Source organism: Enhydra lutris, unplaced genomic scaffold, assembly GCF_002288905.1.
Source record: "Enhydra lutris kenyoni isolate GAN:26980312 unplaced genomic scaffold, ASM228890v2 scaffoldscaffold11, whole genome shotgun sequence".
Taxonomy (NCBI): Eukaryota; Metazoa; Chordata; class Mammalia; order Carnivora; family Mustelidae; genus Enhydra; species Enhydra lutris.
Genome location: NW_019154095.1, coordinates 15,913,400 through 15,985,488, shown reverse-complemented (window position 1 = coordinate 15,985,488; position 72,089 = coordinate 15,913,400). Strand labels below are relative to the sequence as shown.

At 38.8% G+C, this 72,089-nt stretch overlaps 1 protein-coding gene across 6 annotated transcripts; it reads left to right on the top strand.

Annotated features, from left to right (window-relative positions):
• Positions 1-27,331: 27,331 nt before the first annotated feature.
• On the top strand, positions 27,332-58,066 carry LOC111144438 (PDZ and LIM domain 3). Of its 6 annotated transcripts, none has more exons than XM_022498743.1 (8): positions 27,332-27,545; positions 36,842-36,993; positions 38,643-38,727; positions 47,100-47,167; positions 52,311-52,574; positions 54,220-54,344; positions 55,952-56,063; positions 57,339-58,066. In XM_022498743.1, exons 1-8 carry the CDS (start codon positions 27,453-27,455, stop codon positions 57,526-57,528), a joined length of 1,089 nt encoding a protein of 362 aa, XP_022354451.1. In that variant the 5' UTR covers positions 27,332-27,452; the 3' UTR covers positions 57,529-58,066. The 6 variants fall into 6 exon arrangements, with proteins under 6 accessions (XP_022354451.1, XP_022354452.1, XP_022354455.1 ...); XM_022498744.1 differs by having other exon boundaries at positions 54,220-54,345; positions 55,947-56,063; XM_022498747.1 differs by lacking the exon at positions 52,311-52,574 and having other exon boundaries at positions 54,220-54,345; positions 55,947-56,063.
• Positions 58,067-72,089: the final 14,023 nt, after the last annotated feature.

Below are 72,089 nucleotides of genomic sequence, written 5' to 3'. Positions count from 1 at the left end.
TATTCATCAACAGATATGGATAAACAACCTGTGGGATATCCCTAGGATAGAGTACTGCTGAGCGTGAAAAATTAAGTTAGGGGAGGAGTTTGAGTAGACAACTGTCTGGTCACTCCGTCATAGTGTACATGCTGAAAGACAAATGGCGTTACATGGTAATGGAAAGAGATGTGTCACCAAGAACTATAGGTTTGGGACCCAGGAGTTTTGTATGGGATGTTCTTGACTGAACATGAGCATGAGGGTCCCCCAGGAATAGAAACTCTATTCAGTGCTCTTGGTGACCCACGAGGAGGCAGAGATGCTGGTGACCGGGAGACCTGAAGGTGCAAAGCCAGGTTTATAGGGTCAGAAGTGCTCACATCTGGCTCCGAGGCTCCTTCTTCCCAGAAATCCTATGGGCCTACCTGACGTGCAAATATGCCACCTAAGTACCACTGTCCTTCTAGGAGGAAAACAGAAGCAGATGTGCTCTCGTCACCTGCATCCGGACTGCCTGCAGGCTGAAAGGAACCACAAAAGAGCAAACTGTGCAGATTGGTCCTATGGTGCTGAGATTCAGCATCTGAGGGAAAGAGACCCAAACCCACTGCAACATCAACAACACTGGAAAGCCTGGAGCCTATCCCGCTCCACGTTCTCCCAAATGCCAGAGGCCTGCTGGCATTTCCATCTGGTTGACTCCTTCCTGCAGCACATTAATGGCCAACAGGGAAGAAGTGTCCCGAACCAGGAGACCCGAACCAGGGAACAGAGCCACAGTCACTTCCATGCCTAGCATCGCTACTGACTTCCCAAGGAATCTTATCTAAGTGCAAAGTCACATATATCAATTGATTTTTTTAATAGGGCATACTTGGAGTTTATGACTTTATTCTTGACTTAATCACACGTACAGTCTGTGCTTAGCTAGCCAACTAGGGGAGAAAAGGAATGCATGTACTTTCCAGTTTGAAAAGGAATGTGTACTTCGTGCACTTTAGTCTTATTCATCATGTCTGCTCAGTTTTAAGCTTTTTGAACCATAATATGGGTTTAAATAAAGTAAAAAGGAAATTGGATTCCATCAGTCAATACACTAAAACACAACCAAAATTGGATGTCATAAGGTTATAGCGTTTCATCACTTGTAAGTAGTATTGTCTGTGGGGGCCTCTTCTGAGAAACTATGTATATAATGCTTCATTTCCTACAAAGAAGTTCATCATCTGGCTTCCCCACAAATTGAAAAATTACATAGTGAGTGAGGAAAAAGAGAAAACTATTGTAATCTTATTAACTAATGTTAAGGAGAAATTTATTATAGAAAAATATTCTTCCATCTAATACTAGTCAGAAAATGAATTGATTTTGAAACTTTCTATTTTTCTTAAAGAAAAAAGTCTGACTTTAGGGTAACTATAGTTTTCAGGCCATGTAATCATGCTTTTACTCAAATCAAAATTCAGAGCTAATATACTTATCAGGAATAACTAAAAGAAAATGTCTGAAACATAGTTTTTTTTTTTCCTTTTCACTAGAAATTTTTCACTTCTCAGATCAGAAAAGATAGTTTTTCTCATCTTTCCCTCTTAATGTGTATTAAATAGAGTTTTTTGATTCATTCGAGGAATTACAGCATTTAGCAATGAGGGAGCTAGGAACTGGGCAAAGAGCCCGGGAAGCTAGAATAGAGCTCAAGAACTGGAAGATTCAGGTGCCTGGGTGTGTTGGACAGAATCCTAAGATGGTTCCCAAGATTAACACCACTGGTGTACACATCTTGTATAACCCCTCCCCTTGAATGTGGAGAGACTGTGAGTCTGGTAGGATAGTCGCTCCTTGATAACATTGTTCTAGAAGACACCACAGTAGAAAAGTGGAATGAGATCCCCTCTGTTGGCTTTGAGCAGAGGACCAAGTTAAGTCATGCCTGGACTTCCGACCTACAGAAATTGTGAAATAATAGATTTGTTTGTCTTAAGCCACAAAGTTTGTGGTCATTGTAATTCAGCAATAAGAAAGTAATATACTGGGTTACCTTCTTGCCCCTCAGGGATAAAAAGGTGGCAATTCCCACCATTCTGGTAATAAATAGCCCACACCTTTTCTTCTCAGCCTTTTGGCTCCTCTTACTCATGGCTCCCTTTTGGTTTCTTCAGGAGTCTCCCACTTCATGTCTATGTGTTGTTTCTATTTACGTTCTCACCAGTAAGTAAATGCCTCTCTCTGTCTCATAGAAACTGGGCAGAAAAATAGATATCCTTATAAGAAACTTAACTTAGTGAAGTACCGTCAAAATGTCATCTTCCCAACAATGCTTTGAGGGGAGTGTCATTATTATTCTTAGTTTTGTAATAAATCAAGGAGTTAGGTGACATGAGTGGGGAAGCCAGCCTCAAACCCAAGACATCCTGCACTGTCTTTTGCTTTTTTTCTCCTCCTCTGCACTGCTGCCAGCTTGAAATAACAGGAGGTTCTCCTGAATGCCACACAGGTAGTGAAGCCTCTACCCTGGCCTGGGAAGCACTGACCATACACATTCGATTCTTTCCTCTTGAGACAAACCAAGGACAAACCATTCTGAAGCCATCACCAACTTATCTAATTATGCTGCTCTTGTTTCCCCCAAGTAAAACCTGAATTGGGAAGGCCTTAGTGCAAACATGCTGGCTTTATGACCTTGGGCAGATTAGTTACGTCTATGAGCTTCAGTTTTCAGCTACGAAATGGAGCTATAGCAGCAAGCTGTAGCTTACTCCTAGGGCTGCCAGATAGAAGCTCACAAAATGGTACTTGTGTGGTGAGGGCAGTAGTTATTCACCAAGGGGCAACTCCCATGTCTTATAACTCTACAGCTTGACATCTGAGTAGGGCTCAGATGAATATGTTACTTAATTACCTCACAGACTAATTTGAATGGATGTCCATACTAGTGGAGGAGTTTCCACCAAAAAAAAAAAAAAAAAAAAAAAAAGAACTGGCTCTTCCTTCTTATGGGAACTAATTTCTGAAGTATTTAAAAGTATTCAAAGTCTCTGCAGAAGCATACTAGAAATGGATTTATTCAAGACATATGGCAATCCTGCTGTTTGGATCTCTCTGAATGGGCCAGATCATCACCAGCAGAGAATTGCCAGAAGGTTCCATATCATATGTTAACTACATAGAATCAATGAGTAGAAAAAAGGTTAAGGCAAGAGCATGGACTTCAGGATTCCATATACTCAGGGGTCCCCTGAGTTAGTATTTACCTTATTGTGTCCTGGCCTCCTCATAAGTAAAATGAGGATATTAATGATGTTTTTGTGGTGTTATGGAGAGTACTAAATGAGTTCATATACATCCACAGTGCTTATAACCGTGTCTGGAATGTGATATGCACTCAGTAAATTTTAAAGTCTGTATATTTAACCACAGTTATTGAGTTCCTACTATGTGCCCAGCACGATGCTAAGCATTGTGAATATGATGATGAGAATGGAGGAAGGAAAAGATGAATGTTTATTGAGTCTTTATGAACAAATCACTCTGACAGATGTTTTACATTATCTTGGTTTTTTTTTAACTAGTAACCTTATTAGATAGATATTATTTGCCCTATTTTATAAATGAAGAACATGGGTAAAGAGAGATTAACCATGTTCACAGAGCTAGTAAGTAGTAAAGCAGGGATTTAAAGCCAAGACTAGGGGGCGCCTGGGGAGCTCAATGGGTTAAGCCTCTGCCTTCCGCTCAGGTCATGATCTCAGGGTTCTGGGATAAAGCCCTGCATTGGGCTCTCTGCTCAGCAGAGATCCTGCTTCCACCCCCCCGCCTCTGCCTACTCATGATATTTCTCTCTCTGTCAAATAAATAAACAAATTTTTAAAAAATAAATAAATAAAGCCAAGACTAGGCTCAATCCTGCTTTTGCTATAAATAAGACACAATCCCTGTCCTTAAGGAATGAACAATTTATAGAGGAAATCTGCACGTAAATGAGGAAATATGAGAAGATAAGGGCCAAAGTTGAGTTACATACAAAGTGGAGGTATTTACCTACAGGAGTAATTCCTCAGGGTACAGAAGGATGTGAAGGATGAATAAGATTTCTCCAAGAGAATAAGGGCACTCAGGGGTGGAAGAGGACAGGAGGGAGATAGTCATAGATTCAGAAGCACAAAAAAAGTGCGTGAGGTATTACTGGACCAGCAAAGAGAGTGACCAAGAATACTGTCCCATAAAAGGGAACTTGGGTGGGAGTCCAGCCATCTTCTCACACAGTGTGGTGCTCCTCGCAGGGACTCCGACGTCGGCCAGCAGCTCTTGTGGTAAGCACCAAGCTGCTCTGCATCACGGCCTTTCTTCCAGCAGCCCAAACCTCGGTCTACTACACACCCAAGCTTCGTTCCATCTTTAAAGGGCTTCTGCTTCCCTCCTTGTTCCTTGGTGCCCATTGCAGTTTTTGTTACTGCACGGACACTCTTCTCATTGTGTCTGGATTGTTCCACAAGAGCGACCTACAGCCCGCTCTGTCAGTTTCATCGGCTTTGGATTTTTTTCCATCATTTCCACCTGCTTAAGAACATACACTTTCCCAAATTTTTTTTTAGCCTTGCCTCCATTCCAGGCAAAATTAATCCTTCTGCTCTGTTACCAGGCTACTTTCTACAGACCTCTTTAAAACCATTATGTTGTACGGCTGTTCGTGTGTCTTTTCCCTAATGGGAATTCCTTCAGGCACCAGTCTTGTTCATCCCCAATGTCTAGTCCAGTGCCAAACACATAAACATTTGATAAATAAATGAATAAGCAAATTAGGGAATGACAACCCAAAGGCCCTTGCCAGATGTTTAAGAGCCTCCATCAGATGGAGCGTCCAACCTAGCCAACGTTTCCTTCCAACAACCTTAACAAGAACATGTAAGGCCAATCTTATCTTTACTCAGTCTTTCCCCTACTTCCCCCTACTACTACAACCATTATCCAAGCTTCTCATTGGCTCTTTCTTTACCTGCTTTTTTCTACCTACATAGTTTTTCTAATGTTTATTACCAACCTATAAAGCTAAATCCTCTTTTCCAACTAAGATGAAACATTTCCTTCGTTTTCTGCAGGATATTCAAGTATCCTGCCCTGACTATTTCTCACCCCTGCAATTTTCTTTTTTTTCAGAATTGTCTTTAACTTTTGGAACTGCTAACCCTCATTCTACATGTGTGTTCCCCACAGGTTATTTTATACAAGCACATCTTGTCTTCTCAAGGTCAGAGAATGTCACTTCTTACTTAATTTTTATCTGCCATTATGCAATGTTAGACACACCAAAGTTTATTAAACACATAAGCGAGAAGCTGGTAGATTCATAATGGCTACTTAAGGACTAATCCAATACAATATTATCCAGAATGTTTCTAGTAGTGATACTAAATTACTATTTCTATGACACATGGACAGGGAATTTTATGAGGGACCAGGCTAATATATCCTCTGGTACAAGAACTGAGACATAACTGACCTTTACCACATGTAAGGATTTTCAGGGGATATGATGGGACATAGCTAGATCCAAGGCTGTGCAATTGTTCCATGACTGGATTTTGCTGGCTTGAGAGGTCCAAGTTTGATCCTCTAGCACATAGGCTCTGAGTCTATAGGTTTCATCTGCACTCCCGGGTCCAGGTCACAAGGTACACGTTCTGCAGCCTTCATTCCGATCCCTGCAGCTTTGACAGATAGCCACACCACTTCTATCTAAACTTTCTCATCTGAAGTGAGTAGATCCATCTTTGCCAGAAGAGGCTTTCACCCTAAACCAAATAGGGCAGCTGTTTGCCAAACTCGGAGATGACGTTTGATCGTAATGACCAACATGGAGCTGAGCCACTGAGGAGTAAATAACAGGATGGAAAATAGTGATGCTCAATTTCCAGAGTTACCAGCCACCGTGGATTTGTAAGGGATCCATCCTTGGCCCCGGCCGGTAGGGCTTCAGTAAAACTCATCCTCGCTTACATTCTTTTTACATTTGTGGGAGGAATATAAACGGAATGGTTACTTTTACAAAAGCTTCTCTTCATGCAAAATTAAGCTGGAAATCTTGAAATTAAGGGAACTTAAAAAAAAATCTTAATATGACTAGAAGAAAGATGGAAAGAAAACAGAAAAAAAAAGGAGTGCTTTATAATTTTCCTTTCTTGGTTATTCATTGGTTTCCTCTAAACAACTAACATTTCAATACATCAAAATTTAAGCAGAATAGCTGGCCCAGAGTAATGAAATCTCGTTCCCAGGTCGTTCTAAACTGGGATAAAAAGCAGGTCACAATTAAAGGCTGCAATCTACAAAACTGGTTCTGCCCTGACAATTCTATAGGCCCTCCAACTTCCCTTGAATTCCCCAATTCTCCTCTACCTCCCCAGGAGTATCTCTCAGGCGCTCCACCGTGCTTCCTTGCACGGTCCAGCTCCAACAACTGTTTATTCTGAAAGTGGCAGTGTATGCCAATGAAACATGATGCAGTCACAATCACCAGCGCTCAGAGAAGCTGCCATCGCTTCTGCCTATGCCCACTGAAATCACTGATCCCAAGAGAAGAGTTCCCAAGGGAGTGGGCAGTGAGACTACACTGATGTGCTCCCTCTCAGAGGCAATGTTACTGCGGCTAATGTCTACCATCTCCGGCAGCCAGCCACGCCTGGTGTTGAGGAAGCTACTGAGTAAGGAAGTGGCCCTCTTAAAATACCAGTTGCTGGCCCCAGGGTAACCAAAGTCTGCTTTAATCGCATAGATAGCTTCATGAAATCACTCCTCGCTTTAGGGCTTAGAAATACATTGATATGGCCAATCTGGAATGATAACGACTGGATATACTCCTCCACTGTTAAAGCATCCATTGGACTCTTCCCTTAGGATCAATTACTTCAAAAGCGGTTACTTCTCATTTAAATATCCAGTTAGTACCTGGTGGGCTCACTAGTCCTTCACTCATGCCCAGATAATGTTGAATTCCAAGGCATGCCATCTGCAGATACCTGCTTTCTTTTATTGAGAGTATTTACTTCAAACACAATGAGAACTGGTCTTATCTTTATTCAAGCCAAGTGGTAAAGAAACCTAGAAATTCAATACCTGAATGCAAAAAGCATAGGTTATCTACTCTATTTGAACGACTTGATTGCTTTGTTTTTCTTCGTTTTCTTTGTTTGTGTCCCTAGAAGTAACCCCATGATCTTCTTTAAATAAATTAAAACCTCTGTCCTAATCCTGAGAGACAGCCCATTAAAACCATAATAGAAGGGACGCCTGGGTGGCTCAGTGGGTAAAAGCCTCTGCCTTCGCCTCAGGTCATGATCCCAGGGTCCTGGGATCGAGCTCCGCATGGGGCTCTCCACTCAGCAGGGAGCCTGCCTCTCTCTCTCTCTCTCTCTCTCTCTGCCTGCCTCTGCCTACTTGTGATCTCTGTCTGTCAAATAAATAAATAAAATCTTTAAAAAAAAAATAATAGAAGATGGTAAGAAACCTAACATCAATAAAAGAAGTTCCCCTGTTCCTGATAATTTGTTTAAAACTGCAGTAATCAATTGAATTTCCTAACTGGGTATAACAACATAAATATCTTCAGACTCTCTAGACACTTCTGTCAAAAACACAGCTTCTCTAATTTGAGGGCCTCAGCGAAAGACTCATAAGAAGACCTACCCCTGAGGATTCTAAAGGTAGACACGTCTCTGGCTTCTACATCACAGCTGGACGACCAGGCAATATTAAAGCTCCTAGACAGACTAATTCTGTGTCTTCTATTTTAAACTGTTCTGTAAAATGAAATTGGACATGCTTGCAATTCTAGGAATGCCTGCTAGGCCTCCCACCAACCTCTTGAGTCAATCACCATCTCATCCACCTTTAAAAAATATTTAGCTGAAAAGATATCTTGCTTCCAAGGAAGCCCTGTGTTATTCAAAGGACATTGTAAGTTGGGCAGGGGGCTAAATTTAACCCATGAGAAGAAGAGATAACAGAGCATTTTCCTAGGACAAAAGAGCATATCTCCACTAGATAGAGTCACACATGGCACATGAATGGCACGCAGTCTTTATTTCATTTCTCCATGACACCCATAGATACAAATTTTTCTTTCCAATCTTAGCTTCTTTTAAATATCATGCTGCCAGATAAATGTACAATTTATTATTTATGTTTTACTTGCCAACTAGCATAATGTTCAAACTATTTTGCTTATATTTTTAGGCAGCATACTATCTTGAGAAATATGTCACTAACATTTTTCAAGATATCTGAGACATCTCAAAATAGGTTTTAAATCCTTTCACAGTCTAATTTTTAGGAAGTTTGTAACCTGTAGCAGGTCAATTTTCTACCTGAAGAATGGAAATTCTAATAATGCAAATCAAAGAATTCAACTGCTATCTTAAGAAGCAGGCTTCAACTCATTTTATGCTCTCAGACCACAGCACTGAGACTAGCCAAACACCAAAAGGATGCAGGTCCCTAGTTATAGGGAAACTAGATGAGAACATATGCACACAACAGCAAAACCCATAACCATTGGTAGAAAACTCCCCAAGGTCCATAGCCTCTTGACGGGCATTCATTTTTGCATCTGAAGAAATGTATAATTTATATCTACCTTTTCCAATTTGCTGAGGAGAGAGATGACCCCCAAGAACATTGCTACCTTTCACTATCCTACGAACTGAAAACACACACCAGCTTCCTGTCCCCAGATGATTTTCAGGCAATCAGTGCCAAGAAGCTATCACTCCATGACTGCAGGAATTTAGAAAACCTTCAGAGAAGAGTACAAATTCCAATTGAGTCTCACAGTCATGAGTTTATCAAAACATGAAAGAACTCTAGTTGCCTCACTAGATATATTCTGTAGGCTGAATACTTATATGTGAATTCTGGATCCAATCTCTTCCATGATTTAAGTTTACTTTTTTTTTTATTGTGGCAAGAACACTTAGAATGAGATCCACTCTCTTAACAAATTTTTAAGCCAACATCATTGTTAAATCACATGTTGAATAGCAGATCCCTAGAACTTATCCATCTTGTAAAACTAAAGTTTTATATCCATTGAAGAACAGTACCTCATTTCCTCCTCCCCACAGCCCCTGGCAATAACCATTCTACTCTGTTTCTATGAGTTTTATTATTGTCAATACCTCATATAAATGGAATTATGTAGCATTTGTCCTTCTATTACTAGTTTAGTTCACTTAGCATCATGTCCCCCAGGTTCATCCAAGTTGTCACATATGGCAGGATTTCCTTCTTTTTAAAGGCTAAATAACGTTTTGTTGCATGTATATACCACATTTTCTTTATCCATTCAGCTGCCAATGGACATTCAGATTGTTTCCGTAACTAGGCTATTACAAATAACCCTGCAGTGAACATGGAAGTGCATGTAGCTCCTTGAGATCCTGATTTTATTGATTTTAGACATATATTCAGAAGGCAGATTGTTGGATCATATAGTAGTTCTATTTTTAATTTTTGGAGGAACTACCATACTACTTTCCATAAAGGCTGCACCATCTTACCTTCTCACCAATAGTGCACAATGGTTCCAGTTTCTCCACATTTTCTCCAACATTCATATATATATATATATATGTATATATACGAATATATATATATATACATATATGTGAATGTATATATACATTCACATATAGGAATATATAGTTATATAGTCAAATAGTTATATAGTCAAATAGTTGACATTATATATATACATATATACATATATGAATGTATATATATATATTATATACATATAATGTATATGAGTTATATATATCATATATATCATATATATAATTCATATATGTGAATATGAATTATATATATAATGTCAACTATTTGATAGTAAGTCAACCTTTGATGGCAAGGAAGATCTGGAGGCTCTCTTACACTCTCTGACTCTCTTATAAAGAAAGGTGAAGAAGGAACATTAAATTTCTGCTGAAGCTGAAGAAAATAAAAATTTCTGTTTATTAGCTCCAACTATGGGTCAAACATCTTATCAGACATGGGAAATGAAAAGCAATTAAGATGGGCCTCACCTTTAAGAAGCGTAATGTCTTTAGAAGCTATGAATGCAGTAGTATGATATACTATGTGTATTTGGAATACACTCGCATTGTCTCTCCCAGAAAGGACACTCCATAAGTGACTGCAGTAACGTTATGAACTGAAGAGTGGTCCACCCCCCACTGCCCTGCCCCATGCTTATATGCTGAAGTGTGAACCCCTAATGTGACTGTATTTGAGGTAAGGAAGTAATTAAGGTTAAATGAGGTTATAAAGGTGGGACCCTGATCTGATAGGATTGTTGTCCTTATAAGTGAATACATCAGAAAGCCCGTTCACTCTCCAAGGCAACTGAGGAAAGGCCACCTGAGCACATGGAAGAAGGGCAACTGTCTCCAACCCAAGGGGATAGCACCAGACATCAACCCTGTTGGAACCTTGATTTTAGGTTTCCCAGTCTCCAGGATTGTGAGAAAAAAAATTTCTGTTCTTTAAGACACCCGGTCTGTGGTATTGTGTTATCTAAAATCATTCTGTTACAGTAGCCCAAACTAATACACATGGCATAACACATACCATTTTAACCATTTTCAAATATACAATTCAGTGGCGTTGAGTGCATTCAACATGTTGTACAACCACCACCACTGTCTAGGTTCAGGATCTTTTCATGACCCCCAAAGGAAATCCCATTAAATAGTCTCTCCCCATCTTCCACACCCTAAGCCCCTATCAACAACTAATCCGTTTTATGTCTCTGTGGATTTGCCTATTCTGGACTTTCATGTAAATGAAATCATACAATATGTGACCTTTTGTGTCTGGCTTTCTTTACTCAGCATATTTTCAAGGCTCATCGATATTATAGCATTTATCAGTACTGTCTTCCTTTTTAAAACTGAATAATATTCCATTGTATGGATATATCATATTTTGTTTATTCATCCATTAGTTGGTGGACATCTGGGTTGTTTCTATCTTTTGGCTATTTAAATATAAATAGCTATAAATATTATATTTATTAATATAATACATAATATATAATATAATAAATAGTATATTAAATTATTTGTATATTATTAATATATTATATTAAATTATATAACTATATAATATATAATATATAATATAATAATATAATATTATATATTATATTAAATATAAATGACTATAAATATTCATGTACAAGTTTTTGTTTGAACACCAGTTTTCAATTATCTGGGGTATACTTAGGAGTGAAATTGCTGCATCATATGGTAAGTCTGTGAAGTAACTTACTGAGGAACTGTCAAGCTATTTTCCACAGTGGCTGCACCATTTTTATGTTCCCACCAGCAGCATATGAGGTTTCCAATTTTTCTACATCCAGCCAACACTGTTATTTTAGAATAATCTTTTTAAAATATGAACCTGATCAGATCACTCCTCTGTTTAAAATAAAAACTAGGGGTGCCTGGGTGGCTCAAATGGTTAAGTGTCTGCCTTCAGCTCAGGTCATGATCTCCAGGTCCTGGGATTAGGGATTAAGCCCCACATCAGGCTCCCAGCTCAGTGGGGAGTCTGCTTCTCCCTCTCTCTCTGCCCCTCCCCCTGCTTGTGCTTTCTCTCCTCTCTCAAATGAATAAATAAAAATCTTTAAAAAAAATTTTTTAAATAAATAAAATAAAATAAAAACTTACAACTCTCTCCCTCAATGTCTGAACTATAGCCACATTGGGCTTCTTACTATCCCTTGAAAATGCCCAGGGCATTCCTGACTCAGATCCTTTACACATGCTGTCCCGAGACCTGATGACTGTTCCTGCCCAGCAGAGATCTTTTTTCAAATAGCCATCCTCAGGAGAGCCTTCCCAGAGAACCCCATCTAAAGAAGTCCCACACCTTCATATACACCTTCTAGTATTTGCTATCTCATAACTTTGGTTCATTGACTTCATAGCCTCCAAAACCATCTGCAATTCATTGTCTGCTTTACACTATCTTTTCCAAGGAGAATGTGAGTTTCATTAGAGCAGGACCTTTGTCATGTTCATGTTCATCACTGCTATGTCACGGTGTCATGGTGTCTGATACAGAATAAATACTTCACAAATATTTGTTGAATAAATTACTTAGTACATGAATGAAGAGATGAATTCTAGGCCAAAGAAGCAACACTGTCAAAGACTCATCCACACTAAGCAGTTCAGTGAGTTCCGTTGGGCACAAGAAGTGTTACTTGGCTGGAAAAAATGGTGTCTGGTCAGGAATATGGAAGTCGAGGCCAGAGTTTAAACTCTGGTTAAGGCAGAGTAGCTAGGCCCTGTGGCTAAGCTAAGGAGTTGACATTTATTCTGGAAGCTACTGGAGAGTCCTTGAAGAATTTTAAACAGCTAAATAAGGGATATGATTACTCTTAGATTTTAGAAAAGATCACTTCAGCAGCAGTCTGCAGAGTGAATTGGAGGTCATGAAACCAAGGACAAGGAAAGAAGTGAGGAGAGTTTGCTAGTCATCCCAGGAAGAATGTGAGATGCCTGAACTAAAGGAAGAGACCTAGGGACAGGGGTTTTGATACCAGAGCTAGCAACGTGCTGAAGCAATCCATGAGACTGGTGAGCAGTCCTGTATCAGGGGGGTAGCTGAGGGCAGGAATGGAAGACAACGCTCAGATCTGAGCCTCAAGTAACTATCCTGGGACAGTGCTCCTCTTCATCATAGCAGAGGAGAGAGGAAGGGAGAGGAGCAAAAGATTTGAATTTTGGACAAGTTGAGTTTGAGTTTCTCTGAGAGAAAGAGTTGAACAGACACATCGATATCGGGATCTCACGTCCAGAAAAATGAAAATGGTAGTGATCAGATATAAATTTGATTGGGGGAGGTAGGCCTTAATTTTTAAGCAGAAAAAACTGTTTTTTTTTTTAAGATTTTATTTATTTATTTGACAGACAGAGATCACAAGTAGGCAGAGAGGCAGGCAGAGAGAGGGGGAAGCAGGCTCCCTGCTGAGCAGAGACCCTGATGCGGGGCTGGATCCTGGGATCATGACCCGAGCCGAAGGCAGAGGCTTTACCCCACTGAGCCACCCAGGCGCCCCCAAAGCTATGGGTTTTAATAAAAACACTTAATAAGATTCCAAAACATTGCATGAGCTTAGGAACCACTGATATTTATGAGGCAGTTATAAAGGGGCCTTTTGAAAGAACTAAGAAGGAGCATCCAGTGATATATGTCAGAGAAAATCCAGAATATTGTGGTATGACAGGATCCAAAGAGATGAATGATTTTAACAAAAACCTAGGCCCAGAAACTTCATTGAGTTTGATTTTAATTTGTACCATGAACATCCAAGTGTATGTCTTAAACTTAGTGATTTCATTATTCTAGGGGAACAACAAGTATATTTTCCTCACAGATAGCTTTGCTGTAGAGTGAAGACTTTCCCTCCATTATCACCATTATCACTTGGGCCAGGACTCAGAACCTACAATGTCCATTTCCTTCCTGGTGTTGCCAGAAAACTGGGGAAAATAGGACAGAAGTACTGATTTTCCTCCACTCTACAATGTGTCTCCCACCTAAAGGAGGCTAAGCTCATTACTTTAGATTGGGATGATATTTTCCACATAATTTAAATATGCTCTATCTAAATTACTCATTAGTTATTTATCCCTATTTCTCATCTTAAGTTCAAGAATTAAAAAAAAAAACAAAACCCAGACACCATTAAGATGACTATATATAGGACCCAGTTCTCCCCTGACTTAATTGACATGTCAAGTACAGAACACACACGTTTTATTTGTTAGGAGACCAGCCATGACTCCCAGTGGTGGAACAGGTGGAAATGCTCAAGGAGATGGCCAAGGCATCTGTGATAGATTACATTCTAGCATTAATGCTTCACTTCAAACCTCCTGAGTGACTAAACCCAGGCCAGGCATTCAGCCATCTCAATCTAGAGCTCCCTGTACAGTCCCCAGGGTTTCCACTGACTCCATTCTCATCCGAAATGTTTTTAAAGTGATGATAAACTGACTCCATATAGAAAAGCCCCAAAACACATGTGCTCTGTTACTCAAGAATGGGCTCAGATGTGTTTTTATTGTAACTATGCATCCCGGCCCTTCTGATTGCTCTCCAGCGTCATTAAACATGTGAAGGTACATCTACAGAGAAACTGAGGGCAGTTAACCCTATCAAGTAAAATACCATTCAACTGAAAATGAAGAGTCTGATTCCTGAGACACATTTAAGCAGGAATTTCTAGGATCCTGAAAGCAGCATTAACAGGCTGCAGTGAGTGAGACTGACTTGGGCTTTCTGGGGAGTCCATTTCCACCATGTTTTGTGACACTACCTAAGTCCCCACAGAAAACGAAACTTCAGTGTGAACAGAGCTTCTGGCCTTTCAGTGACCTCAGACAGTCTACAGAGGTTGTCAGAAGTGCTCGGGGGGTCAATAAACCTCAGCAAATGTGCCTTAAAAGGCAACACAGAATAGCAGAAGAATCAGGGAGTGGCAGAAAGAGGGCAATCTAGGTTTGAATCCAGTTTTGCTGCTTACTGGATGTAAGATCTCAGGCAAATTCCTTATCGTATCACCGAGTCGACAGCCTAGGATAATAATATCTATTTTGCAGGCTTGCTTTAAGAATTAGGAATAATTAGCATGTTAAATGTTCAGCACAGCACCTGACACATCAGGATAGATCTTCTGATCAAGTTTATTTTCCCAGAATCCAGAAACAGGTAATTAGTGCACGAAGAAAGAAGACTCTTACTCAGTCTGCCTGTGGCAGGAAGCCACATGCCCTCATTCAGTTTGAAGTCCACCCAGAAGGCAATCCAGTAAGGATGAAAATGCCCATGTTAAGCTGCTTCGATGGGAAAACATGTTAAGATCTCCCCTCTCTAACCAACACACTCTGTCTCCGTGTAAACGTACTAGCACTAAAATGGCGGCCACCAGCAGTAACAGGGGCGGGTGCCCAGGAGAGGCCTTTATCTGATGCTCAGCCCACATTGCCTCGGTTCATGTTTCCAGCATACTAATGATTCCCTTGATTGTTATTAGTTAATTCAGTGCAAACAGTGGGAAAACTCGGTGACATTTCAAAGGGGAATACCAAATGAACTTGAGCTGAACCATCATCTCGTCCCGAGGAGTGTGATGACGTGGGAAGGAAACAATATAACCTCCTGCCAACACTGAAGGCAGACACAAAGCATGGAATTCATGTGGCTAATTCCCCAGAAGAGATTTCACAAGGGCCCAAATCCTCCAAAGCATGAAAATCACACGGATTCCTACCAAAGAGGAAGACAGACACAATGCATGGAAGGGCTTGGGAGCCCTGGCTGACTGCCCAGGCCCTTGGATACGTCCCTTTGCACAGCCAAACCAGCAAGTACAGGCAAATACAGCAACAGCAAGGTGAAGCTGGGGGAGAGGAAACTGGAAACAATGGACATAATGGCAATCGTCAAGGAAGGTACTTCTGGGAGGACTACTTGGAGGAAAGAATTTATAAGGAAGAGCATGCTTCCCCAACCAGTAGATCTCAAGACCAAAACCTGTTTCTACCCACCAATAATTACTGATCACCTCCTCAGGGCCCAGCACTGGATGGCAGTTGTGGTAGATTCTAAATAGCCCGTGTCCTAGAAGAGCCCATCGTCGGGTTGGCCGTGCAAAAATAGCTCCATGAGAACGTCATCCTTGTGAGATGACGTGCCTCTCAAAGTTCCGATCATGCCCTGCTGCTTTGTGTAATCCCAGCGCCCGCCACACTGCCAGGTGTTCAGTTAAATTGGAGAATAGCTCAGTTTAAAATTGTGATATATTGACTAGAAAGAAGAATTAAATAAAAACAAACTTTGATGTAGAGGCAGGTGGTCAAGCATGTCTTTCCAGAAAATATGAAATGGGAGTAGGGCGTGATAGAGAGAAGAGAACATTCCAGAAAGGAAGAACAGCACATATATAGTATTTAATTACTTTTTCTAAATGTGTGGTCCATAGACCACCCACAATGGATTTGACCCCAGAAACTGAATTCACGTATCTCGTTAGTGGAATCCAGAATTTGCATTTCTAATAAGCACTGAGGCTCTTTAAATGATCATCAAAATGCAGAACCACTGATAAGGTGATCTCAGATGTAAACAAAGACATACTCTTCCATTAAAGACAGGCAGAAAGGAAGAGAGGTAGGAAAGGAAGAGAAGAGAGAAGAAAGGAAGAAACAGAAAGGAAAAACATCGAAATGAAGGAACTTGAGATGGGAAGGGGAGTCAGAGTCCACTTAGCCAGGCTCTGCAGTGACCGCTGTATGATGAAGAAACCAAATTTGAATACAATCACACACACATATATCACAGGACAAAAGGCCCTCCAAGCCCTTCATCAGCAGAATTGGCCTCTAAGCTAGGGATAAAAAGTGCTGTTGTAGGTTCCCAACCAAGAGAGTGACAGTATTTCTTTTTTAATTGTTTATTTTTACTTATGCAATTTAAATTCATAACATTTTTTATTTGTTACATTTTAACCCAGCTTCTCTTTTTATTGGTCCCATGTATAAAGATGTTTCTCTCATTGTGGTTTTATTTTTTTTATTATGTTATGTCAGCCACCATACAGTACAGCATTTCAATCTGGCAGTAGTCTGTGAGGTAGAGAGAATGGGGGAGATTTTTGGCAAGGAGGCAAACTCAGAACACTTAAACCACCATCAAGACATGAAGGTACTGAGGGCCTGAAACACTCAGGCAGCATCTAAACTGAAGACAGCTAGATCATCTATTGGGCTGTTCACACACCTCAGTTTCTGGGAACGCCATCTCCTCTCAGAAGAAAAGGAGTCTGTCCTCTTCAAGACTTAGACCTCCACCTCTTGTGTCAATCCGCCAGCGGAGCTTCATCTGCATCCCTCTCCCTCCGTTCTTCCAAATCTTCCCTCTGACTTCAGCAAACATCAGTAAGCTCCCCATTTAAAAAAATAATGAAGTTCTTTCTCTCAGCCTGCATTCCCTCCATGGACACCCTTGCTCTCCCCTTTCCTTTCATTTACCAATTCCTTGAAAAGATAGTCTATGTTCATATCCTCCTCCTATTTTCTTCAAGCCATGCATCTGCCTCCGTCTCACCATTTCTGGCCCTCCCCTGAGACCCAGAAAGTCACACTTACCAGATCTAACAGTACTGACCATAGCTCCGCTTTCCACCACCCTGAGATATTTGCCATCTCTCCTTGAACTTTTTCATGTGTCTTCCATGTCATCTTTAAGTGGTTTCTTTAAATGTTTTATAAGAGGAAAACCCTCTTCTTCTACTCCTGCCCTTGAACTGTTGCTGTTTCTGCTGTGCCTCTAAGTTTAATCATCAATCATCTTAGTGTTGCTTCACACCCCTAATTTCCTTGGGTGATACCATCGCATATCAGTTCATATACCTGTGTAACAAATTATCTGGAAGTTTAGAGGCTTAAAACAACCATTGTAATATGGTTATCACAGAATCTGTGATCAACAATTTTGAAAGTATACAAGTGAGGATGACTCCTCTGTACTGCACAATGTCCATAACCTGAGCTGGGAGGACTTGGAGGCTGGGGTGACATAAAGGCTAGGGACTGGAATCTTTTTTAAAAATCTTCTTCTACGGGTGTCTGGGTGGCTCAGTGGGTTAAGCCTCTGCCTTCGGCTCGGGTCATGATCTCAGGGTCCTGGGATCGAGCCCCCACATTGGGCTCTCTGCTCAGCGGGAAGCCTGCTTCCCGCTCTCTCTCTCTGCCTGCCTCTCTGCCTACTTGTGATCTCTCTCTCTCTGTCAAATAAATAAATAAAATCTTTAAAAAAATTCTTCTTCTAATTTGAGTATAGTTGACACACAATGTTACATTAGTTTCAGATGTACAACATAGTGTTTCAACTTCTTTATACATTCTGGTAGGCTCTCTACAAGTACAGCTACCATCTGTCCTAATTCATCATTTACAAAATCATTGGCTATATTCCTTATGCCATACCTTTTATTCCTCTGGCTTATTCATTCCATAACTGGAAGCCTGTATTTACTGCTTCCCTTCAGCTATTTTGTTCTTCCTCCCTCCCTTCCTCCTTCCCTCCAGCCCTCCTGGCAGTCGTTACTTTATTTTCTATGTGTGTAGGTCTGATTCTACTTTTTGTTTGTTAACCTATTCATTTGGTTCTTTTAGATTCCACATAGGGAAATCATACAGTGTTCGTCTTACACAATCTGACTTATTTCACTTAGAATGATATCTTTTAGGTCTATCCATGTTGGAAATGGCATGGTCTCATCCTTTTTTATGGCCTCATCCTTTTTTATGGCCTTTTCTATGGCTGCATAATACTCCATTGTGTGCATATGCCTGTGTGGGTCTGTGTGGGTGTGTGTGTGTGTGTGTGTACACACACACACACACACACACACACACACACACAGAGTTTTTTTTCTTATCCATTTGTCTATCAGTGGACGCTTAGGTGACTTCTATATCTTGGCTCTTGTAAATAATGCAATAAACATAGGGATGCATATAGCTCTTCAAATCAGTGTTTTTGTTTTCTTTGGGTAAATACCTAGTAGTGAAATGACTGGACTATATAGTATAGCTATTTTTAGTTTTTTGAGGAGCCTCCGTAGTGTTTTCCACAGTGGCTGTACCAGTTTGTTCCCACCAACAGGACACAAGGGTTCCTTTTTCTCCACACCCTCACCAGCACTTTATTTCTTGTCTTTTTTTATTTTAACCATTCTGACAGGTATAATGTGATACCTTGTTTTGGTTTTGATTTGAAAATCCCTGGTGATTAATGATATTGAGTATCCTTTCATATGTCTGTTGGCCATCTGCATGTCTCCTTTGGAAAAATGTCCATTCAAGTCTTCTGCTCATTTTTTTAATCAAATTATTTGTGAGGGTTTTTTCATATGTGTGTGTGTGTGTGTGTGTGTGTGTGTGTGTGTGTTGAGTTGCATGTGGTAACCCCTTATCAGATATATCACGTACAAATATCTTCTATTCTTTAGGTTGCCTTTTTGTTTTGTTGATGGTTTCCTTTGCTGTGCAGAAGCTTTTTGGCTTGATGTAGTCCCATCGTTTATTTTGACTTTTTCTTCCTTTGCCTTAAGAGACATATCTAGAAAAATGTTGCTATGGCCAATGTCAGAGAAATGACTGCCTGTGTTCTCTTCTAGGATTTTTTTTTTAAAGATTTTGTTTATTTATTTGAAAGACAGAGATCACAAGTAGGCAGAGAGGCAGGCAGAGAGAGAGGAAGGGAAGCTGGCTCCCTGCTGAGCAGAGAGCCAGATGTGGGGCTGGATCCCAGGACCTTGGAATCATGACCTGAGCTGAAGGCAGAGGCTTTAACCCACTGAGCCACCCAGGCGCCCCTCTTCTAGGACTTTTATGGTTTCAGATCTCACCATATTTAGGTCTTTATTTCATTTCTAGTTTGTTTTTGTATATGGTGTTAGAAAGTGATCTAATTTTATTCTTCTGCTAGTAGCTTTCTTTCATTGTATATTCTTGCCTCCTCTGTCTTGGATCAACTGACCATTTAAGTGTGGGTTTATTTCTGGGCTCTCTACTCTGTTCCATTGACCTATGTGTCCACTTTTGTTTCAGTACTATACTGTTTTGATTACTACAGCTTTGTATTATATCTAGAAATCTTGAATTGCAATTATCTCCAGTTTTGTTTTTCTTTCTCAAGATTGGTATGACTATTCAGATTTTTCTGTGGTTCCATACAAATTTTAGTATTATTTGTTATAGTTCTGTGAAAAATGCTGTTGGTGATTTGATAGGGATTTTGTTGAATCCATAGTTGTTTTGGGTACTATGGTCATTTCAACAATATGGATTCTTCCAACCCATAGCATGGAATATCTTTCCACTTGTTTGTGTCATCTTCAATTTCTTCCATCATTGTTTTATGGTTTTCAGAGTACAGGTCTTTTCACCTATAATTTTTGTATACTTTAAGTGGAATTGTTTTCTTAATTTCTTTTTCTGCTAATTTGTTATTAGTGTATAGAAATACTACCAATTTCTCCGTATTAATTTTGTATCCTACAGATTTACTGAATTCACCTATTAGCTCCAACAGGTTTTTGATGAAGTCTTTTAAGTTTTTTATGTATAGTATCACGGTCATCTGCAAATAGTGACAATTTAACTTCTTCTTTACCATTATAGATGTCTCTTATTTCTTTTGTTTGTCTGAATCCTGTGGCTGGGACTTCCAGTAGTATGTTGAATAGTGATGAGAATGGACATCCTTGTCTTGTTCCTGACCTTAGGAGAAAAGTTCAGGTTTTCCCCATTAAGGATGATGTTAGCTGTGGGTGTTTCATGATGGACTTTATTATGTTGAGGTATGTTCACTGTAAGACCACTTTGTTGAGTTTTGTTTTGTTTTGTTTTGTTTTTTATCATGAATGGATGTTGGATTTTGTCAAATGCTTTTTCTGAATCTATTGAGATGATTAAGGATTTGTTTTTATGTGGTGTATCACATTGATTGATTTGTGAATATTGAACTTGCATCCCCAGAATAAATCCCACTTGATGGTAGTGATGATCCTTTTAATTTATTGTTGAATGCAGTTTGCTAATATTTTGTTGAGGATTTTTGCATCGTTGTTCATCAAGAATACTGGCCTATAGCTTTCTTTTTTTGTGGTGTCTTTGTCTGGTTTTGTATGAGGGTAGTATTGGCCTTGTGGAATGTATTTGGAAGCTTCCTTCCTCTTCTATTTTTTGGAATAGTTTGAGGAGAATAGGTATTAGCTTTGTGAGTACATCTCATCCTGGATTTTTACTTTTTTGTAGTTTTTGTTTGCTGATTCAATTTCATTACTAGTAATTGGTCTGTTCAGATATTCTATTTCTTCCTGGTTCAATTTTGAAGATTGTGTGTTTCTAGGAATCCATTTTGGAAGAAGGAATCTTTTCTTGTATATCTGGTGTCTAGTCTGGGGCTACCAGTAATAGTAACAACATCTAGGCCTTTCTCACAGCATGGCACCTCAGAGCCTTCACATGGCAGCTGAAGACTTCTGTCCAAATGTTAAAATCAATAAGGCAGCAATTACATCTCCTTTCCTGACCCAGCATCGGAGGGCACAATGTTTCTTCCACCATATTTTACTGGAAATACAAGTCAGACATTTACACAAGTTCAAGAGGATGGGATACAAACTCCACCTCTCAAAACGAAGAATGTAAAAAAAAAAAAGTCTGGTACTCATGGCAACAGATTCTGTTATTGGTCCAAAATATTCATCCTCAAGCCCAGATCTCTAGACTTTTATACCCAACTGCTCTCTATTTATATATTAAATTGCTTACTGTACTATTATTACTACTAATAATAGCAAATAAAGAAGTAAAGCTGTCATTATTTGCAGATGACATGATATTACATATAGAAAACCCTAAACACTCCATCAAAAAACTGTTAGAACTAATAAGTAAATTTGGTGAAATTACAGGTTACAAAATCAATAAACAAAAATCTGTATTTCTTTATGTTAATAAGGAACTATCAGAAAGAGAAAGTAAAAAAATGATCCCATTTAAAATTACATAAAAAATAACTGGGAATAAATTTAACCAAGGAAGTAAGAGAACTGTGTATTGAAAACCTTAAGACAACAATGACAGAAATGGGAGAAGACACAAATAAATGAAAAGATATTCCAAGCTCATGGACTAGAAGAATCAATACCATTTAAATGCCCATACTACCCAAAACAATCTACAGATTCAATGAAATGCCCATCACAATTCTGATGGTATTTTTCACAACAATAGAACAATCTTTAAATTTGTATGGAACCACAGAAGACCCTGAATAGCCAAATCAGTCTTGAGAAAGGAGAACAAAGCAGGAGGCATCACACTCCTTGATTTCAAACTGTATTACAAAGCTATAGTAATCAAAACAGTATGGTGTTGGCATAAAAACAGACACAGATTACTGGAGCAGAATAGAGAGTCCAGAAATAAACCCACATATATATGGCCAATTAATTTATGACATAGGAGCCAAGAATATACAATGAGGAAAGGACACTCTCTTCAATAAATGGTGCTGAGAACACCAGACAGTGACACATAAAAGAACAAACTGGACTATTACCTTATACCATATACAAAAAATAACTCAAAATGGATTAAAGACTTGAACATAAGACCTGAAACCATAAAACTCCTAGAAGAAAATATAAGCAGTAAGCTCCTTGACATGGATCATGGCAATGATTTTTAATCTGACATCAAAAGCCAAAGCAACAAAAGGAAAAAAAAAAAAACAAGTGGGACTACATCAAACCAAAAAGCTTCTGCATGATGAAGGAAACCATCCACCAAATGAAAAGGCAACCTTCTGAATGGGAGAAAATAACACCAAATGATATATCTGATAAGATGCTAATATCCAAAATATATAAGGAATTCATACAACTCAATAGCAAAAACAGACAAAACCCAAGCCAAACAAGGAATCCAATTAAAAGTGGGCAGAAAATCTGACAAGACATTTTTTCAAAGAAGACATGTAGATGGTCAACAGCTCCATGAAAAAGATGCTCAATATCAATAATCATCAGGGAAATGCAGATCAGAGCCACTGTGAAATATCACCTCACACCATTCAGAATGGGTAGTACCAAAACAGCAAGAAATAAGTGTTGGTGAGAATGCGGAGAAAGGAAAGCTTTGTGTACTGTTGGTGGAATGTAAATCGATACAACTACTCAGTATGGAAGTACCTCAGAAAGTTGAAAATAAAACTACCTTATGATCCAGAAATTCCAATTCTGGTATTTATCTGAAGAAAACAGAAACATTGATTTGAAAAGGTATCTGTCTCCCTCCACGTTCAGTGCAGCATTATTTACAATCACCAACTACGCAAACAACCTAAGTGTCCATCAGTGGATGAGTGAAAAAAGATATTGCCGTGTGTGTGTGCACATATATACGTATGTGGAATATTATTGAGCTATCAAAATAATAAAATCTTACCATTTGTGACAATATGGACCGACCTTAACAGCATTAAGCTAAGTGAGGTAAGTCAGACAGAGAAAGACAAATACCATATGATCTTTCTTATATCTAGAGTCAAAACAAAACAAAGAAACACAAAACAAAAAGAAACAAAAACCAAGCTCAAGTGATTTCCAGAGGCAGAGAGTAGAGAGGTAAGGGAGAACAGATGAACTGGGTTGTTTTTTTGGTTTTCGGGGTTTTTTTTTAAGTTTAAAAATAATTAAATAAAACAAAAACAAGTGTTAGAGATGACATGTGCCTAAACTTCCCAACAATCGGACAAAATCAGGACAAAGAGATAAGAGGATAAATACACAAATCTCTTCACCCCGGGCTCCAAATAGTGAGGTTGGGGATTTAGCTGAGCAGGACATGCTGTGGATGTCCTACTGCACATGGCTATATCTGTGACATAATGTGCATCATACTTCTATGATATTATATTCGGTTCTCATTATTCACATGAGTTATGGTCTATAAAGCTGCCACAAACACCAAATTAGCAAATACTGAACCACTGCTCCTAGGGGAAATACAGGGTTAAGTTCCTATGAGCTTCTGGTCACATTTTCATCAACTGGTCAACACATACACTAGGGAAGACCTAATTACAGTAAATTCTAAATATTTTGTACTTGTTAATTCATGTGAACCTCATAATAACTCCAGGGGGCAAATGCTATGGTAATCATCATTTTAATAAGATGTTAAATAATCTGCCCAATATCATGTAGCAAGTATATCATTCAGGCAGTCTGGCTCCAAATTTTAGATGTTTAACCAGTATACTAGATAGCAGGTATTACACAGTTATTTCAAATTCAGCATTACCAAAACTGTGCTTTAATCTGCCACACCTCATTAAAATAAAACTATCTTGCTGTACTTACGTATTTCCTCCTTGTTAATAATTCCAACATCCACATAATACCCAAATGAAGAAGTCTGGAAGCCACCCAAATGTCCTAACCCCACTAATTCCCCAGGTGAGATCTGTCCTCAGATTGTGTCAATTAACCTTCTTAATAATTCCCATATCTGCCCATTCGTCTCCAGCCCCACTGCCCTAATCGACATCTTCCTCTGTAAGTTTCAACTGGACTCCCTGCTTCCTATCTTTTGCAACTGTGATTCATCTTCCCAATGTCCAAAATGATGTTTGTAAAACGCAAATCTGATTATTATACATGTTGCTTAAAACTCTTCAAAGACCCCTAATAGGATAAAATCAAAGTGTCAGGGTAACGGATGACATCCTCTGATATGGTTGGTCTCTGACTACTATGACCCTTGTCTCCTTCCCTACCCAGAATGCTAAGATCTATCCATACCAATTTTCGTTTCTTAATTTTCCATCTGTTTCTTTCCTCCCTGCCACTGCCCATCCTATACAACTTTTTCTACCTTGAATATCCTCCTTCCTTTTCTTCTTCCAATTCCCAGTCATCTGGAGAATTCTTATTAACCCTACAAAACCCAGCTCTAACATCAATTCTTCTGGAAACACTGCTTGACACCTTCCCCAAGAAGTGTTGATTACTTCACTCTTCATCAGTGTATAGAACACTGTCCCAACATTACCCCATAATGTGGTCATGTGGCTATAGCATTGCAAATCATGTTTGCAAATCATTGCAAATCTCTATGTCCCTTGTTTTGTCACTGGCTCCTAGAGGACAGAAAGTGGGCCTTATTCATCATTGCATTCCCAGTGCCTGACATGTCAGAGATGTCCAGTGAATGCTTGTTGAATGAACGAGAAAATGAATGAATAAACCACAATACATAGTGATATTTGACATATAGAAAATAAAGAAGAGGCAAAATTTATAGTATCTATCCTACAAACCTGAAACAGTAGTAGAAAAAATGAACAGAAATGAGAAAATTGAAAGGCATGGGTACCAGGAAGTTAGCTTGAAGTGAGTAAAGAAAATGATGGGTTTGGGTTTGAACAGGTTGGGTTATATATGTATCAGTAGGTAGTTAGGAAAAACAAGATCAGAAAATTGATGGGAGTTCAAGGTTAAAACTGTAGGTTTGAAAATTAAATTAAGAGACATGATTTGTTTTTTACCAAGAGAAAAGTTTTCCAATTATATGAGTGGAATGAACAATTTTTACTGACCCTCCTCTAAAAAGAAAATGTTCAAGAACTTTCTAAACATGGTTCAAAACAATAATCAAAAAAGTCATATTTAACAGAATCATAAATTGGCTATCGTAATCCCTTCTTTTTTTAGTTGGTCCTTATGTTTTTATCTCTACTATCATAATTCTTTTTTTTTTTAAGATTTTATTTATTTATTTGACAGAGAGAGAGAGGGAAGCAGGCTCCTTGCTGAGCAGAGAGCCCGATACGGGACTCGATCCCAGGACCCTGAGATCATGACCTGAGCCGAAGGCAGCAGCTTAACCCACTGAGCCACCCAGGTGCCCGACTATCATAATTCTTTAAAAGGGGAGACATAAAAAGAAAAAATGGATGGGTCATCCAAAAAGTACTGCTTCTTAGAATACTACCCAAACCAGAGGCAGAAACCTCTGAGAGTGATTAGGGTTGGGCCACTGCTTCTTCCTTACAATTCTCCTTCATGGCTATTCCCACCCCTACTCTAACAATCACTTCTGAACACTTTCTTGCTGACCTCAGGGAACAGTAGGATATAGGAAAACTGCCCATTTCATGTCCCTGATTTCCACACAGACACAACCAGTGACCAACAGAGGAAACGTGATTTGCAATGATATAGCCAGCCCAAACAGACAAAGTCAACAAGAATGTATGATGCTTATTTCCCTGTTAACCCAACATAGGTGGGGCACTGGAAAATGTTTTTGAGACCAGAAAACAAGTATCCCCTGGAACTTTTTATATAATTTACAAGTCCAAGACCCCCATTGTTGTGTTTTTAAAGCATTTGTACTTCTCTACCCTCCTCCCTCTCCCCTTCCTGGTGAATCAGAACATCCTGGGGTACAATGCCAGAAACACTTGATTCCACCCTGAGGCATGGGACTATGAAAAGACCCTCCCCAGATTTTCCTGACCTTTATACCTACACCAGGCAGAGAGCCGTGTCCGCTAACGTGGGTTTGTGATCTCACACAAATTACTCAACTTCTAAGAAACTATTTCCTTACCTTGGGGGAGAAAGAGGAATGATAATAGCCTTCTAGTGGACTTGTCACAAGGATGAGGTCAGGTGACACCAGCACAACAATTACAATAGCGCCTGGACCCCAGAGATGCTCAGTGAATGCCTGTCTCTCCGTTTCCTCCAGGCACTTTCATCTGGTCTGGGGGTCCTCTTGGACCACCGTACTCTACTCAGCACCCTCCCTCTGGTTGGAGCGCCCACACAGGAGCCTCTCACCTCCTAGGTTTCTGTTACACTCACCTCCCATGTGTCAAAAACTAACTTTAGAAACTGAATTTGAGGGAGGTGACAATTGCTCCAATCAAAATTAAATAACATTTTGAATATAGTGATGAACCATCTTCTCGTGTGTACTTTTAGATCGTTCATTGGATTGAGTATGTTTGCATGACATTTTCACTTTTACATGGCTTTGTTTTTAAAAAAAATAAATTTTGAATATATTTGTATATCTATTAATGTATATTATATCTACCCATAAATATATGCGACTGTGGGTACTTAATTGCAGAAACGCTTAGCAATTAATCCTTCTGTACCAGGCACTGTGCCAAAGAAGCTCATGGAATTCTCGAGGTCATCCTACCAGAGAAGTACAATTAGTACTCCCGTTTTACAGATGAAGAAACTGAGACTTAAGGACATCAGGTAACTTCACCAGGGTCACACAGCTAATAAGTAGATATCAGCGCACTCAAAATTGCTAAATAACTCACTGCATTTATGAAGCTTTTATTTTAATTGGAAGCATAGGAGCTGTGGTTTCACTGCTTTTAACTTTGAATGGAGCGCGCTGCTGAGCTCCCAGCACAAGATAAACAGGAGGACAGGTGTCACTTTAAGAGACTCCTGGAGGCTGTAACCCGAAGCCTCCTCCAGCGCCCCCGGAAAGGTCTGGGAGGCTGCACCCAGCCGGTGCTGGTCTGTAAACTCCCGTGGGTCTGGCGCGTCTCTTTCTTCCAAAGTTGGACCTCTCCTTGGTGGGAGGGGGTGGGGAGGAGGGTAGGCCAGTGACGTCACTCAGGAGCCGGGATAAAGCTCCCCGGCCGCAATCTGGGCGAGGGCACTCTCTGGGCAGCGCAGTGGCTGTGTCGCTGGGAGACCCTTGCGGTGGGCAGGGCCGCCCCTCGCTGTGCCCCAGTCCGTCCCCAGGAGCCAAGGTGCTCCGGCTGGAGGCCGCGCCGAGAGCACTATGCCCCAGAACGTGGTCCTCCCGGGCCCTGCGCCCTGGGGCTTCAGACTCTCAGGGGGCATAGACTTCAACCAGCCTTTGGTCATCACCAGGGTAGGTGTTTTCCGTTCTTTCGCTGCAGGTGGGGGGCTGGCGTGCGGCGGATCTCCCTGGATTGCAGGGTGGCTGGCTAGTGAGCCCCGGGTGCGCTGGTGGCGGGGGGTGGTCCTCCCCTTCGGGCCCACAGTTCGAGGGGCGGCAGCAACTTGGCAAACTGAAGCTGGGGGGATGCAGAGCAACTTAGAGGATTTACAGAGTCCGCTGCAATGGTCTCTGGCTGCATCCTCTCCGTCCCCAGCAACTTTCCAGGAGAGGTGAACCGACAGCCTGATTCCCCTGGGCTTAGAGGAGGCTGGACTGCGAGGGCTGGGGCAGGGCCGGGGATGGGGGTGCTTCTGCCCTCCAACCCCCCACCCCCGCCCGTTTCCTTTCAGGAACAAAAGAAATGAGGTCCCAGAAAGAAAGGAGAAATGACTGACAGTGGCGGTTGCTCCTCGGAGCTAGACGCACACCTGAGCGCGTTTCTCCTATGGATGAGAGCTTCAGCACAGTGCTGATCCCAGGGCACAATCTGGGTCCGCCAAGTTGGAAGCGCTCGTATCAGCCCAGACAGGGAAAATATTACTAATGTGTTTTCCTAGGTTTCCAGGCATTTTGAAAAAATATTTTCCAAAGCTGGGAGTTTGGCTTAGGAATCATCACCTATAACTCAAACTACAAAGAAAACGCGCCAGATAGTTTAGTTTACCTGATGGAAAGTCACCAGTCAGCCTAAAAACCCTGAAAAATAGTACTTTACTATCAGAGTCAACTTTCCCTTACTTAATATTCCCTAGAGTATTGTCTAATTAGAAAAAAAAAGAGAAGAAGAAAAAGGAAATTTGGGGATTTCTGTCCTGTCAGTAAATTTCTAGTTGGTCTAGTTGATTTTTTTTTTCTAAATCAAGTGTTTGTCTTAATAGAAAGTTAATGTTATTTCAGTTATCAATAAAACATAATCTAAAAGCATAAACTTCCAGAATATTATACTTTTCTTATGTTTTCTTTTTTCCTTACTGCTTATATTGTATTTTATAAATATATGCTTTATAATCTGATTTACTCATATAGATTTTTGAACAAGGTAATACCTTTTAAATTCTGTTCAACTCATATATCTAGGAGATTTGGGCACCAATGTCTTTTTGAAATATCTCAAAACATGTACCGTACATACACATACCATGGAACATTTCAAGCTTTGTTTTACATTTTTCAAAAACATATAAACACATCTGACATGTGTTTTTGTATGAGACATGAAAAGCTAACATACCCCCAGAATGTTCCTAAGTAAATTAAGCAGAAAATGGTTCAGTGATCTGGGCCAAGCAACAAATGCCTTTTATGGATTTACCAACCAAAACAGTTTCCATTATCTCTACTAAGAAATATTTTTAAAGTTTTTGAAGTATAGTTTTCATTTGTTTAAATTAAAGGAAAATGAGCTTTTGAATCCTAACAAAGGATAAATCATATTTATAGTAAATTCTAAAAAAAATTTGTTATCAAAACATTTTAAGTGATTTATAAAAGAATTTTATATTGCTATTAATATGTAACATCTCAATATGATTAATCCTAGGTTTGAAATGTTGAGTTGTTGACATTATAAATAATGTTTATTTTAAAGCAGTACTTATATATTGCAGTTGGACCACAGGAGCTATTTTGGCAAATATATTTGATATGACAATTATTATTTGGGAAGCCAATTCATATTTGAATTTCTAATTCATTACTAATTTATATCCCTCATTTTGACATGGTTCGGTAATAATGCCTGACCATAACTGCTGATTTCATTTGACTATGCCTTTTCTCTTCAATTAATTTAACTCAAGAATAGCAGGTGAAATTCAGCTATTTTGTATTCCAAGAGTCCCCCAAACCATGCACATAACAGAGTCATGTTGAATGAATGAAAGCATATTCTCTCGAATTTTTTTGCCTTAGTGAACACCTAATTGAGAACGTCTCCACTGAAATTATAAGAACAGTTAAAATCACTTACAAAACGTTTAACTAAAAGACCTTACACAAAGCTAATTATCAATGTTGTAATTAAATAGTAAAATTCCATTTTATAGTTATTGTATATATTAAAAGGCAGTGAATAAGATTGTCTGTGTATTATTGTACTCCTTTGCTTGCCATGAATATCTCTTAGAACCTTTATATGGACTAACTCCCTTAAACCTCACAGTAATTCTGTAAGACTAGCAGTAGTAATACCTCTTTTTGTGGATGAGAGAATGAGGCTTCAAGAATTTCACTAGCCTGCTGATGGTCACAAGTGGTGGGACAGAATTTGACCCTAGTTCTATCTGCCTCCAAAGCCTGCATTCTGAACCCCCATGTGTAAGACAAAAAGCAAACAAACAAAATCTGTTTATTGTACAGATCCTTCCAAATACATGTGTTGCGCCATCCACTTCCTCATCATCTGGTCCTACTGATTCCATATCTTTAGGATCTACCACTTTTTGTTCCTACGACTGTCCCTATTCAAGCGTCCATGACTTCATGCCTAGCTCTGTCTCCCCTCTCCAGTTCACTCTGTATATTTCTTACCAGCCATCTTTGGGAAATGCTAGGTGCCATCTATCCTCCCCGTTCTTAAAATTCCTTCAACAGCAACACCAACTAAAGGGAATAAAATGTGTGGGCCCTGAGCACAGTGTTGGCCTTCATTCTCTTCCCAACTCACGTTTCCAACTTTATTTCCTCCCTCTCTCTCCCTTTCTTCTTCTCACTGACAGTCATGTCACTATCCCAGCCGATTTACAATTTCTCCATCTGTCTACACCCACTACCGTTTTTCTAGAGATTTCTCCTCCCCACCCTACCCCACTGTCCTCTGCCTAGGAAACCCAATCAAATATCACTCCCCAGCCTTCTTCTCATAATAAGCATTTTACCATTTGTTACCATAACTTTTGTCCTACAAGCTCTCCTTACATCATGCCTTGTACCACAGATGTTTGAGTACATCTGTATCCCACAAATTGCATGCTCCCTGAAGGCAGAAACTTTTAAATTTAGGGGATGGTCAGTGCTGTGCATCATCTATGTGACAGAAATATAGACACAATATGAATGGTTGATTAAATTGCTCACTTTTTATATAACTATTATTACCATAATAGGTTCAGATTATATCCTCAAAGATATTCCACAATAAAAAAAGAGAATTGCTTTATTGTTCATTGATCTGTTTTAGTTAAGCTCTTAAGTATGCAAAGAATTGAGAAACGAATGCCTGAACTTAATACCACAAAAATTCCTATAAATGAGATACATTCTTCAAGCCAAATCAATTTTTGTCTTCCTGCAAGCTATCACTTTCTCTCCCTGCCTCACACTTTGCAAATGCAAGTGCTTCTAGACAGTGGGCCTCTACTCCACCAGAGCTGGGTGAGGGGTTTACAAATGTAACTCTCTCCAGCGACTGAAATTACAGTTCACAAAATTAGGACAAAGTGTCCCCGTCATAGAAATAATTTACAATCTAATTAATCAACCAGGTGAATCCGTATCATAAGAGACACCAGAAGTAAGGTAAACCAAATACCAGGCAAGCTCAAAAAAAAAAAAAAAAATTCAGCAATGGGTTGTGATATACACATTTGGTAGAAAAACAGTTTTCTAGGCAATAGGTATGTGACACATTGTGCAATAGAGATTTGAATTGTGGATGTGGAAGGGTTGTTCCTGCAAACACCATATATAACTGGTCTCCGCATTTCACAGAATAAATCTGAGGTTCACATCACTAAGTGAGCAGCTTTTCTTTTTCTGCCACGAAGATTCTAAGAAGTCTCTTTCTTTTTTAAGTGTTTGGACCACCCAGAAGGTAGATCTACCATCACAGCCAAGTTACATATGGTTTGTTTTCACAAATGGTCCAATTTGGAATCAAGTGCAAGTTTCTTTTGTGTATATGATGTAAGATTATTACATACATCTGATGCTGGTATGTCCTTTCTCACTCAGTGCCTCTTCTCCCCCACTTCTTCTTTCCTCGTTTCTTTTCAGGGCACACTTAGGGCCAAGATCATTGTAAGTGGAAACACTCTATGGGCTTGGGTACCAATGTAGAAAATGTTACTGTATTCTCAAGTTTTGCAGGCTTGAACATAGAAAAGTACATGACTTTAATATAAATTATATTTGAAATTCGAGCTTTTTTTAGAAAGAAGTGTTTACATTGAATGCAATCCTTCACCAGGATTCAAGTGTAGTAAGAAAGTTGATGGGAAAACCTATTTAATTTTATTATCCCAAAGACATGTTTGCATGGATATGCTGGTTCATATGTTCATAACTGTCCTGCATCCCACAAATATCTATTAAGTGCAGAACGTATTGTATGTGGAAGGCACTGTGGAGGATACAATTATAACTTAACAGGTTTCTACTCCCTGAGATGCTCAAATATGAGAAGAGAGGGACATACTTGTACATAAAACCAGTACACAACGTGTCCAGGACTCCATGAGAAAAGTGCAGCCAAAGAGATAGGAAGAGTCAGGACAGAGATTCCCTGCCTTAGTGGCAAGGGACACTGTCCCATGGGGACAGTGGAAGATCTTGAGCTGCAGAGTTAGCCCTATGAGGAATTGCAGATTTTTACTGCATCTAGACCCTAAGCAAGTTTCTTATACTCTGAGAACATCCATTTTCTCATCTTAAAAGAGAGTCTTGAGAATTCCGTGAGATAGTAGTTCTCAGGAATACAGTGCCAATAATAATAACAATACTGCCACGGTTCTTGACGCCGGCTGCACGTTAGAGTCACCCGAAAAACATATGAAACTACCCATGCCCAGGTGCTACTTGCAGAGGTTCTGAAGTAACCCATATGAGGTATGGCCCTAGAAATGCAGATTACAGACAGGCTCTAGAGGGCTTTAGATGCCAGGTGGGGCACTGGAGTTTATTTGTAGACAACAGAGGACAACTCAACATTGGGCTTTCTCCCTATTTCAATCCATGCCCTATAGCATAGCCCTTCAGTGTATACTTGTCTTGTCCATAACTATTTCACTTTTATTCTTAACATAAAAGTCTCACCAGGGTGTCTGGATGGCTCCCAGCCAACTCTTGATTTCAGCTCAGGTCATGATCTCAGGGTCGTGAGATGGAGCCCCACATAGGGCTCCACCATCAGCAGGGGGTCTGCTTGAGATTCTGGTCTCTTCCTCTCCCTCTTGCCCTCCCCTGGCTCTCTCTTTCAAAACAATCAATCAATCAATTAATCTTAAAAAAGAAGTCTCACCAGGGCCATATCTTGTGCTTCCCTCATGTCTCCCATGGTAAGTAGAATATTATAGATGCTTTATCTGTGATTTAGTTTTTTTTCCAAATGGACCCAAATGATAGGTTGATGTGAATAACACAAATTCCCTAGTTCCTCTCCTAGAGCTTATGATTTGTGATTCCAGGCTTCTGGAGTAGAGTGGGAGTCTTTATGTCCAGCAAGGACACCCACGTGATTTTTCCAATTAGACAAATTTGAAAACATGTGCTAAGTGATATGGCAGTACTATTTTCAATGATTTCTCTAATGCTTTTGATATGTGAGACTCCAATGAACCTAATAATAAATAATCCATTGAAAAACTCTTTGCCTCACTGTAGCTCTCTCTTCTGATTTAGGGGAAAATGTTAATAACAAACTATGAACAATAACATAAAGTAATTACATAATATATTAACAATATAATGTAATGCTGGGAAATAACATATCTTTATGTCTAAACAGATAGTTTAACTTACTAAAACCAGACCAATTTAGTGGTCATTTTCTTATCATTAGCCTAGCTGAACTTAAGAACTAGAAGGGGACCATATGTTCTCCTTCTCCCTCATCCCTCTCTCTCCAGCCTTTTTTTTTTTTTTTCCCCTTTTCCACTACCTCCTTAGAGATCTAAGGACATCAATCACAAGGTGGAACACAAATTAAAAAGGGGTTTTTGCATCCCCATCAACCACCTTTTTTTTTTTTTTTTAAGATTTTATTTATTTGAGACAGAGAGCACAAGGAGAAGCAAACTCCCTGCCGAGCAGGGAGCCCGACTTGGGGCTCAATCCCAGGACCCTAGAACCACACCTGAGCCGAAAGCAGACACTTAACCAACTTAGACACTCAGGCTCCCCCAACCACCTTTCTTATTTGACTTCTGAAACCATTGCTGACACAGCCAAACTGCTGTTCCCATGTTAATACGGAGCCAGAGGTTACTTGGAAATTTACCCTCCTTTGAAAAAATAGTTTTCTTTGTCCAGGTTGTCTTAAAGTTGTTGCAATGGTCAAAGTTATTAGGAAGAGCTTTGCAAATATGGTATTTGGAGTAAATATAAGATAGTGTTAATACTTATATATTCATACGCTTAATGAAACTTAGTAATGTTCAGAATCGAAGTTCAACATACACCAGATGTCTCAGTTTAAAACTTATATAGACAGACACACACACAACCCTACCTTCCGTTTATCCCAACCAGAGCTAAAAACTGATGTTAGGCTTTTCTAAATCAAGATTGAGCATTATATAACAAATCTATTTAAGTATGTTAGAAAACCTAGGTGAGGCTTTAAAAGAAAACACATTGAGCCATTCTTTCCCACTTTTTAACTCAAAGAATAGACTTCTGGTCTCTGATGTTCAAAAATAGATAGTACTGATTTTGACAAACTATAGCTAGAGAAAATTAAAAGTTTAAGATTATTTTTACCCCTGCAAGTCACACTGGGGATGGAAACTTTTATTCTCCTAAGAGTTCTGGGCTTAGGAGAATTTCCAAATGGAAAACAGCTATGAAATGTCTCCCAAAGGCTGGGAAATAATAATCTCCATTGTCTTCATCAAGCTTCTACCAACTGTTCTTATTGGAAAATAATCACGATCACTACAGCGAAATGATCACAGAAATGAAGTGAGTACAATAAACATTTTAGTAATGAGACTGAAGGTCTCAGACACATGAGAATTTATTGCCTTTGCAATTTTATTCATTTAGGTGAATCTTGGCTATCCCTTAGAGCCACGAAGTTAAATAGAATCAATAACTAGATTAATTAAGTAAATAGAGAAAAAAAATGAACGAATGAATGATCCTCAAGTAAAATATTAGGAACAATTTAGTTTATTCCTGGAGCAGTTTGAGGTTTAAGTCAAGTCCTGTACATTCTTCTGCTCTGAACAGTAGGAACTTGCAAATGCAACAATGATGGGTTGACATTAATAGCTATAATCTTTGGGTATATAGGTAATCCTTTGGGTAATGGTTATATAGGGACTAGCTCTTTATGTTTCATGAGATCTACTTTAAATAACCCTTTCATTCATTTTCAATTATCCATTAATTCCAAATACTGGAATATATACAATGGCACATTAGAAATATACATAATATTATACATATCCTCAAGAACTTCCGGTCAAGTTGTGAAAACAAACAATACAAGTAAATAAACAAACATTAAAGTACAACTTGTCTTCATGAAGGAAGTGAAAAACGTAATGGTGGAGAATGATGGGGGGGTATCTGGAGAAGCTACTTCAGATGTTTGGGGAAGTCTCTTTGAGAATGTGACATTTAAGCCTAGACCTAAAGGATTAGGAGGAGGAACTGAGTGATGAGTGGGGGAAACATTTCAGGCAAAAATAATAGTGCAAGTAAAACCTTGAAGAGAGTACATGCTGGGTCTATTTGAGGAACTGAAAGGAATCTGGAATAACTACGGCACAGTGGGTGGAGGGGAGCAGGAATGGTGTAAGATGATGTTAGAGAAGTAGGTGGGTAAGACCAGGTAAGGACTATTAGGCAGTTCTAAGTAATTAGGATTTACCAAAAAAAAAAAAAAAGGAGTAGGAAGAGCAATAGCAATCAAAAACTGAATACTCAGTGTAGTAATTAACGATTTCAAATTTGGTATCTTTTAAACATTTAATAACCATATGTTTCCCAGATCCTTAAGTATTCTTTTCATCTCCCCACACACCCCCCCACAAGAAAGAAAGAAAAAGAAAGAAAGAAAGAAAATGAAGTTCATGTGGGTTTCTTGCAGACAACGTAAAAATGGATCTTGTTTTTTTACCTAGTTTGGCAATCTTTGTTAAAACACAGAGTGTTTTGAGAGACTATGGACTCTGAAAAACAATCTGAAGGGTTTGAAGAGATGGGGAGGTGGGAGGTTGGGGGAACCAGGTGGTGGGTATTAGAGAGGGCACGGATTGCATGGAGCACTGGGTGTGGTATAAAAACAATGAATACTGTTATGCTGAAAATAAATTTTAAAAAATGTTTAAAAATTTAAAAATAAATAAATAAATAAATAAATATATGTATTTGACCCTGGGAAAAAAAAATAAAGCCACTGCTGTCTAAAAAAAAAAAAAAAAAAACACACACACAGAGTATGATGTGGTTATACCATTTACATTTAATGTAACTTCTGATAAGGTTTAATGAAAATCTAGCATCTTGTTAGTTGCTTTTTATTTGTTCAATTTGTTTTTCATTCATGGAGAAGACACTGTGTCTGAATACAAACTTCTCTGGTGTCTGCAGTCCTCAGGAGTTCTAGACACTCAGTGTTAACTGAGAGTTCATCATTTTAGCTGAATTCTTTATGACCAAAATGGTGCCCCCATCTTCCTCTGTGCTCTGACACAAGTGATACAATTTGCTTACATCTTGACTTTCCTTGGAGGCACCTGTCTTTCCTTAGATTCCAGGTTTAGTTGGTTGCCCTGCAGCTTCAGCTCTCTGAATAGTTCAAGAAAAGTTATAATTTTGTATCTTATATGGTATCTTCTACCTACTACAAGAGTGATTCTCTTTCTAGTTTTCTACATCCTAGATGCCCCTTCATGTGAATTTTAAAGATCATTACTTATAAGGATGCTACCGTAGCTTCAATTCAAATATAAAAGGTCCCTAAATGGGGTGAAGTTGTACTCCCAAATAGGGAGTTAATGGATTTAAAAAACCCTAAAGAATAAATTATTTTATTTAAAACAAAGAAAATAAGATCAAACAGGTATTAAGGAAGATGCTTTAGAAGAGAGTAAGAGATGTCATGATAGATGAAGTGTGGTTAGTAAGAAACAAAATTATTTAGCATGGTGGAAAAATAGAGCTAACACAGTTGATCATTGAAGAGTTATTTCAAGTTAGATTTAAAATTCCCTGCCCACTGAAACTTTTAAAATGTTACCAAGCTGAAATATAAATGTCAGGCACAAAACTCAAGATATTGCAGAATGTTGGTTTTTAAATGATGCCATGATTTCTTTCAGATTACTCCAGGAAGCAAGGCGGCAGCTGCCAACCTGTGTCCTGGAGATGTCATCTTAGCTATTGATGGCTTTGGTACAGAGTCCATGACTCATGCTGATGCACAGGACAGGATTAAAGCAGCAGCACACCAGCTGTGTCTCAAAATTGACAGGTGCTTTTTAATTAATGGTGTTAAAATGTGATCTGTTTTGCAGAAGATCCTGAACCAGAACTAAAAATGATTTCATCCTCCCTGTAAGAAAGAGTTTCACAGGAACTAGAATTTTGAATTTTGACCAGCTTTTTTTTTTTTTTTTTTTTTTTTTTTTTTTTTTTTTTAGTATATCAGCCACTTTGGTCTGTTCTTCATTGATGTCAGTTAGTCCAGTCACTGTTAAAAAACTATTTCTGAAAAGAATTTTCTGGAATGTCAGAATAAGGGAAGAGGCTAAAAGAATTCTTTTTCTTGTTAATTGACTATGAAAATAGAACCACGAAAAGTACTGGCCACAGAAACCCTGCACAGAACAGTTACTTGTACTGCTGTTCTGAATGTGGTAGAGAATGGAATAGAATTTAAAGATTCTCCTAAAAGAATCTCTTGACTTGCAAAAATGTGAGCATATTGAAAACTGGTTGCTAATACTGTTTATGCCATTGGCTGTTTTGTACAGAATTTAACCCAGAAGAATCTGACAAGGTGTAAAGAGTGCACATGAAGTGAGAATATTAGAAATCAGACATTTATAGTGGAAAAAAAAAAAACTAAGAAATTGAACCTGATCTTTGGCCATCATAGGCCTGATCTGAAGTTGAATTGTGAAAATAATGTTTTGTTATAGTGGTTGTTAGTGGGTGTTTATCCTGTTGCTATTTTATTCCCAACTTTCCCTGCTGTGGTTCAGAAGGCCCAATCAGCCAATCTGCCATATCAGGGGTGAAATTGACTCTTTCCCTATTTATTTATAACTAGTGTTCCTGCCAAGCACACAGTCTCTTAGGAGCACATGGTCCCAAAGAGATACATGAGAAGGACATGAGATTGGATAAAGCTCATTTCCTTGATGCCAGCAGCAAATGCCCCTGGCATACCATTCACTGTCTCCTGTGGTGGCCTGGGTAGGATGGGAGGGAAGTAGAGGAAACCTAGGGAGTTTGCCCTGTGGTCATCTGCCTCCAGAATCTTCCTCTCCTGTACTGTTCCTTGCAGGTATGGCAGACCTACTCTCTGTAGAAGCTGTACAATGTCTTTGCCTTAGTCAGTTCAGGCTCCTACAACAAATATACCATAGATGGGTGACTTAAAAAAAATTTATTTTTCACAGTTCTGGAGACTGGAAGTCTGAGATCAGGATGCAGCATAATCAGGTTCCTGATTACTTCCTCACATGACATTTCTTGGTGTGTGGACACAGAGACCGAGATCTCCTGTCTCTTCCTCTTTATATAAGGACATTAATCCTATTATGACAGCTCTACCCTCATGACGTAATCTAATCCTAATTACCTCCCAGAGACCTCACCTCCAAATACCATCACATTGCGGGGTAGGGTTGCAACATAGGAACTTGGTGGGGGTTGGGGAGGGACACAAACTTCAGTCTATGGTAGTCCTCCACGCAATTTTTATCCATTCAGTTTCCTCCAAAGTATCCAAAAAACTAATTAGATGGGAGAATACAGAATAATGAGCAAAGAGTATTCCTTTTGTTTAAATCATCAAGGCTCAATAGTATTTTCATACACAATAATGGGAGATTAAATGCTAAAACCGGACATAATGTTAGAATTTGGAGTTTACAAAATGTCTTTTATTCACAGAGCAGAAACTCGCTTATGGTCTCCACAGGTGTCTGAAGATGGGAAGGCTCATCCTTTCAAAATCAACTTAGAATCGGAACCACAGGTATGAATTGTAGAGTAAATGATATTCATGTTTTATTTCCTTTTAAATGATGTGGATGCCTTCCAAGAGGAAGAAATGACAAATATAAAAAATTGGAATTAGCCACATGATGGAACGATTGTCTGTCTTTACCCTGTGTGAGATTAATTTATATTATCCATGTCTTTTTATATCAAGAGAAAAGAGAAGTATCTCTAGGCAAGTGCCTTGTTAAAAGACAAATGTGTTCTCAGGACAAATTTGGCTCTATCTACGTGCAGTCCACTTAGTTTTTCATTCTTTATGATGGACTTCTGCCAAATGACCATGACCTAATCCAAGAAGTTTAACATATTAAAACAAAGCAAAACGAAATTAGTGTCTACCATTTGAAACAGGTGTCTCCAATCTAATAATTACTGTAAACTTCAATTCTTTGAGGTCTTTGTCCAGATCTTATTTTACATCCTTTTTTAATTCTCAGTTCTGGTGTTCTATAATTAAGTTTATGCTACAAAAAGGGTTTTGCATTTATGTAATCATAGTGATATTCTGCCCATGCAGTAAAATTACAAAAGATAGAGGATTTTCCCTTGAGGCAATTCTAATGAGCTAAATTAATCTAATAATCTGATGCTTATCTGATGATGTCTACTTTCAAAAGCTCCAAAAAAAAAAAAAAAAATCCCTGTAATGAAAGCAACCCCCAGTTGTGCTGTGTGGGAAAATGTAATTAAGACAAGGATTTTAGAACTTCTCCTTCGCCAGATGTTTCCCAAGTTTAGAGAGACAGATATATAAATTAGGCATCCCTTTTTAAACAAGTATTCATACTAAGTGTATTATATATTAAATATTCCTAAACTATAATTTTCCCATGTATCTGTGGAAAATGCATGAAAACGTATTTGCAACTTACGCTTCAGCAGCATTTCCCTTTCCAGGATCACCAACTCCTGAATTTGTGCTTCGTTTTCTACTTTCTCCATGAATTTACCTCCACTTTCTCCTTGATAAAATACACTTAGAGTACCACGTACCTGTATCTCATAGGGCTTCTCAAAGATTTAAATAAAATACCGTAGAAAAAGACCTTGGCACATTGAATTGCTCCTAGAGATATTCAATGTAGTGGGAGCTCTTGTTAATACTCGTATGGTACCTGCCCCCTCCTACCAGGCTGTGACGCGCAGGCCTCTGGCCTTTCCTGACAGTGAGATGGGAGACTGCCCATGTGATAGGACTTTCTGGAGACCAGGAATGCTTTCCACATTACTATGAGAAGGGTCATTAAAAATTGCTTTGGATTAAAACTTTATTTTCAGTTCAAATACAATCCCCCCAGGAGAAGAAACATCCTGAATAGCTTAACCTTTAGACAGCATGAGTTTATTAGATCCTTGTCCTAGACTTTTGACTAAAGGAAAGGAAGAGCCTAAGCCTGAAAATCACTAAGAGCAGAGGAGGAGAAAACAGGCCCTCAAGGGAGTGAGCAGGATATGGACTATCTGTGCAGGCGGGAACTGCTGTGTCTGTTCTCTTTACTCGGGAGTCTCCCAGCATGGCACACAGCAAGCGCTCAATTAAACAGCTGATGAATGAAAAGAACAGAGGCTCTACTGATAAACTGCATTTTCTAACACTGCCCAGGACCACACCTGGGAACCAGTTCTCAGAATGGTGCTCAGCTGCCACCAGCCCCCACTGCTGTATGGCAAGAGTGGTCGTGCAGGTTGAATGGGAGTTAGGTCAGGTGAGAGCCCAGCTCTTCAGGAAGAGTGAGCGAAAGATGAAATAGACAAGACTGGTAATAACTGTGGTGAAAGGGGTCTGAATGCTGATGGTGGCTTACCCTCTGGCATCTGAGGTGGATTGGTGAATAATAATAATACCTCCAATCAACATTATCTTTTTTTTTAAAGATTTTATTTATTTTATTTGACAGACAGAGATCACAAGTAGGCAGAAAGGCAGGCAGAGAGAGAGAAGAGGAAGCAGGCTCCCTGCTGAGCAGAGAGCCCGATGCGATGAGGGGCTCCATCCCAGGACCCTGGGATCATGACCTGAGCCGAAGGCAGAGGCTTTAACCCACTGAGCCACCTAGGCACCCCAACATTATCTTTGATAGAAGAAAAAATTGGAAGAAGAAAAAGCAAAGCTCTCCAGGCAGAGCTGTCACTTGGAGATTGTCCTTTGCAGTAATGCCCAAGCCCACAGCTTCCTCCCACCTTCACTGAGTCATCAGATAGAGGCAACACGTGAGAGAAAGAGATCATGTGGTGTTTTAAAAAACAATGGAACGAAGTGAAAGCTTAAGGCTTGTATATATGCATTCATTGACCACCCAATCTCTTATTATCACCAGGACGAAATGGATAAAATTCTGAATTTCCTTTCCGTATATAGTACACCTCCAAAATTGTACTGCACCCTTTTGCAAATTATTCATTCATTCATTTGTTCATTCAAAATTTCTCCTAATTTTTAAAATCCAGTTTCACCAATGTGAGATGCTAAGGCATGGGGTCAATGAGACAGATCTGACCAAAGTACCAGATCCCCAAGTATCCCTGGCCATATCGCAGTGTCTGGCATGTGGGTGACTCACCAAGTATTTATTACTCACAGCTGAGCTTAGACCAAGATGGGAGCCTGTGTTTTGCTAATATCTCTCCAGAACTGGAGTTTAAGGGCAGTTGTCTCAGTTTCGTTCTAGTAGAACAAAACTTTTATAAGTCTCTAAGTACTAACTTATGACCATGATTGTCCCAAGAACTGGATTTTTAAAAATAGACCCAATTTTAAGTACTCTGGCCTCTCATCAATCATTTATTAGTCCACATGCCCTACATTAAGGGGTAGGGCACTATGGACATGTATGATAGTACAAATGGGGAAAAGATAAAGGATGAGATAGGTTTGGAAAAAAAAAAAAAAAGGTGAAGATTGGGTTAAAGGCTCCAGAAGCCAGTCGGATGGAGCCTTTGAACATTCCTTTAGTTTGAGTCATGACTAATTCTTACTGGCACCTCCTCCAAGAGGCCAGTATTTGAAGGTCTCAGAGATAAGAACCATTTCAATTCTTCCCCTAATGGGCCAAAGGATTCCCGTCCTTAGGATCCTCAGGCCAGATTTCTGCATGATGAGTTCAGCTAACTTGGCACTTCAGATCGGACGTTCCCTACAAGCATAGTTAAACCCTTGCTATCCGAAATGCCAAAGCATAAACTTAACAAAATGCCATGTTTAAAAAAAAAAAAATACAAGCAGTGAATTTAACTTGGAGCATGAGAGCGGAAAAAAGCTAAACTGAGGTTATATTTGTCTTATTTTATCTTTTGCATTAACACAAGCCATGTAAAAAGAGGTGTTGCAAAGGAGGTCTTCCCCCACCCCCACTCCCACCCCAAAAATGGACACTCTGCAGATAAAGCAACTTTCTGGACAGCAAAGATGTGTCCATCTGAGAAACACATGCCATTACCACATCAAGCTTTCAGATCCTACTGTAGATAAAGAGAAAGGGCCATTGAGCAATACAGTATTTGAGTTCTTGTTTCTCAACCCGAGTGAAACTATAACTGCAAGCTTTGTGACTTTTGCTATTAGAATATAATACTCTTTCATTTTAAAAATAATATATATCCTTTGGAGGAAAAAAAAATACATTATATCCTACCATCCAACCCCAGCCACAAATAACAACATGTTAGTGTACTTCTTTCCAGTCTTTTCCCTATGTGTAGATTTAGGCTTTGGAGACTTTTTCTTACATAGTTATAGTAATAATTGGCATGAAATTTTAATACCTAGGTTTTTTTTTCATTTGTCCATGTTTTTATTAAATAGTTAAATTTTGTCTTTATCATTTTAGACTTGGATTTTCAGCTTAAATAGAAGCTTAGAAGGTATTCCTAGCCTTTGAATAAATGTTATTTATTTATAAGGAGTTATATATGTATATATAAAAAGTTATTCCCAGCGATTGAATATAAATGCCTTCTATACAATCCCGAACATGGCCTATGAGCAGACATATGCATTTTCCTATATAAAGTATTCTTGCTCTAGACCAAAGGTACGTTTTTAGAGCTCGGGGTCCTTCTCCAAGTCTGGCATTCTCAAATAAAACATTACCCTCCTCTTTGTTTAATGTTAATTGAACAACTCAAAATTATAATGTAGCTATCCCATACAGGAAAGATGCTTTTCAGAAACAAAAATCATTCTTTCCTAAAAGAGAAGATAACTGTATCTATTTCCATAAAAAGACTGCATCCTTGCCATAGAAGATTTGATGATAAAGATAGAAACAACACCCAAAATCAAGTGAGATACGGGTTAAAGTTGTTTATATTTTCAATTAGCAATAATCGCGCCTCGGATAAACCTCATTGGCTACGATACTGCCACTGCGCAAAGCTAAAGTTGTTTATATTTTCAAAAAGATACCTTTATCCTATAATTTGTTGATAACTGGAAGGTGGACTACACAAAACAAGGTTTGGTAAACCCCATTCCCCCAAACTCTTCTCCTATTATATATGGGAAATACTTGAAACAGATTGCTGGGGGTGGGGGGGGGGGGGGAATTATAAGGGTGACTTTATTTTTCATTTGAGTAGGGGTGGTGATTGTTCATAAATTCCAAACATGATAAGATACCATCACTCAGTGTGGCTTGGTCAAGTATATGATCGCTTGATACAGTTTACCTTATTACCCCGCCACTGTTTTTTTTTTTTAATAAATAAATAAATATATGCACATTATCAAACATGTTGTTTCTGTTGGAGCTGGTAATTGCCTCAGTTCTTGAACTGAATCTCTATCTCTGGACAACGTCTTCCAGTAAGAAGTTGAAAGGTGGTCGTGTCTTTGAGTGCTGTCATTGGTGAGGTCATTCTAAGGGCTTGGGAGATGGTTGCCAAGACCTGCATTCTCCCTGATCTCACCAAATCTCTACCCAGTTACCTAGCTTTGACTCTGGCAGCTCGAGCATTTTATGAATTCAAAATGTTATTCCTTAATATAAGGAATATAATTCAAGGAATGACATTTTAAAATACCATTGAAAATGCACTAATTAAGGGTAGTGAGTACTTCTTGAATTCCTAAGAGATGAGAGTCACTTGGATGCTGTTGTCTGGGAAAAATAAACACAAGAGCTGGACTACATTGACTGACATATAATTTTTTTTACTGGTATTTTCTGATACTACTGATTTTCCTGAAAAAGTAAAAAGGAATTAAAATGGAATAGCAAACTTCTCATTGCTTTTGTCTCTTGATTCTGTTTGACCATCAACAATGATGTAAGATTTGGATAGAATGTTGCCTCTCTGTGCCATACTTAAATGTTTACCTTTGATGTATACACTTCATTGTGCTTTTTTTGGAATGACTCTAGCAGCCCATAAACTAATGCTTTGCAAAGCCTAAATACAAATGTTTGAAGGCTCTCTTAGAAACACTGCCTTTTATGATCCTTTTATGATTATATGCAGAAAATAGAAGGGCTTTTTTAAAAAATTTTGACAAATTACACATTTGCAACTTTTGCAATATATAACCAAAACTGAAAATAGCAAAGAAAAAGCTTGGAGCTCATTAACTCATATGCTGCTTTTTGGAAGCATTACTAGAGATTATTAGTGCATAAATATTTCCAGAGAAGTTGCCTCATTTACAGGACAGTCATCATCCATGTTTATTTTTCATTTTAAGACAAAGAAGTAATAAGGGCAGAGATATTTTCCCCACAAAACCATTATACATTAACTAATTTTTATATATTTAATTCTATTTACAGAGATCATTAAGGCATACTTAAAAGAAAAAAATTTTAATTCCATAAAGCTTGAGTCCTTCAGTTCTGCCCGACCGACTCATTTAATTAGCCTGAGAAATTTAAAATACACCGAAACTAAATGAGGCAATTAGCCTCCTGTCTTCTTTTATATCGAAAGGAGTAACAAAGGCTTGAATCATGGCCACTGTCATTACTTAACAATTATTTCCAGTTCACTTTTTTTCATGCTATAATAATGGCTAATCAGAATGGTTAATCATAAAAAGCCAATCAAAATTCATTATTAAATCAGCCAAAACAATCAGATGGTACTACCGTATCAATGTTTGACTACACAATTTTTCACAGGTTGTGGGATTCAGCGTTATTCTAAAGCCACATTTGGTTATTTTGGTCGTTCTGCTACCTAATAGCAGCAGCCATACTGCCACCCAACCAACTCATAGGCAGTGAGCCACTCTTCTGGAGGTAAAAATAATGAATCAGTAAGACATTAGTCAATCCAACCACACTATAGGATCACGGGCTATTGTATTCAACTCAGACCTTTCAAATTCAAGAGCTGCTATACTGTGCTGTCCAAGGTTGATGAGAGAAAAGCTGCTGCTCTCTGTCACCTCACAGATTTTCAAGTACCATGAGATTTGGGGCAGCTGGAGTCAAAGACTCCACTAGTATTCGAAGCTGCACCTCACTTGTCTGTTATAATTTTTAAGTGAACTCTGCCAATAGACCTGGATGGGGGAACAGGGACTATCTGAGATGACTCCCTGCTCAGAACCAGAACTAAGCATTTCGGAGCATGGGTCCCTCCAGGAAGCTGTTGGTGTTCTCGCACACAAGAATCTCCCTGAAAACTCTGGTTCCAACCCCTAAGAAAGGAAGACAGTGTCTTTTTCAAATAGAAAAGGACTATCTCACCATCTATTCATTTGTAATGACAAGGAGAGAAAAAAAAATGATAAGAGCAAGAATATCACAAGACCTTTTTATTTCTTAATAAAAACAGCATCTTTTCAGTAACATTTCAAAGACACATAAATGTTTGTACTAGTTGAAATCTGTGTGAAAAACTGGTGGCACATTCACAAAAGTAAATGAAGTCAATGTGAGTGTGTGGGTGAAAATATTGGAAAGATTATTCTTACTGATCCTGCCAAATGAAAAGATTTGGAAGAAGAGTCAGCTTGTGTGTATTTTAGCCTTCGCTTTTGGTTTTCTTCTGCTACTTAGAAGAAAAACATATTTAATGACTTTACAAAATTGTAAGTCTATATAAAAATTGGAAAACCTCCTTTCATAGGAAAAATAGTCTTCCAATTCTTCTTATTTGTTCTAAATTTAAGGTTAGACCTTAAAGCAAATTAAGAATTTTGTTTTTTACTAATGATGTACTATATGTTGGCTAATTGAATTTAAATTTAAAAAAAGAACAGAAAGAATTTTGTTCTTTGTGGTAGGTATTAAGAAAAAAACAAAACTTTTACTTGGATTAGTTAAAGTGATTCAGTATAGTGATTCACAAAGGCTCCCTCTCATTCTGATTGTTTTGCTACTCCATTTCCTAAAATGGAGAAAGCTTTATCAAGATATTAATAGAAGAGAAAGCAAATGTAAGCTCTACTTGAGGAAATGTGAAGCATAATAATTATTCTAAATCCCGAATCTCATTTCTGACATGGAATTTCTGTCTTCAGATGTGTCGTATGAGAGTTTCTTAAAAGCTACAGATGTAAAAAGTCAGTAGGACCAGAGGAAAGGTATAAGGTTCAAATTCTTTTATAATATTTAAATAAGATCGATTCCTTTGCACCATGTGGTGGCTGAGTACAGCACATGTGAAGTTCACGGAAAATGCAGACGGGTTTATACTCACCTCCTCCTTGAACATTGCCATGAATCTTGCTGTAGGGTAAAGAAGCCTTGATTAACAATGGCGATGCTGTGGGTTTGCTCATTAACGGCTTTCTTGTGCATTCTGTGGCTCTGTGTATTTTGTCTGCCATTGTACAGGAGTTCAAACCTATTGGTACCACGCACAACAGAAGGGCCCAGCCTTTTGTTGCAGCAGCAAACATTGATGACAAAAGACAGGTAGTGAGCGCTTCCTATAACTCACCAATTGGGCTCTATTCTACTAGCAATATACAAGACGCACTTCACGGACAGCTGCGAGGTCTCATTCCTAGCTCGCCTCAACAGTAAGTATCTGACTCCGTTTCTGGCCGCCATGCTCTTAACAGTGATAGTATGGTTTCTTCTCCTTTCCAAAGTCCAGCTCTTGCTGTTTTATTTTTACTTTCCTGAAGGGACAATCAGATTTTTAGTTTAAAGACAAGCATCCAGAACATGGTTCCAATGTTCTGGAGTCCAATCCGCCAGTTCCTGAACATTTCTAGTGAACAGATGCTTAAAATGAAGAAATCGCTCTGGTTCCATTGTCACGCTTCTCAGTCATGTCAATATGTGGTGGTAAATAATCCTCTGTACAGTGATCATTCATTTACTTTTATCTAAAAAGAAAAAAGGAAAAAAAAAACTGTCTTCCACTGAGGAACTTTTTAACCCTTTGTTTTTACAGGATGTGAACTACTTTGAACACAAGCACAATATTCGGCCCAAACCTTTCATTATCCCAGGCCGAAGCAGGTCATAAGCTCTGAGATTTTGGTGTCTGTAGTGCATGCTTCTTTAGTAAATCCTTACTAATCACTAAGAAGAGTAACACATAGGTGTTTGGAGTGACTCTGCTCATCGTGAAGCTTATTTCAAAAGCAAGAAAAACAAACTCACTTCGCAGAGTATAGGAGGCCACTAACCTCCATTTCTCAAAGTAAATACTGACAGGATTATAGGGCTGTGAAAAGTTAGGCAATCACCACGTATATTTATAACTAATACCCTGCTGTTCTGAGGATCCCTTCCAGAACACAGTGACCTTTGAGGCAGGCAGATGTACCCCATTCCCAGGTCAGGAAGGCCCAGCCAACAGAAGCAAACCGGGAAACCAGCCCCTGGTCAGGAGTGAGGGAAGCAGGTGGGCCCAGTGGGAGCCCCGGTGCAGCCGTTCTGTGCTTGACATTCTCTGAGCAGCCCACCTCAACACTGCTTTCCCACTGCTCCACCAACCCGCTGGTAATCCCACTCTTTCTAGCTCTTTTTTTTTTTTTTTTTTAAAGATTTTATTTATTTGACAGACAGAGATCACAAGTAGGCAGAGAGACAGGCAGAGAGAGAGAAAGGAGGAAGCAGGCTCCCTGCTGAGCAGAGAGCCCAATGTGGGGCTCGATCCCAGGACACTAGGATCATGTCCTGAGCCGAAGACAGAGGCTTTAACCCACTGAGCCACCCAGGTGCCCCTTCTAGCTCTCACATAACAGTAACTCTGCCTTCTTGCGGATACTTGCAAAGGAAGAGAAGTCACTTGAAAAGGAGCTTTTCCACATGGAGGAAAGTAATTAGAAGGAAAGAGTTGGGAGAGAGGGAGATGTGTTGGTTACCCTCATGGATAACCGTGTACACACTACAATAAGAATGAGGAAGCGTTTCATGGCTGTTAATCAGAGAAAAAGATCATGGTCAGATGATCCTTTTCAAATAAATTTCTTCTCTAGAAATTGTACTCCAACCCAAGGGGGAGAAATTAATGCCCTGTGTTGGCACATTGGGAAAGAGTGACTTTGGGAAACCTCAAACCTATTCCTCTGACCTCAGCTCCATTAGTCAGCCCTGAAGAAGGAAATTGGTGGTTAGGATTATTGACTAATGATCTATATCTAGTGTCCCAAACTGTGGCCCATCCAATTTATAGACAGTGCTTTACATAATCCTCCTGTTGTTTAAAAAAAAAAAAAAAGAACTTAAGTAAAGGCCTTAAGATGTTCCATCTACTCTCCATCCTGTCAAAATGCCCACCATTCCTGATACTGGGCCCAATTTCATACATGTGTAGCCCTGCTAGCCCCTGGGGGTATCCAAGTTTATGATACCTGCTTTGGATGGTCAGTCATCAATTGATATATGATCTCCTTATGCAGACCTTCCCATAAACTGGCGTTGGGGCCAGAGGATTATCTCAAAATAAGCTGGACAATTCTGTGATATCAGACTCAGACAGGAGAAATAGAGTGGAAGATGAGGAGACGAGGTTAAAAAGTCAGTGACTACCAAGAATATCTCCCTCCACTAGAACGGAGCAACTTCTATCTTCCCAGCACCTAGAAACAAGGCTGGGACAGACTAAATGCTCCATCGATGTTCATTAGATGAAGGAACAAAATCCTAAGAGTACCTGATAATATTTTCTGATGGCAAGAAGAAACAAGAGTTAACATCCCTCTCTCATCCGTGCAACTCTGCACAAGCTTTCTTTACTTCTCTTTTTTGTTCCTTAGTTTCCATTCTATTTTCCTCTGAATTTTCTCCCTATTTCTCCACATTCAACAGCTTCCCAGCCCCACCCCTGATATCATAACACTAGATTAAGAGTAAAAATGCTATGTTTCCACTGAATAAATATATATACAACTTTCTAAAGGAGCATCGTAAAATTAATACAATTGCATTCTTTTGAGGCTGGTTTAACTCTAAGCTCACTAATCTGAACTATAGGACTTGAGGAGGCATTAGAGTAACACAGATCTTGCCTCTAAAGACCAGTAAGACATTTAATGTCATAAAAATTCAGGGAAAGTCAGAGAGATTTAAGTAGCTAATGGCCTTCTTTTATATTTGCATTTTAATTCAAAAATGGTAATCCTAACAAGCCCCTCATACTTTTGTCATTGTAAGGTGACTCTTAATATAGCTGAAATTTGGGAAAGGAGAGAGGAGGAATGGGGATGAAACGGTTTGCTTTAAAGACAGGCACCAGGGGCACCTGGTTGGCTCAGTGGATTAAGCCTCTGCCTTCAGCTCAGGTCGGGATCTCAGGGTCCTGGGATAGAGCCCCGAGTTGGGCTTTCCACTCAGCGGGGAGCCTGCTTCCCCCTCTCTCTCTGCCTGCCTCTCTGCCTACTTGTGATCTGTCCCTCTCTGTCAAATAAATAAAAATAAAATCTTAAAAAAATAATAAAATAAAGACAGGCACCAGCACTTAATCTTAAAGAAATGTAAAAATGCCTCTACTACTTTTCCTTTCTTCCTGGGTCCTCTCACTATTTACTCTAGCTCCTGAATTTCTTGTTCTTTACCAAACGATTCTTTGTCAAGGTGGCTACACACCAAGCTACACCTACACCACCAATGAGCAACTTTTTAATCCAAAGTAAGTGGGAGATGCTAAATTGTTCATACGTTAATCTCCCTAGGGCCTTACTGCTAGTTATGGTTCTTTTCATTATCTCATAATTGAATCATATTTAAAAGGCAGTATCTTCATAGGCAAATATGTAAATTTAAAATTTTTATTTTATAGATCCAAATGATAGACTCTTGTGAGTGGTTTTTGGACAGGTCACTTTAAGAAGCTCATCCCAGAAAGTCTGTATACAGGCCAGGGAAGTTAGTTCTCAGTCTGATGATCTATGGAGGCAAGAAGTGATTGAGTGTATCATCAACCTGACAAGTGGTGCTGCCAAGTCACTAAGTCAAAATCAAAAAAATCTCATTAGTCCCTATCTTTTCAGGTCACAGGAATAGGTCATGGTGACCCATGGTACTACCAAAGTGATTGGAGTCCATGAAAACTATTTAAATCATCAGTTCAAGAGATCTTGTGAAACTGTCCCAGAAATTTATAAGAGATCATTCTTGTTTGCTTAGGGTTTACTTCCTTTCTCCTCAATAACTACAGGTCCCTAAATAGAATGATAAAGAAACCAAGCAATAGAACACACCATCCTTGCTGAAATAAAACTGTGTATACAAACATGTTATATGCAAGATTACTTATTAATTACAACTACAAAATAAGGTCTATCTGTAAGTTCTGGCTGCTCATAGTTTAGCTATCTACCCCATGGCACACGTAGGGTCAGAGTAGCTTGCTGACAAGATTCACTATTTTAAGCCCAACTCTCCCAAGATTCAACCCAATGTTTCAAATCCCAAAATTACAGTTTAATATGCTTCATTGCACTTAGGTCAAATCAATATAACCCTGAGTAAACTGTACTATAACTGAAAATTGGCTTTTTTTTTTTTTTTTTTTTTAACCAACTGAGGTCGATTTCAGGAGCTAGTATAGTGTTGAGCCTACAAAAATGGTAAATAAGCCATTGGGCATTTTGTATGTGATCAACCAACTTAGAGATTGGGTTTTAAATGGGCTCTTAACAGGCAGGAAGTGAAGGAGCACATCCCTATACACTTGCCTCATTTAGGCCATGCAGTTGGTTGAACTGGTAACACAAGACAAAAACGTTTAAAATTCCATTTTGTGGCATGGGTTGTCCAGACTAGGCAGGCTACCACACTGATGAAGTCAGCAAAATCGGTGTCTAATATCCATTTGGTTTTGCTGTCTAGATGGGGCCAAGGTTAGCATTAGCAGCCCTAAAGAGTAAACGCAAGGGCCATACTTGAGCCCTAGGAGAAAACGGACTTTGAGATAAATGCATCATATAAATTGTTCTCTGTCTGGGGTTTATAGCAACACTAACCTGCAAGCGTGATGAAAGTTTACAAATACTAACATTTCTTTTGGCTTAGTCTTAAATGACTGCGCTTAAAAACAAAATCTCAGTATATTCCATTTTCTCGTAAAATGCATTTCTCACGCTACCCTTAAAATGCACGTAGAAAAATGACTTTAGTCATTGGTGCATCAGCTGTGACTAGCCTCTTATCCAGATTCGTAGAGAATATGAAATCTACCTAGTTGTTCTTGAAATTGCATGACTGGCCTTTCTCATATTTTAGTAATAAGTATAATAAATCCCCTCAATTGATCTTTAAAATGAAATAAGAAGTATGCATGGAAATACATGTGAGCCTCCAAAATTGTTACAGGAAATAGCTATGTATGGCAGAAATAGAGCTTAGCCCTAAGTATATCCAAAGAGTCTAAGACCACCTTACCTGCCTCCTAATCAATTAATTTCAAGGTGACAAGCATTTATTGGCTGTTTCTAGAGCCTATATTAAATGACTGAACAGTTTATTAACATGTATTCTTCACAAAAGTAAAGAATGAAAGTAGAAAAAGTTAAAATCCCAACTATAAGGCATTTACAAAACAGATTTAAAACATAATCTTTATCACAGAACCTTCAAGTTACTAGTTATTATACAATGAGAGCAAAACTGCATTTCTGAAACACACTTCTTATTTTGAAATGTTTAGCCTAAATATTTGATTGGATCTTCATGCTGCGTAGTCCCTTACTATTTGTGAAGAATCACTCAGTAATATTTTGATTTTAAATACCACAGCTCATAAATGTAAAAGGACATCCCACCAGTGTCATTTCCCCACATCATCTGTTTGTGATGTGGGCAAGTTTTAAAATTGTTAGGCCTATTTTTAAAAAGTAAAGATAGTTGCATCTTTTCTACCTCGCGTACTACTCTGTGGGTAACCCTCAACATATTGCCTGGTAGAACAGAGCCAAAAAATGCAATATCACCTGTAATTTTTAATTTTATTGCACTTTTTTCTATCGTGAATCTTGAAATGTCTTCCCTTTGTAAAATACATTCTAGCCATTTGATTTTTCATTTGAATTTGATTTAATTCACTTCTTCCTTTCTGTCTCCAATTCCTTTTAACCTCTCTGTACTTGTTCTCTGTGTTGTGTCTGGATTTTTCTGATTCCTGTGTCACCTCTGTGTCACGTGGTCATTAACACAGTGGATGCAGCACTCCGTCCGGTATTGACGGTGGCAGTGGACGTAGCACCCCTTCTTCTGTCAGTACTCTTAGTACTATTTGCCCAGGTGACTTGAAAGTTGCTGCTAAGATGGCCCCTAACATTCCTTTGGAAATGGAACTTCCCGGTGTGAAGATTGTACATGCTCAGTTTAATACACCTATGCAGTTGTACTCAGATGACAATATTATGGAAACACTTCAGGGTCAGGTTTCAACAGCTCTAGGGGAAGCACCCTCCATGAGGTAATGCGAGTCTTTCTGAACCATGGGCATATTAACTAAACACATGGGCAATGTAAACTTTACTGGTGTCTTTTAATAGTGTCGTAATTGAAAGAAGCCTGGGTGGAAAGCTTTAAAGAAAAAAATACTAGGGGTGTACTGCAAATATCTAGACCTAAAGATAAAAGTGATTTCAAGAATTAACTAAGTAGAGCTTTATGTGACAGAGTGCAAAAAAAAAAAAAAAAAAAGAAAGAAAGAAAGAAAGAAATCAGGGAAGGAACAAATGTCTATGTCTTTTAGAAATGTCTTTACAAATGTCTTTACAAATGTCTGGTACAATACTTTTCAAAAGTGACTTATAATCTAGTATACTCGTGCTGCCTCTTTGGGGGTCAAAAATTGGTAAGGAATGGGAGGTTCAGAGGAATTTTAAGGGATGACAACTCTTGTCTCTTTTAACGGTAGCTTGTGGAGAGGTAATCATTTTTCCATTTAGAATTTTTACCATGGAAAAGCTTTTATAAGCTCCAAGCTATTAATGTAAATACTTAATTTCCATTGGTCCCTATTTTGACTAATTTCATCTTTATTATGAATATTTGCTCAAAGTACTTTTGCCATCAAGTTTTTTCAAATAAAAGGACTTATTATAAGATAAAATCTTACTACTACTTTCAATATTATATAACCAGTTTTTATAAATGAAAGTTTTATAATGTTTTAGAGTACTATGTATCTATATCCCCAAATGTCTCTTGGGATGAATACAATGGGATAATAACCATGTAATGCATCTCAAAGCCTTTTTGCAAAGAATTTTAGATATATAAGACGATGATTATTAAATGTGATATAGGAAGTAAAAATATGTGGAGATAGCAACTACCTTTTCTAGATACTATAATTAAATGACATAAAATAATAAAGCATTTAGTGTCTGACGTAGTATTACTGTGGCAGTTCCTTATTGTTCATCATGAATTATATTTGTAGAATAGTAAAATAAAGCTGCTATCACTGTTATCATAAGTGAATTATAATATAGCTATTAAAAACATAATGTAATCAATATAACTGACATATATATGAAAGTTTCTACATTATAGACTTTCACATACAAGCTAAATTTCTTCAGCTTATAGGCAAAATGATACCTTTGTTGTTTTCGGGAGTTCACAAATTAACCTTAAAGACAAAATTAAACCATACTTTTCAGTTGAATATCAGAAATGAATCTGAATTTTATTGACAATTTTATGACAGAATAATCAAACTGGGCTCACTCCTGCATTTCTTCCCATGTGTATGTTGTCTGTTTTCTGAGAAAAGTTCATTTTGTTCACATTATAATGATATATCCATCAGACAAGGGTATTATTGTTTTTTAAATCACTATTCCCAAACAATCACATTGTACTTGCCCTCTGACGCATTCTGCCAGGTGAAGAAGTGCTGGTGTGACTCCCAGGTTAATGAACGACATCATGAAGTTGACCCATGTGAACTCATACCATATTTTTAACTGTATAGAGATTAACTGAATCTTGCCTCAGGAGTTGCTGCAAATGCAGTGATTATAGCTTAGTCATGTCTTGTGGTTTCTTGCACACACCATGCCTCACACGGCTCCTGACACTGCTTCACGTGCCGTCCTGTGTTTCAGTGAACCCACAGCCTCAGTGCCTCCCCAGTCTGATGTATACCGGATGCTTCATGACAATCGGAATGAGCCTACTCAGCCTCGCCAGTCGGGCTCCTTCAGAGTGCTCCAGGAATTAGTGAATGATGGTGAGCAGCCATGAATGTCTGCTGGAACAATACAGATGGGGGGAGGATAGCAAACATACTGGGGAATGAAAGACTCAACATTGATTTAGTTGAGTGATCCCATGAGTCTTCCCTAAGGAAGATCTGAACGGTGCTTGGTTTAGAAAAGGAGTTCCCAGAATGTATCCAAGTAGCCACCAACCCAGTGATAAAAGGACACCAGAGATAAATTCCAATCGTAGTCAAGGGGCTAGTTTGGATCAAAAATCGCTACATTTCTCAGCCTCCCTCCACTCCAGGGTGTCAGCATCATCAAAATCTTAAAATAACCCTGAGATGAACCCTTACTATGTTCCAAACCCTGTGCTAAGTATTTTGTGTGCTTGATCCCTTAGTCCTCCCAATAACCTGTGAGATAGGAAATATTGTTTTTCCCTTTCAACAAATGAGAAACTGACACAGAGAGAGATTTGTACAAGGAGACACAGCCAGTAAGAAATAAGGCTGAATCTCTAGCCCACTCCTGCTGTCCTCAGGGGTCATAATCTTATCAATGTTTTTCTATCCCACAAAGATACACATTGTCCTTTAAAAGTTGCACAAAAATGCAAAATGCCGTATTAAGTTGGCTATTTAAAAAAAAAAATTTACAAGTGTTGGAGAGCATGTGGGAAAACTGGAACTCTTGTTCATGGTTGAGGGAATGTAAAATGGTGCAGCCACTGTGAAAACCAGGATAATGGTTCCTCAAAAAGTTAAACACAGAAATTACTGTATTATCCAACAATTGGACTCCTGGGTATATATATACCCAAAGAATTGAAAGCAGGGACTCAAATAGATATTCATACACCACTATTCATAGATCTTTATCCACAATAGCCAGAAAGTGAAAACCACACATCTATCACCTGATCAACGGATAAACAAAACGTGGTCTGTCCATCCAACAGAGCATTATTCAGCCTCAAAAATGAATGAAATTCTCATGCATGCTGCAACAGGGATGAACCCTGAAAACATGCCGACGGAAATAGGCCAGACACAGAAAGATAAAAACTGCATGTGTCCACTCCTGTGAGGTACCCGGGATAGGAAAGTCCTAAAGACAGACAGTAGAATAGAAGTTACCGGGATCTGGGAGGAAGAGGGAGTGGGAAGTTACTGTTTGATAGGTACAGAGGGTTTTTGTTTTTTGTTTTTTGTTTTTGGAGGATGAAAGAGTTCTGGAAAGAACTGTTGGTGATGGGTGCACAACATTGTCTAGGTACTTGCTGCTACTGAATTACTGAATTACGCGTTCAAAAGTGGTCAGGATGGTCCATTATATGTTCTGTATATTTTACGGCAATAAGAAGAAGAAAAAAAATGCCACATGTTTTCCACTCCTTTCAGCATTTTCTAACCGCTCCCTCCAACAAGGACAACAACAAATTTTAACGACTTCTTTCTGGAAGGGCCCTCCTTCAGAACAAGTGATGCTTGAACCTGTCCTCCTCCTTTTGAAATGAGAGAGCTGGCGCAACTGGAGAATTCCTTGGGTTAAAGTGCACACCTTAAAATAGAAGCAAAGTACAAACTGTAGCCAGCTGTTCCCTTGCCATAAATGGGAACACTTTGTTTTTCAGACGACCGTCCTGCTGGAACCCGGAGTGTGAGAGCTCCCGTTACCAAAGCCCACGGCAGCGCTGGCAGCGCTCAGAAGATGCCACTCTGTGACAAATGTGGGAGCGGCATCGTGTGAGTTTCATTTTTAACCCAGGCCTTCGCTATAAATCTTGGTACCCGCTCTCGGTTTCTAGTTAGTGACCTGAACTGTGTCCAACATTTAGCACATTTTGACCAAAATCCCTTCAACGTACCCTAAAACTGGCACATGATGTGAGTCAGCAATCTGGACTTAGAATTTCAGATATATTCTCATTAAAAAAAAAAAACACACAACTGTCCCTGAAGCCTATTTTTAAAAAATTGCTTCCGAGAAGCATAGCTTCACTTCAAAAATGCCCTCCCTTGGTTAATGTATAGTTAATGTATAGTACTTCCTCTTTGGTATAAACTGAGGAAACCAAACATGAGGGTCATCATGTGGTTCACGAAAACACATTATCCTTACTCGGTTTCTTAAGTTGCACAAATATTGAAGTCTAACTTTTAAAAATGCAGTCCGCTTCCATTTCAAGATCCCTTATGTTTGCACAGTAACACTTGCTAGTTCAAATCTCCAGATCATTTCAGTCTCTCCCCTGCAGACACCCCACGTGGTCACTTCTCCCACCCCTTTATTCTGCGCCTCTACTGTGAGCTCACACACAGCGATACTGTGTGTGCAGTGATCCAGGATTCATCCCAGGAGGGCAGTGGGAGAGAAATCTGGTTAGAACAAGGAGGGGAATGTGACACAGAAAGAAAGAAAGACACAGGACCCGCAACTGGGGTGCAAAGAGGATCTCACGAAACACACGAGTTTAGGATGGTACCAAAAGCAATTACTGCTCCTAAGTTGGAGTAAACTATTTTGACAGTAGACTTGAGTCTACAGAAATGGAAATTCCATCTCTTCCCTTTGCTCTGTTTCCTCTGTGCTCCATAGACAGGAGGCTGCAGTGGCAAGATAGGAAGCAATCAGAGGGACTTCTAATTGTGTAGGCAAGCGTGGTCAAAATCCGAATCCTTGGCAGAGATATTGGTCTTACCTAGATGATGTTTTCCTCTTTCAAGGAAAGAATCAGCATAGATCACGAAGGAAGATCCCATAACGTGTATAGAAGCGACTTGTTTGAGAAATCGGGAAAATATTCACACATCGACATCCCAGAGAACGCCGTGGTGTGTTACTACGGTTGTCTTGGATCTCCCCGACCATGACCTCACTCGCACAGCTGTGCTGGCTTCCCCCCGGGGGGCTATTGCCCACACATGAAACAGATCACACCTGCCCTACCCACCCTGTTATCTCTCTTCGTACCATGTTTTCGGTTTCTGTTTTTCACTTCCCCTCCTTTTCCTCAACAGTGGTGCTGTCGTGAAGGCACGGGATAAGTACCGGCATCCAGAGTGTTTCGTGTGCGCCGACTGTAACCTCAACCTCAAACAGAAGGGCTACTTCTTCGTGGAGGGGGAGCTGTACTGCGAAACTCATGCAAGGGCTCGCACGAGGCCCCCAGAGGGCTACGACACAGTTACTCTCTATCCCAAAGCTTAATGACATCTTACACAGACCGGAGCACACACACTCAAGCACGCTTACACAGGAAGACATCCATGGCTTTGGGTGGAAGTATAGCAAACTGTTGGCTCCAAACCTAAAACCAAGGCTTTTAGACGTTTATCTTATTGTTACTGAAGAAAAGGGAGCGGGAGACAAGTGCCGGCTGTAAATGGACGTGGAAACGTACACTTAGCTATGTTTGCAGCTTTCTCCCTCTTGGGCTAGCAATAATTTAGTCACATTTAACGCATTAAATTTTTTGTATGTCATATTCCACAATTTATATTTATATTATGACATCAAGAGATTTGGGGGAGTCTGATTACCTTTCCTTAACAAGCTGATTTTGCAACTGTAGTAAATACCAAATGACAATCTTGTATTCTAACACAACCTGCAATTGTCTGTTACCTGTTTTAACTGTTATAGTGCATGTCAGAAAGAAATTCCCTAGATTTCTCTAGTTTCATATTCAAACAATTATACCACCAGATGCAACACACATAATAAATACATAAATATTTTTAAAATACCTAATGAAGTGGCATTCAATGAATTCAAATAAAATCAACATTCCAACAAAAGGGTCCAATCATATCTTGACATGTACACTAACAACTCAGGAATTTTAAGAAAAATGTGACTTCTTTAGTTCTTACTCTTTCTTAGGAGCCCATAAATTTCTGCTGATATGGAGGGGTATTTAAATTTGCTAAAGGTAATTCAGTCCCTTTCCCATAAAAACAATTTTTTGTGCATTGAAATGGTCTTTCATTTTATAAATGTTTCTTTCAAACGAAATAGTCAGTGCCTTCAAGGCTCAGACCTCCCTCAAGTCTGTTTCTTTATGCTCAAAATTTCATCACTGCTGCCTCTTCCTTCCCAAGATGGCATCTCCTAGAGGAGACAGGCTCAGGGCCCTTCTGAGTAAGGGGATCCTATTGTATCCACTGCTAAAATCCATGGTTTCACTTGTCTGTTTTTCCCACATGTTTGGGAGCAGGCAATAAACCCACCTCCAGCATCATCTCCAGAAGTCTCAGCTCAGCTTTCCCTGGAGTAATGGGTCCTTTGCATCTCACTGAATTCCACCTGGCCCCTGGCTCTATCTTGTCACCTTGCCTTTCACTATGGTAGCCACATAGCAACACCCCTAACTTGCATGTCTTACCTACTTCCCATGCTCCTCATCGGGGATACATTGGAAACTCTGAAAATGTCCCCTCCACATAAAACCATGGGGAACTGGCAGGATGTGGAGAACGGGAGCTAGGGACGGTCTTACATCTTTTGTCTCAACCCCGGTCACAAAGTCATCTCTACCCTATTATCCAACCCTCTATATCTATACCCTACCCTCTGGGTCTGGAGCAGGTAATCTCTTATTGTCCCAAATGGAAGATGGGGCACACATTGTATTGCTCTGGAATTCCCCCCAGACTTCACTGGTTATTTCTAACCCTGACCTAAGGTTTGGATCCAGTGAGAAGAACCACAACACCTACTTGGCCCCTTAGGCTTTGAGATTGCAACTGGAGCAACAGAGACATTAAAATAAATAAGAAACATAGAGATCAAAGAAATGAATGTATCCAAAATAGACTATATTTTTTGTTCAGATGTCATTTTAAAGTATTTTGTTCTGGAAAAGATTTAAATTTAAAAGTTTGGGAGCTAGGGAAATAAATGGTAATTGACTTAGAAAACTCAAGAAAGCTGAAATCCAAAGCAGCAGTAGAGAAAACTGAAAACCAACCCAATACACCCTCCAGGGTCTTGCAAAAGTGTGGAAATTAATAGCACCAGTATTTATGGACTAGGGGATGAAGGTGGAATGACTTTATCAGGAGGAGCAAGTAGAATCTGTTTGAGAAATATTCAATCCCCAGAGCTGTTCCCTCTCACACCTCATGGCTTTTTCCAGTGAAATTCTGCCAGATGTTATCTGTAGAGGATTAATCAACACCTCAGCTGGAGTCAGGAAGCACAGCTGAGGACCTGTGTACTGTACTAAAAAGAGGTTAAATTAAGAATGAAAGATTCATGATAAAAGTGTGCATTAGACATTATATTGCACGTTAACGTACATCGTATAGTAGTATACAGTAGAATAATAATGAATGGCTTAAGTTCACATGTTTAATAATTAGTTTTTTAAAAAGGTAGTATGGGGTGCCTGGGTGGTTGAGTCAGTTAAGGTCTGCCTATGGCTCAGGTCATGATCTGGGGGTTCTGGGATGGAGCCCCACATTGGGCTCCCTGCTCAGCAGGGAGTCTGCTTTTCCCTCTGCCCCTCCACCCTGCTCATGCTCTCAATCTCTCTATCTCTCTCTCACTTTCTCTCTCTCTCAAATAAATAAAATAATTAAAAAAAAATTTTTTTAAATAAGACAGTTCTAATCTGAAATTCAAGAGAGCTATGGCTGAAATCTGGTAATTCAGACTAAGTGACCAAGGCCTGTGAAGCATGCCCTGAAGTTGCATGTTCATTATATTTAATAAAAATTGTTCTTTCAACAATTAAATCTAGAAATTTCAACATGTAGAGAAGTAGTAACTAGGAATTAATGCAATAATATAAATAGAAAACCCTAAAGACTCCACCAAAAAACTGCTAGAACTGACAAATGAACGCAGTGAAGTCAAAGGATACAAAATGAATACACACAAATTTGTTGCATTTCTATATACCAATAGTGAAGTAGCAGAAAAAGAAATTCAGGATCAATCCCATTTAAAATTGCACCAAAGATAATAAGATACCTACGAATAAACCTAACCAAAAAGGTGAAAAACGTGTACTCTGAAACCTATAAAATGCTGATGAAACAAACTGAAGGTGACACAAAGAAATGGAAAGATATTCCATGCTCATGGATGGGGAAAGCAAATATTGTTAAAATGTCTATACTACCCAAGGCAATGTATACATTGAAAGCAATCGCTATCAAAATACCAATAGCATTTTTCACAGAACTGAACAAACAATCCTAAAATTAGTATGGAACCACAAAGGACCCCAAATAGCCAAAGCAATCTTGAAGAAGAAAAGCAAAGCTGGAGGCATCACAATTCCAGACTTCAAGTTATGTTACAAAGTTGTAATAATCAAAACAGTGTGGTACTAGCACATAGAACAATGGAGCAGAATAGAAAACTGAGAAATAAACCCACAATTATATGGTCAATTAATCTTTGACAAAACAGGAAACAATATCAAGTGGGAAAAGGACAGTCTCTTCAACAAATGGTGTTGGGAAACCTGGACACCAATATGCAAAAGAATGAAACTGAACCACCTTCTTACACCACACAAAATAACAAACTCAAAATGGATGAAAGACCTGAAACCATCAAAATCCTAGAGGAGACCAAGGCAGTAACTTCTTTGACATTGTCCATAGCAACTTCTTACCAGATAGGTCTCCTGAAGCAAGGGAAACAAAAGCAAAAATAAACTATAGGGACCACATTAAGATATAAATAAATGGCAGCCTACTGTATGGGACAAGATATTTACAATGACATATCTGATAAAAAGCTAGTATCCAAAACGAATGAAGAACTTATAAAACTCAGCACCCCCAAAATAAACCAGTTAATGTTGGGGTCCGTTAACAAAGGAACAAGACTGAGACAAATTGAAAGTTATGCAAAGCCTATTCTATGCCAAGCATTAGAAGTTAGACTGATCGGCCAGGGCAACGAGACTGAGACAAAGTGAAAGTTATGTGAAGTTTTATTCTATGCCAAGCATTAGGAGTCAGACTGACCGGCCAGGGCCGCCTCTGAAGAGAGCGACCCCCTCCTGATCTCACAGGCTGGTTTTATAGGGCATAACCGCAGACCCAAGGTACGTGGCTTCTATTGTTAAGGCATTTACTCCTGGAACCGATACCCGGAACCATACCAGGAACTACGGGGGTGTTTGTTTATTCCTGGAATGAAGTCTATGGATGTAAACAACAATATGGCTACCTAGGCAATATGGAGTTGCTCTGGCTAAGCAGGCCCTAATAATTAAACAGGTTTTAATATTAAATTGGCCCTAACAGTTAAGAAATGGGCAGAAGACGTGAATAGACATTTTTTCAAAGAAGACATATAGAGGGTTAACAGACACATGAAAAATATTCAACCTCACTCGGCATCAGGGAGATACAAATCAAAACTACAATGAGATACCACCTCACATCAGTCAGAATGGCTAAAATCAACAACAGATGTTGGCAAAGATGCAGAGGAAGGGGAACCCACTTACACTGCCAATGGGAATGCAAACTGGTGCAGCCCCTGTGGAAAACACTATGGTAGTTCCACAAAAAGTTAAAAATATATTTGTATTTCCCTGATGCTGATGTTAATTTTAAAAGAAAGTTAAAAATGGAACAACCCTACAACCCAGCAATTACACTTTGTATAAACAGGTATTTACCCAAAGGATACAAAAATACTGACTTGAAGAGACATATGCCCTCCAAGGTTTATAGAGACATTATCAACAATAGCCAAGTTATGGAAAGAATTTGTCCATCAACTGGCGAATGCATAAAGAAGATATATATGTGTGTGTATGTGTGTGTGTGTGTGTGTGTGTGTGTGTGCATGTGTGAGAGAGAGAGAGAGAGAGAGAATGGAATACTATTCAGCCATAAAAAATAATAAAATCTTGCCATTTGCAATGACATGGATGGAACTAGAGAGTATAATGCTAGGCAAAATGAATCAGTCAGAGAAAGACAAATACTGCATGATTTCACACATATGTGGAACTAAAGAAACAAAATAAATAAGCAAAGGGAAAAAATAGAGAGAGAGAGAGAGAGAGAAAGTAAAAAACAGACTCTTAATTATAGAGAACAATCTGGGGGGAGGGAGTGGGTGATGGATGAAACAGGTGACAGAATTAAGGAGGCACTTGCTGTGATGAGTTCTGTCTGTTAGCTAACTGAAATTAAAATAAAAACCTAATTTAAAAAGAATGAATGCAATATGAAAATTGTTTTTAATATATGAAGTACAAAATAAAATAAAAATAGCACTGTTGAAATGAAAAGGAATTAAAACTTAAAATGAGAACATGTTTTATCCCCTATACTAATATTTTGTCTCTCAATAAGTTCATACCAGACCCTACATAGGAACTCACACCATGAACAAAGAATGCCAACCAGTTTTGATTTAGCTCACAGAATAACACATTTTCTTAGTAAAGAGACTAGTCACTGTGTTACATTTATAAGCTTATTAAAGCTAACAATGATCAATGAAAGCATCCATTAAGATTGAGATCTGGGCTTCTATGAACTTTGGACTCACGGTTAACTAAATTACAGGTTTTTTCAGAGTAAACACGGGATAGAGTTGCTACACTCTCTACCGGGATGGATGTTTGAATAAAAAACAGTTCTAGTTATCACAGGTGTTTGCACCTGTGTAAGCAGAGTAAAAACATACTCGTTAATGTGACACACAGACAATTTATGCACCTCTCCGAAAGATAATCTCCAGTTTGTCCAACGTGGGAACGTTCCAAGATAAACAGAATGCAACTCTGAGTCTCTTCTATTAACAACTGGAGTTGCAAAAGTTTGTCAAGTTGACCTTTGAACAGATTTTATTTCCACCCTAGAAAAATGCTACTTATAGCCATTACTCTTTATTATCTGTCATCAGAATCTGATGTTCTTGTGCTATGTATGCTGTGCCATCTGAATCATAAGCATTAAAAAGGTGATTCAAAAAAAAAGAGTGAGATGTTTAGATAATTGAAGTAAATAAACCTCCTCTAAAGGACCATTTCAAGACCATCCTCTCAAGTCTATTCATTTTGGACAGCACTCAATAAATATTTATTTGAAAACCTACCAAGTAAGAGGTGTTAAATATGAGGCATAACAATATGGACTTTTGAATACTTTGTGTACATTTACAAATGGACATTTGTAAGCAAATTAGAATGCTTCACTGGGCTTAATTTTAAAACAAAGCACCTTTATAAGAAGTGGTTGCTTATAAATTGTTCCTTTTGAATGTTCTAGTAATATTACCAAACATTCATTTCAGAGGAACATAAAATCAGGTATCAACATTACCTTTTTAATTACCTGAAAACTTTGTCTAATATACAGAGAATGTCCAACAATATGTTTTTCTTTCTCTAGGAACAAAGCATGTCAGCATGTTTTAATTTATGAACACCCAAAGCACAATTCCATTGTCCATTATTCAAAGACTAATACAACATCTGCTCTTAAGTCCTAATTGCTACCCTTATCATAAGCACCAAGCATAAATGGATTTTAAATTAAGATTATATGAAAAGCCAAATTTTGGGGGATGAAAATTATTCCATTTGTTTATTTATTCAGTTTTTCACCTGGTGAAGGAGTATACACATGTTATTATTTCTGTACCAAAAGCAAAACTATGTTGTGAGTTTGAGAACTACCTCTCATGAGGCCAAATTCCCATTGCCTCCTTGTCTGAAGTATGGGGGTTGAAAAACACAGGCATGTGGATTAGTCACCACAGGTACATGTACCCATGTGTGCACATGTCTCTGGTTTATAAAAGCACCAAGGTCAGGCAGCCAGTGTCACACGGATGAAGAGCCTGTTTTAGGCTCAGTCACGAGCCTAAAGACAAGAGACAAGTAACGCACATTGCTCAGCCTGCCCTTTCATGCATCTGGGCTCCAGCTGCTGCTATCTGAGCTCCCCAAACTCCCAACTATGACCCTTTCGGAACACTACTTCATGTTACAAAGCTTTTCATTCCTCAAAGTACGTGACCCCCTTCTTCCTGATGCTAAACTGCTTTCTGGTTTTTGGACACTAAAGGAGCTGCACTGGTCACGCTTTAAAAATAGTATGTTTCCTTTGCTATATGAAGATACCATTAATGTGTACATCCAACAGAGCAAATGGATTTGCAATAAGACACCCATATTCCTTGCTTGATTTCAGCTGTGAGCTGTGACATGAGTCAGAGGTGGTGTCCATGACCACTGGAACAGAATGAAACTTCTAATTTGAACGAAGAACCTAGCCACACTGATAGTATGCTGTCACTGAATGGAACAGCCAGCCAGTTAACACCGATAAACACAGTGTCAAGTGCAGGTCTGGACTGTATGGGCTGGTAGAGTCTCAGAGAGCATCTCAGAGATCATCCAATCTTCAGAACTCTCTAGTTCTGAAGATTAAGGAGTTAAAGCCCAGGGGCAGAGCTACAGTTAGAATCCAGATCCTTCTTCAGAGCTCTTTCCATGACAACCTCCTTACTTACTCATTACTTAATAAAATCCTTACTTACTATTTTTATTATTCCACACTACTTTTCCTAGCACTTATAGAAGAGGTTATTTTTTATTATAAAGAAAACAAACATTGACTACAAGTTAATACTGACATAAATAAACAAAAGCACAGAGAGAAAGAAATATAATAGTGTTTAGAATTCATAAAGATTTCCCAAACATATTAATTATTACTAGGGAACACTGATGAGTTGAAATGGGATTTTTTCTAATTGTGTAGCCTTAAACAAAAATTAAGCTCTCTGATATTTTCCTCACCTGTAAAATGTTTACTTGGCTAAGTCATAAGGATTAGAAACAATGCATAAATGTAACTAGTATTATGTCATGAATTTTGTAAACATTCAATTAAAAATCTACACACTCAAATAAAATACATATAGTCAGCAAAGGGAACTTAGTCCTCTTTATAGCTACAAGATTATAATCTGCAGTTTTAGTTGCTGTTGTCATTCTTTGCCTTTGCTTGAATTTTCACTTGGGGTCAACTTTAATTCCATTAGTCTTCTAAATCCTTAGAGTATATAAGAACTGCTTTGAACTCACCATTGGGTATAACAGGATATTGCCAGTGAGTCTTTGGTGCAATTACTTTGCATGAACTCAAGCTTTTAAAATTACTCTCCTCAAATGAAGAGAAGTTCTAGTGAACTTCACGAATCTGATCTGTCTCAGTGTGAAACATCAGCTCTCCTAGGACCATCAGGAATAGTTATCTAGTTCTTGAATCTTCTGGCTTGATGTAGTTGTGCTCATTTAATTGGCTTTTGATTTTTGACACCAAAGAATAATTACAAGGCAAAGAAACACCATTTTGAATTTGGGATTAAATAGTGAAAAGCATACATAGTAAGTTTTTAGGTGTTTACACATTACTTACTAGGAAATGTGTCAGATATTTTTATGTGAATTATCCCTATAAAGTAGGGATTATCATCCTAATTTTATGGTTGATGGAACTGAGGTCCGGAAAGATTTCACGATTTCTCTATAGCTTACATCTAGAAGTCTGTAGAGCTAATTTCAGCTCAGTTTTGCCAGTGTTCAGAGCTCATTTTTGTAACCATCATGTTCTAATACCTGGAGTCACGTATATTGAAATAGAACCTAGGAGATAATTTTTACGAGGTTTACTGAGGGCTTTGTTGTCCCATGAAAGCTATATAATCATCCTAAACTAAATCTCTTGTGCAGAAATTAAATTTCTATTTAATTTCTATTAAATCTCTTGTGCAGAAATAATGTAAAGCACAGACGGTCATCAAGAGCATGGATTCTAAAACCAGACTACGTTCAAGTTCTGTTTCTACCACTTACTATAGGAGAAACTTGGCCTAACTTTTTGGTGTTTCAGTGTTCTCATTTGTAAAATGGGAAGAAAAATAATGCCTACCTCACAGGACTGCTATGAAGATTGAATGAGTTCATACACATAAAGCATTTGGAACATAGCAAGAACCATGTTAAGTACTGGCTCCTGCTATTATCTTAGCATTGATAAAGCATTTTCCAGAAAAGGAATTTGTGAATCATCTAAATAAGGAAGAGCTTTTCTACCCATGATGGGTTTGTTTTTTTAAGAGAGGGAATGGGGAGCAGCAGAGGGAAAGGGAGGGAGAAGTATCTTAAACAGGCTCAAGACCCAGGATAAGCCCTACACAGGGCTCAATCTCACAACCCTGAGAGCAGAGAGCATGACCCTAATATCACAACCTGAGTGGAAACCAAGAGTCAGACGGTTAACCCACTGAGCCACCCAGGCACCCCTACCTACCCATGTTATTTCTTTTGGTCCTAACCATTTCTAATCTCAAGAATCTATTTAACAGGTTAGTGACAAATTCATATTTATACTAACAGTGTTCTTTTAAAAATAATAGCTTTATAGAAATCTAATTAACTTATCACATAATTCATCCCTTTGAAGTGTCTTAGTATACTCAGTGGTTCTTAGCACATTCACAGAGTTGTCTGAGCTGAATTAGACCTCCTCAATCTAACAGAAGATACAGAGACCACTACCTCTACATTTAGCCAAACCAATAAATACCTACTCACCTCAGTAAGCTTCACAAACAGAGCACTTATCTGCCCTAAGTGCCTTGTTCTAGAGAAAGAGCATTCATTCCCTACTGCTGGCCTCTGTCAGAAGGAGGAAAGTTCTATATCATCTCTACAAAATGGCCAAACTTTCACATGGTCAAAGAGACTGTTGGTCCTCTATCATCTTCTTGGTCCAAATCATGCCCATTAATTTATTCCTCAAGTTCTCTTCCCAACTTATTTTTCCCATTCTGTCTCTGTCACTGACTCTTTCCAGCCTGCAAGTATGCTCAAGTATCATACACCATTCTGAAAGTACCTCTCTCCCTAACAACTATTCCTTCTCAAGCTACCTTGATAGTGACCTACATCTATCCCTTTAGCACACAAACGTCTCAGAGTTAGACCAACCCCACTTTCTCAGCATCTCCACCTTACCACTATTAGTAAGTCCTCTTAAAATGGCAAACAACTTCCTAAGGCCAAAGCTACTGGCCATCCTTAGTGAATTGTGGGATTCATTCTATACAGATGAAACTAGGTTAAAATCAACTAAAGGAAACTTAGAGAAGGCAGAGTGGAAATGTTTGCATTTGGAGCAAGCGTTGAGCTGTCAAAGGCCTGCTATGCACGGTAGACTTCCGAAGTCACCAGCACATAGGTCTGCCTCTCTGGCCAAAGCACTTGCCTTAGGAAAAATTACCCAAATTTATTATATCCTAGGAGAAGTTTGATCACTTTTTCACACTACTGTAGATCTCAGCTATGACTGATAACCTTGTGATCTCAGGCTTAAAAAAAAAAAAAAAAAGATCTTCTGAGGCTAAAAAAAAAACAAAAAACAAAAAACAAAAAAAAAACCCCAAGAAGTATTTTAGTCCAGTAATAGATTGCTAAGAAAAGCTTTGGTTAGCTTGTGTTTGTGCCGTGCTCTTGAATTTGTTCCAGATTCTTGAATCTGCAGCTGTTAGTCAACAGGTGAAAGCGGATTCTCTAGGAGGAGTTACCATTTGAAGATTTTGAAATACTGTGACTCACAGATTTTTCTCATTGTCAGCACAGATTCTAATTCTGTCCATCAGCAATGAATTTCACAATCAAAAAAAAAAAAAAATCAGACATTTTCAGGGAACTTGTTGAATCAACTGACATGTGTGACCAGAGAAAGCGTATCTCCTGACAGAATATGCTCCACTGTCTATCTAATAGGCCAAACGAAACAGAAACAGTCTTAGGGTGCCTGGGTGGCTCAGTGGGTTTAGCCTCTGCCTTCAACTCAGGTCATGGTCTCAGGGTCCTGGGATCAAGCCCCACATCAGGCTCTCTGCTCAGCAGGGAGCCTGTTTCCCCCTTTCTCTCTGCCTACTTGTGATCTCTCTGTTTCTGTCAAAGAAATAAATAAAATCTTAAAAAAAAAAAAGAAAAGAAAAGAAACAGTCTCACCCCACCGAGAAAGTGCAGGTGAACTGTGATATCACAGCAGGAAATAGAAACTTTTAGCTCTAGTATTAATTATATTTATACTTCGCCTATACTTATGTAAAATTTAGATGGCATGTTGTCCCATCTCATAAAACTATAATTTGTTATAGGGAAAAGAAAACATTAAAATAAGCTGATTTGGGTAAACCGGTGTGTCAGAATCAGGAATCCTGTCACTGATCAGTTACGGAGTTTTTAAAAAGTTCCTGAACCTTCCCATGTTTCAGTTTTCTCCTATACCCATCTAGAAGATAAGTTTCTTCATAAAATTCCACAATTCTCTATGCCATTAAATATAAGTAGGAATATTTCACCAAGAGCTTAATTATTGGGGAAATAAATACATTAGGGAGGGAGGAAATTGAACATCCCTCATTAAGTGTTCCGATTATAAGCTTTGTTTACCAATTTCAGATGGGATAATGAGCCATTCAGTGTCACAGGAGCAGGAACAGAGACAGGTAGGCTCCGCAAGCATAATGCATAATTTATAGATTTTTCTGTACATCATGACACTTCATTTCTATGTATTGAAAGTCTGAGTGTTGTAGAAGACACTGAGTACTCAACAGCAGCCAACAGCTCATGAGAGCCTCAGAGGACCAGGTCGTCCTGGTCTCACTCAGAAGCATGAGGTTTTCCCCATTTGGGAAGTCTAAAGGAAATTTCATTATACTCTCCCTTTTATCGAATTCTAATTTATGTTCTGGGCAAGCAAATAATCATCTTACTTGACTTTACAACTTGGCAATGAGGAACTTTAGGGTCAAGATGGTAGAGTGAGAGCACATATAAGAAAAATACTTATGGGGTACCTAGATGGCTCAGTGGGTTAAGCCTCTGTCTTCAGCTCAGGTCATGATCCCAAGGTCCTGGGATCGAGCCCCACATTGGGCTCTCTACTCAGCAGGGGGGCTGCTTCCCTTCCCCTCTCTCTGTCTGCCTCTCTGTCTACTTGTGATCTCTGTCAAAAACATAAATAAAAATCTTAAAAAAAAAGAAAGAAAGAAAAAGACTTATGCTCTTTACAATAAATGGTGGGTCAATCAGATAGCCATAATTTTTAAAATGGATATTGACACATACCTCATACTCTATAAAAAGATCAATTCCAGATGAATTAGCAAATCTAAATATGAAAGGTAAAACAATCCAGCTTTTAGGAAAAAAAAAAAAAAGAATGAATCATTTCACAACCTTGCAAAAGCAGACACAAGGTGTCCATTCCCAAAGAGGGAAAGGGGAGCACCCATGTGTGGGGGAGCACTGGCAGCAGTAAGCAGCAGAGCCTGAGCCGAGTAAGGAGGGTGACTCTGTGTGGGACTGGCTAGTGCATGGTGTCAAAGTTCAGGGGGATGTGGAAGTCTTCTACACAGACAGGAGGCCCAGCATAATGTTCACAGAGCCCAAGAAGGGGAGGAGGGTATCTAAGTGGAGAACAGGCCCAATACAGGGCTCAAAGTCAAAGGCAAAGTTAGGAGGGAAGAGGCAGTGCAGGGTATTAGAACCTAAGTGGATGGCAAGGACATCTCCATGGGACCTGGTGAGAGACTGGCATTGAGAGAATGGATATTTACAAAGGTATTGCTCATATAAATAAATATAGGAAAGATAATGAGAGTCAACTTTCTCACTGTTGATTAAGGGAAATTACAATATGGAAAGAGAAAACTAGAAACAGCACTATGATGTTGGACTGGAATTGGAGGTATCATGAACTCAATATATAGAGATAGATACAGAACTAAATATGGATGCCAATGTCCATGTGTTCATATGTAGATATGGGTATAGATGTCAGTATGTATGTGTACATGTATATCCAGGCGATTTCCAGCTCTATCCACTAAGATGGCCTGGGAGCAGCTATACCCAGATAGCAACACTCACACCTAACACTCACATCCTGGTTTCTAAATACAATACCATTCTCTTCTAAAACAAACCAAGGTTCCTCAAGGGAAGGGCTGATTTCAAGGCTAGGGCAGGGAAAGTATGGGATGAGACGGGAACATCTGGTTGTCTAGGCAAAAAAATGAAGAAATGTTCCAGTAATAAAGGGGACATGTCAAATGTACATAGAAGCCAGATAAAGAAACTCTCACTGACCCCTCTAGGAAAATTTAAGCAACAATATCAATCATGTTAGCAACAGAAGATAATCCATTCCCACTGAATAAAATGGAAAACTCTGAGTTTACGAGACTCTGATTAAAGTCAGGACAACTACGTGCAGTGCGAGAGTTTGAACTGGACCCTTTTGTCTAACTGACAATATTGGGAGAATCTGTGAAACTTGAGTGGGGTCTGAAGGTTAGATAGTAGTAATGTATCAGTGCTATTTTCTGGATTTTAATAGCCAGATTGCGCTCTTAATGAAGCATGTCCTTATAAGTACATATCAAAGCATTCAGGAGTGATGGTACACCATGTCAGCAACTCTCTCTTAATGGTTCAAGAAAAAATGAAATGTGTAGCTCCAACTTTACTTTAAGTGGATGATAATTTCAAAAATTTAAAAAAAAAAAAAGGAGACCCGGGGCGCCTGGGTGGCTCAGTCAGTTAAGTGTCTGCCTTTGGCTCAGGTCATGATTCTGGGGTTCTGGTATTGAGTCCCTGGGACCAGGCTCTAGGGAGCAGAGCCTCCTTCTCCCTCTCCCTCTGCCTAGCACCCTCATTCTCTCTTTTCCTCACTCTCTTTCTCTCTCACTTCTCTCAAAAATAAACAAAATATTTTTTAAAAATCAAAACAAGTATATAAATAAATAGGAAACCAAAAAGTCAAAAACACCAACAGAACTAAGATATTTAAGCCCATTTTCACAATTCAATTACAGACCTATTTTTTTAATACAGAGACCTAAAAAATATATAATTTTGAGTAAAAAGAGCAAGCTGCAGAATAAAAGAAAATTATGATATCATTTATGAAAATTTTTAAAACAAACAAGAGCAACCATCTACATTACTCAAGAACACACATGTAATTACTATAAAAATGTAAGAATGGACTGTAAGGCTATACTCTAAATTCATTATAGTGGTTTCTTGTGGGAAGAATATGGGGAAGGAGGAACAGGATAGGCAGTGGTAGGGAGTTCACATCTATGTAACGTTTTAATTTTTCTAAATAAATATAAGCCAAATACGTCAATAGAATTATAACTGTTAATTCTGGGAGATAGAAGCAAAGGGTTATTACCTCATTCTTTGCACTTTCCATTATTATTAAATTTATCAAAAAATAATTTAATAAATAAAACATAATGAGGACTTCACATTTTACAGGCCATCTAAATGTGCATTTACTTAGCAGCCTGTAAAATTTTTAGAAGTTGGACAAATGCATCAAGAAAGTTGATATACAATACAAATTAGACAACACACTTCCCTACTTTTTAAAATATAGATTTTTTTCTGATATTTGAGCTAGAATCGTTGGATCTTTTTCAACTGAAGCATCAAATCTTTTTAAATGAGGAAAAGTTATCAACACTGTTTATGAAATCTCACCTTAGACTCTGAGGTTTAGAGCTGCTATTCATGGTCGTCCTCCTACGCAGCTACCCTCCGTACCTGCTGTAGTGGGACAATCACACAGCATCCCAGTAATCCTCAGAACAATGTTGTTGGTTCCCAGTTGTACAGATAAGTAAACTCATGCTCGCATTGGGGAGGTCACTGAATCACTGCTAAATTCAGAATGGAG

What these genes read in the sequence shown, in the direction of transcription:
- LOC111144438 (XM_022498744.1), top strand. Translation starts at nt 27,453, where the DNA reads ATGCCCCAGAACGTGGTCCTCCCGGGCCCTGCGCCCTGGGGCTTCAGA. An exon ending in AGCCTTTGGTCATCACCAGG is followed by an intron (nt 27,546 to 36,841) that starts GTAGGTGTTTTC and finishes GATTTCTTTCAG; the next exon opens with ATTACTCCAGGAAGCAAGGC. An exon ending in CAGGAATTAGTGAATGATGG is followed by an intron (nt 54,346 to 55,946) that starts TGAGCAGCCATG and finishes AACACTTTGTTT; the next exon opens with TTCAGACGACCGTCCTGCTG.